General features: G+C 37.5%; 5 protein-coding genes and 1 non-coding gene across 32 annotated transcripts; 3 read left to right on the forward strand and 3 right to left on the reverse strand.

Annotated features, from left to right (window-relative positions):
• The first annotated feature begins 7170 nt into the window (after window positions 1-7170).
• On the forward strand, window positions 7171-15494 carry LOC112758575 (protein LATE ELONGATED HYPOCOTYL). Of its 26 annotated transcripts, none has more exons than XM_025807280.3 (8): window positions 7171-7740; window positions 8157-8182; window positions 8413-8607; window positions 8727-8838; window positions 9082-9143; window positions 13000-13224; window positions 13315-14721; window positions 14807-15494. In XM_025807280.3, the coding sequence occupies exons 3-8, from the start codon at window positions 8569-8571 to the stop codon at window positions 15203-15205; spliced, it is 2244 nt and encodes a 747-aa protein (XP_025663065.1). In that variant the 5' UTR covers window positions 7171-7740; window positions 8157-8182; window positions 8413-8568; the 3' UTR covers window positions 15206-15494. The 26 variants fall into 26 exon arrangements, with proteins under 26 accessions (XP_025663065.1, XP_029149405.1, XP_072076171.1 ...); XM_025807284.3 differs by having other exon boundaries at window positions 7357-7740; window positions 9082-9151; XM_072220068.1 differs by having other exon boundaries at window positions 7377-7740; window positions 7910-8182.
• A 404-nt stretch (window positions 15495-15898) lies between these two features.
• Window positions 15899-20351, reverse strand: LOC112758577 (serine/threonine-protein kinase ATG1a). Its single transcript, XM_025807285.2, has 13 exons — window positions 19661-20351; window positions 19448-19565; window positions 19289-19347; window positions 19088-19152; window positions 18487-18580; window positions 18303-18383; window positions 18087-18198; window positions 17867-17921; window positions 17529-17788; window positions 17078-17442; window positions 16637-16925; window positions 16458-16528; window positions 15899-16351 (listed from the first exon to the last, which is right to left on the reverse strand). The coding sequence occupies exons 1-13, from the start codon at window positions 19904-19906 to the stop codon at window positions 16121-16123; spliced, it is 2046 nt and encodes a 681-aa protein (XP_025663070.1). The 5' UTR covers window positions 19907-20351; the 3' UTR covers window positions 15899-16120.
• Window positions 20352-29251: 8900 nt separating this feature from the next.
• LOC112756880 (uncharacterized) lies at window positions 29252-29614 on the forward strand. Its single transcript, XM_025805492.1, has one exon. It carries the CDS (start codon window positions 29252-29254, stop codon window positions 29612-29614), a length of 363 nt encoding a protein of 120 aa, XP_025661277.1.
• A 5369-nt stretch (window positions 29615-34983) lies between these two features.
• Window positions 34984-36784, forward strand: LOC112754090 (soluble inorganic pyrophosphatase 1). The gene is made up of 8 exons (XM_025801681.3): window positions 34984-35175; window positions 35298-35418; window positions 35520-35548; window positions 35646-35711; window positions 35793-35900; window positions 36037-36102; window positions 36199-36401; window positions 36491-36784. Exons 2-8 carry the CDS (start codon window positions 35298-35300, stop codon window positions 36531-36533), a joined length of 636 nt encoding a protein of 211 aa, XP_025657466.1. The 5' UTR covers window positions 34984-35175; the 3' UTR covers window positions 36534-36784.
• Window positions 36785-37231: 447 nt separating this feature from the next.
• Window positions 37232-48318, reverse strand: LOC112758581 (endoribonuclease Dicer homolog 1). Of its 2 annotated transcripts, XM_025807289.3 has the most exons (21): window positions 47827-48318; window positions 46431-47706; window positions 46206-46319; window positions 45251-45461; window positions 44708-45102; window positions 44397-44628; window positions 43708-43880; window positions 43495-43617; window positions 43236-43396; window positions 42448-42681; window positions 42202-42352; window positions 41937-42119; window positions 41386-41547; window positions 41210-41305; window positions 40479-41110; window positions 40026-40126; window positions 39734-39933; window positions 38738-39652; window positions 38471-38635; window positions 37999-38363; window positions 37232-37897 (listed from the first exon to the last, which is right to left on the reverse strand). In XM_025807289.3, the coding sequence occupies exons 2-21, from the start codon at window positions 47586-47588 to the stop codon at window positions 37720-37722; spliced, it is 5949 nt and encodes a 1982-aa protein (XP_025663074.1). In that variant the 5' UTR covers window positions 47589-47706; window positions 47827-48318; the 3' UTR covers window positions 37232-37719. The 2 variants fall into 2 exon arrangements, with proteins under 2 accessions (XP_025663074.1, XP_029149446.1); XM_029293613.2 differs by having other exon boundaries at window positions 46431-48305.
• Window positions 48319-59065: 10747 nt separating this feature from the next.
• On the reverse strand, window positions 59066-59173 carry LOC112761270 (small nucleolar RNA R71). The gene has a single exon (XR_003181672.1). It is a non-coding gene; the product is annotated as a small nucleolar RNA R71 (small nucleolar RNA).
• Window positions 59174-71661: the final 12488 nt, after the last annotated feature.

Consider the following 71661-nt stretch of genomic DNA (forward strand, 5'->3'; position numbering starts at 1 on the left):
ATAATTATTTTCTATTGCATCTATATTTAAACTTGTTGTACATCAAATGGATGTGAAAACTGCATTTTTAAATGGAGATCTTGATGAAAAATTTTACATGGATCAATCCGAAGGTTGCATGGTAAAAGGTAAAAAAAATAAGATATGTAAACTTGTCAAATATCTTTATAGTTTAAAGCAAATTCCAAAATAATGGCATAAAAAAATTGATGAAGTTATGTTTTCTAATTAGTATGTGACTAATGGTGTTGGTGTTATTGCATGCATATATGTTGATGATTTATTAATTTTCGGAACATGCTTAAAGAAAGTAAATGAAATTAAGAAGTTTCTATCTTTTCAATTTGATATAAAGGATATGGGTGTTGCAAATGTTATTCTTAGAATAAAGATAATAAGAAAAAATGATAGTTTCATCATATTATCTCAATCTCATTATATTGAAAATATGCTTAAAAAATTTGGATATTATGATTGCAAACCTGTATCTACACCATATAATTCAAGTTTACATATATTTAAGTATAAAGGTGATAGTGTGTCTCAAACTGAATATGCTCGTATAATTGGTAGCTTGATGTATTTGATGAATTGCACTAGATCTGATATTGCATATGTTGTAAATAGATTGAGTAAATATACTCATAATCCTAATAAAGATCATTGGATTGATTTAACTAGAATTATGAGATATTTAAAAAGAATTATGAATTTTGGTTTATTGTATTCTGGTTATTCCTCTGTTTTAAACAGATATAATGATGCAAATTGACTTTCTAATTTTGATGAGATAAAATCTACAAGTGATTTGTGTTTATGTTATTAGAATGTGCAATTTCTTGAAAATTCACCAAGCAGACATGTATTGCTAGATCAATTATGGAATCATAATTTATAGCATTAGAAAAAATAGTGACTGAAGCCGAATGGCTAAGAGATTTATTATTGGATATCCCACTATGCAATAAAAGAGAAACATCTGTGATTATACATTGCAATAATTAGGCTACTATTGCTAGAGTAAAGAATAAGATCTACAATAGTAAAAGCCAACATATAAAACTGCTATTGTTGCATTGTAAGATAACTTATTGAAAATTGTATAATATCCATGAATTTTGTAAGGTAAAAAAAAAAATTTGGCTGATTTTCTGACAAGCCACTAGCTAGGACGCTAGTAAGTAAAACATTGAGGGAGATGAGACTTGTGCCTATTGAATAAAATTGTATGATTGATATCCAACCACTCTGATTAGATCTGTTATGAAGATGGTTCAATGTGGTCAATGAAATTATATAAGTTTTAAAGGTATTGTCACTTCTTTATTTTCTGCATACATATGAGATGTTTGGCGATGAGTTCCTTCCTAAAGTGAATGATAGTACTAATGCAGTTATGGTGCTTTATTGTTTCCGCTATTCATATGAGATGCTTGGTAATGATGTTCATAATCCTAAAATATGGGAGTGGAGATGTTACTGCAGCATACTCTTGACGGATAAGCACAAAACTGAGAGTAGAGATGAGGTCGTCTCCTATGAGTTTGGGCACTTAACTCTAGAGTTCTCATGTTAACAGGATCTGACGCATGGCCATTAAAGCGCAAACCGCCAGGGACAGCATTACCTAAGAGAATGTTTTGTGGACTTGTGGATGTGCTCCAACCATAATCTCAGAAGTATAAGATTTAAAGAGTTTACTCTACTACGCTTCTACAGGGTTGTCACCCACTTGACCTAAGGTGAAGTTTAAATCCTTTTGGATACTCCGCTAATGCAAAATATTCTCAACCTCTCTTAATTCTTCTAGGTTTTTTTAAGTTTGAAACATATGGGGGATTGTTGTGTTTTTAAGATTGTGTTTCAAATTAAACTTAGTACCACATGAGACACTCTAATAAAAATAAGAGCTTTGAATAGATTTATGACTGTTGTTAATCTTCTTGAAAATATGGCTGTTGCTAATTAGGAAGAAAAGCATTAAATTGAATTATTACTAATTAAGAAGAAAATCATTGAATTATTTTATGACCGTTGCATGAATTGAATTATATAAAAGGAGAAGTATCAGATAGATATATATATATATATATATATATATATATATATATATATATATATATATATATATATATATATATATATCCTCAAACACTTTCATTTTTTTATTCTGCAACTTTTGCTCTTTCTCCCTCTCTCAATAACATTAAGCTTTCTCAAAATATTAGCAAGAATTACTTGCAACATATTTTTTAATTAAGAAGAAGAATAAAGTTGTGCTGCTCTAAATGTTCCAAGAATATTGGTATGGACTGTATTTTTTATGATCCATGTCTAATCTTGGAGAATTTTCATTGAAGCCATTCCACCTACGGGTAGGACGGTAATAAATCCTTAAGAACAGTACCTAGCATGATTTGTGATAAACTCGTTCTAATATTCTTTTAATTTATTTATGTACAAAAATTTTATTTATATTTAAAATAGCTAAAATATTATTTTAAAAGTCTAATTTTTAACACCCTTGTCCTAAGGAGTTGAAAAATTTTTAAAAGAAATGCTTGTGAACATATTCTTTCTCTATCTAAAAATATTTTGTGAATAAATTACTTTAGATTTTACAAAATTCACCTTCATTCCAGAAGCTTTACCAAAACAGTTTAAGCTCTGAAGTGTTTGTTAGACTTGTGTCTTGGTTACTTTACAGAAGAGAACCAAGTCATTAGCAAATATTAGGTGTGCTATCGACAGGTCTTTCTAAAAATAACTACTGATTCCTATAGCCTCTGCTCCACCTGTTGAGTAATATAACACTCTAGTCTTTTCATACACATCACAAAGAGGTAAAATGATAAAGGGTTTCCTTGACGAAATTCTTTTTTGGCTGGAAGTTGTTCAACTTATTACCATTTCACATAATAGACAAAGAAAATGACCTAATGCAGGACATAATGAATCTAGTTACGACGGTAGAGAATTCAAACATAAATAGAGTTTGTTCTAAAATTTTTCAATTAACTCTATTATATGCTTTTTCTAGGTCAATTTTAAAAGTTAATTTTTCTTTTTTTTTTTTACACTTAGTCTTCTTCATGAAGTATGGAGCTTTTTGTACTAAAATGATATTATTTGAAATACCTTTTTAAAATAAAACTACACATACATTTTTTTATTTTATAATAATTTAATATTAATAACATAACTTTTGACAATGTATAAATATGACATTTCTTTAACATAATTTTTATGATGGTCTAAAATATATCTTTTATTATTATTTTGGTATAAAAGATGCAAATTTTATTGAAAATAAAAATTTATTTATTTTATTTATGTTCTAAAAGAATATATTAATTAATAAAAAAGACCATTTGTATGAAAACTATTAGAAAAGAATTTTCTAAAAAATAATTAAATAGAAAACCAATGTATCTTTAATTTTATATCGACATAATGTTTTTTCATTTTTTCTTTATTTTTTCCATCTTTCAAATTTATTGTTAAAATCAAACTTCTACACCTATGTTGATAATATATATTAGAATTTGAAAGAGATCAATGACCTCGTCTAGAAAGAAAACTAATGAATAAAATAACGTTAAATTGTCTTTGGCCATCGTCACGAAGTTACATATTAAATTTAGTTAGATTCAATTAGCGATCATGTATTATATTTCATTTAAGAGGTATCACTCTGAAAATAATGATTCAATAGTTTTATTTTTTAGTAATAAGAGTTGTCTAATTCGATAGAAAGTAAGAATAATTATATAAAGAGAACGATTTTTTAAATGCTTTTTATTATATAAGTTATGCCTATTATTTTTAGAATTTAATTTTAATATACTATTAGTATAAAATAATTTTACACGTGTATTCAATTATGTAACGTCATATCAACAAAAATAACTATCTTTTTTATTGACTATATAAAACGTTCTAAACTATTAATACATTAAAATTAAATTCTTATTTTTATAAAATAATTTGTTATATCTAAGTTTCTTCAAATATTTTTCTATTATTTCAAGAATATTTTAATTAACTTATATGTAACAAAAATAGATAAAATTAATAAGTATAAAAAATCATGAAAATTTTGAATTTAAAAAAAATAAAAAAAATTAGTTAATGGGCTAATTTGATTCACTTATGTAACATTATAGTAACACGTGGACAAATTATATTACAACATTTAATCTGTGTTATGATACATTTATGTTAATATGTCTTAAGTTATTAATTAATACTTCATCACCTTTTTACACATAGTCAAACCATATTTTGACACATGATATTAGTTGTCCACATCATCATACCATTAATGAAAAGCATTAGAAAGTCTAACATGAGTCACCAAGTGAAAATTTAGTGTCTAAATTAAGGCAACTGAAAATACAAGGACTAATTAAAAAGTTGAATAAAAATTAAAGAGCTACTTTTAAGTTTTTTTTTTCTTTTATACCGAAAATATGGAAACTCGAACTCGTGATCTTTTAAGTGAATATGGAAAGATTATGTCATTTAAACTATAGCTCAAAACTACTTTTAAGTTTATTAATATAAGGTAAAAGTAAAGTATTATTTTGATCTCTTAATATTTGAACTAAATTTTAATTCGATTCCTAATATTTTAAACATTTTATTTTAGTCTAAAAAACTTTTAAATATATTTAATGTTACCCTATCATTAAATTTAACATGAATAATTTACTCTTTAGTTTCACTTTCCCTTTGTCTATTCTGAGTTTTTTTACTATGAATTTAGTTATAATAAATTGTAATTCTAACTTGAAAATTCTTAATGATTTTACTGGTTTTAGTTATATCATTTGTGACTTGAGTATTTATTAGTTGAAAAGTTATACTGAGAAGTTTTTTAGTGATAACATCTTTCATGATGAACTCCACCATGCTATTTCAAATGTAGCTTTCGTAAAGTTCTTTCTAAAACAGATTGTTTAAATACTTTTCTAAAGATTTATAAAAAAAATCTGATGCTCCTATCCTGAACCGAGACTTGGTAAATTGGAATTGAAAGGTGAAAGTCAACTTGATTCAAAGAATAATCAACTATGTATCTTATGGCCGTAATCATAAGTTTAGGAAAGTAAAAGGAAAAATAACTATTTGTACCTATGAACTTTATGAACGCTGATAGCCATCAAAGAAGGAAACTAATGTTGTATCCATTAAAGATGGATTCCGTATAATAAAAGTACTCAAACTCTAAATTTTGTTGATTTTTTAATAAAATTCTCAAATTAACCCCAACCTTTACCTTCAACCTCAACTCCATCACCAACCCTTCTTTCCTAAATCTTAAATTTTTACATCCTTCCATTAACACCACTTTAACTATCTTCTCTATTTTTTGCTACTCCATTACTGCCACTGCCACCATCTTTGGACGTCGACAATGATAAAGACGATGACAAGGCCTCCAGAAAATCTGTCTGTTCCCACGTAATGCTACCACTTCTGACAGTACCCACCCTAAGCCTCTGCACATAGATTACCTTTACCTCAACACGATGACGAGTCCAGAGTTCAAAGCTATTGGATTCAAGTTCCAGCAGGACCTTCGCACAGAGATGCTCCAACGCCTCTCCAGTAAGACCCCTCTTCTAGTGCCGCCACAAGATGGAGAAGCTCTGGAAACGATACTGAACCAAGATCCAGCGCATAAGGTCCCTTTCTGTGGTTCGATTCAACTCCTCTTGAGTTTACTTCAAACTCATGGACTCCATGGTGACAGGTTCCTCCCCTGTTAAGTCAGAGAATGCTGAACCAGAACGTTGGATCTAACTTCGGGACGAGGATTTTGGAGAAGAAGGAGAGAGAGGGAGATGGATCCAGTTGGAGAGGTTGTGTCTGCGATCAAGCTGCTTGGAGATGGGTTCGTGAGGATGGAGTAGATGAAGATGTAGATACCGTCATGGTGGCGGTGGTGGAGTAGCAGAGAAGAGAGAAGGTGATTAAAGTGGTGTTTATAGAGGAATGCGAAAGTTTGAAATTTAGGGAGGAAGAGATAGTGGTGAAGTTGAGGTTAAAGATAAGGGGTGGGAATAATTTGAAAATTTTATTAAAAAGTCAACAAAAATTTAAAGTTTGGGTACTTTTATCGTACGGAATCCATATTTGATAAGTACAACGTTAGTTTCCTTTTTTGACAGGTATTTTTGTTAGTGTTCATAAAGTTTATGGATACAAATGATTCTTCCGAAGAAAAAATATGTAAAATGGCTTTAGTCATAAAATGAGCTTCAACACATTATTAGCCTAGACTTAGGCCCCGCCAATTAGTTTGGTTTTATTTTTTATTTTTTCTGTTTGTCTTTTTTTTTTCCTTTTATTTTTAAACAAAAAAAATCAAGAGTTTAATTTTGATGTATAAACATTATAAAATATTTTATATGACTCATATTCGTGTTTTTTGATAATTATTTATACAATCAATATAAAAAAATAGTTATTTTTATTGATGTGACAGTAAATATACGTATAAATTTTTTTTATAATGATAATGCATCAAAAACTAAATTAAAAAATTAATCGTAGAAACTAGGTATAAGTGGTGGATTACGGATAAAATTACATATAAAGTTAAAATTGGTGACAATATTATTTATACATAATGAGGCGTTAATAAAAAAAATCTTTTGAGACAAATAATTATATCAAATATAAATACTTTAACTTTAACTTAAAATATAAAAATAATACTATTTCACCCTAACTCATTGATTATATCTTAACTTATCCTACTTAATACAAAAGCGTTTACATATTTTTCGTTTTTTTTTTTTTAATGGCAATGCAGTAGGAACTAATATTAAATTAAATAAATAATTATACTAAGAAAATTGTAAAAATAAAACACCACTCGAACCATATGGATGTTACAGGATCTCATTAGGAATGCGCACGTGTCCCATGGACCCATCCAACGTCCTACACTAACTATAAATGGAAAGACACGTACCGGTCTCCGAAAAGCGGGAGCCACGTTGGCGGAAAATGGCACCATGAAACAACAATATCCATAGGGAGATGACCGGATGCAAGCGGTCACTGGCGCCACGCAATATGGGGACCCACGTCTGACAACTGGCGACGCTTTTACGGACTGATAAGCAGGGCGTAGAGTTTGTGGATGAGATTTGATTTGAGGGTGAGAAAAAGGACCCAACAAAATATAATAAAATAAAGGTAAGAAAATTGAAAAAGAGAAGCAATAAAAAATAAGAAAAAGCGCAACGGTGGGTGTTAGAAGCATCAACCACTAAATAAGTGCCACTTGGCAGGATGGATGGGAGTTTCCCTCTTGCGTCCTTAGCAGCCTCAAATTAAAACGACTCCTTCCTTTTTAAAAAATAAAAATGAAAAAATGAAAAATGGTAGAGAAATTATAGTGGCTGAGATTGCTTCTCCTTCGGGAAGAGTTTGGTGTCGATGCTTCTGGCTTGTTGTAGTTGTACTTGCAGAGTTTGCTCTCCCAAACACTCTTCTTCTAATCTTCTTCTTCCTACAGTTCTCTGTTGATTCTGCTTCTTCATTTTCTTCTTCCGATCCACAAGATTCAGATTCGCCATTGCTCGAGATGACTTCTCTGCCTCCGGGGACCGTTAGATGAATTCCCTCAATTCTCATGCATGATCGCTCTTCCAAGCCTCCTCCTCCTCCTCTTCTTCTTCTTCTTCTCCTCCTTCTTCTTCGTCACCATGACTTTGTTCCAAGGTACTTTACTGTTTGCTTTCTGTTTTCTCTTCTTCTTTCTTTATAATTTCTTTTTCCCCTCTTTTTGGTTTGGTTTCCGAGAAAATATAATCTCCAGAAACTGATAATCGATTTATTCTTCGCCTTTTCGTTTTCCTCTCTTTGGTTATGTTCACAAAATAAATTGCAGGATTCGAATACATCAGGTACGCTGAGCTGAACTTTTCTGCTAGGATAGTCTCTCGTTAAATATTCGCTACTACAAACAGCTGAACTTTCCTTTGCGATTAGTTTTTCTCGGTAACCAAACAAGAGAATGGAAATTGTTAATTAGTTTTTGTAGTGACAGAGATAGTATTAATTAAGTGATGTAAGAAGTCAGAAGCTAGAAGTGGTCTGAGATATTTACTAATTATAGTTGTTTCCACGTTTGGAAGGTTTCAGCGCTGTGGAGTTCGTTTTGGTGAGGATTCTGATTAAGGAATTTTCTTTTATTCTTTGGGAGAAGCGTCTCTCTCTCTCTCTCTCTGTCGCGGTGGATTCTTAAAATTTGATAAATCTTTTTCTTATAGTTCTTTCTATCTATTATCTTGTTTGTGTTATGACTTTATGAGTTGGAATGCTTATGAATAACTGTTGATTCCAAACAGAGACGGATCTCTACCTATTCTTCTCGCTTTGTTTATTTTGCAGTAGCAACCTCTTCTTTCTATCAGATACTGCTTACTTTCACCATAACGGCTTTAGGATTAGCTGTGCTCCATGTCACAAAGGACGAAAGGAGATATTCCTTTTATCCATTCCTTGTCAGGGAAGATCTGAAGCAGCGTCAGCTGCACACGTCCTGTAATGGATGCATACTCCTCTGGAGAAGAAGTGGTTGTTAAGGTCAGTTTATTGCAGTACATGGAAATCTTTAACTTGTCATGATGCAGCTCTGATTTTCTCTTGAAAGGAAATTAAACGATTTTAGTTTCATTAACTAATGAGATAACTGGCAATTGCAGACAAGAAAACCATATACAATTACGAAGCAAAGAGAACGATGGACAGAGGAGGAGCATAATCGGTTCCTAGAAGCCCTAAAGCTATATGGGCGAGCATGGCAGCGGATAGAAGGTAATATTTTACTCCCAACCGACGCCTAATTTTTTAATTTTTGTTTTTTGGCATTTCACCTGATGAATATGTTCAGTTTAGATTGCCAATTAATCTCGAAATATATCCGGACTCAAAATTTTGAAATTGATGTCAGCTGCTGACTTTCTTTTTAGGAAAAATAAATAGATCTTAACTGGAAACTCTTTTTTCTCCCGTCTTCTACCCGTTTTTCTTTTATCGTGTTTTGATTCTGTTGTGCAGAGCATATAGGAACAAAGACTGCTGTGCAAATCAGGAGCCATGCACAGAAATTCTTTTCAAAGGTCAATGGGTACCTTCTCATCTCGGATCATATGTTAGAAATATTGATCCTTTTACATGAATATATGCTTTTTCTTGACTTGCTATTGATTTATTTAGTAGTTTGGTACATCATTTAGTACACTTTAATCAATACAATTCCTGTCCATTGCCATAAAATAATTCTGTATCTAAACTGTTGCTTTCGAACTTGAAAGATCTTACATGAAAATTAAGTAAATCTGACAAATTGACCAACTTTGTCAGGGAAATTCAAAGCAAAAGTGATTCTTTGATGTTAATGTTTTGTTCAGAAAGTTGTTAGCTCTTTTTTTTTTTTACCAAAGATAGGAGACTCGAACCCGCAACCTCTTAATTGAGTATGGGGAGACAATGCCATTTGAGCTATAACTCATTGGCGAAAGTTGTTAGCTCTTTCTAAAGGCACTTGTGAGGATGGTATTGAATTATGGTTGATGAGTCATGGTACATCAAAATGAGATTGAGAAATTTACATTAGATAATAAAGGAGGTTAAAATCGTACATAAAACGTGATGGAAACTAAGTAATGGATATAACTATGTGTATCAGTAATGTTTCTAGATATGTCAAAAGATTATTTATGTTTAACATGGAAGCTTCTTTTTGGTGTATGTTCAAGTTGACTTAGAATGAAATAAATATAATACTCTGATTACAAAAACTTTTCATCTTATTGATTTGTTAAATTGTGATACTTTCAATGAAAACAAAATGTCATGAAGTTGATGCCCACTCCATAAACAATTAAACATAGTGTATGTAAGGATAGTATGACCCAATTTACATCACTGCACATTATGCATAGTGTTGGAGGCCCATTTTGGTATTCTAATCAGTGGCTTTTGGAGAACACATTACGCTACTGACTAAACAAGTAGAGAAAGTTTAACTACCTTCTACATTAAGGTTAAGCATTTCAAGGGTAAACCATCTTTGCAAAAGAAATCCAAATTTCCCTATGCTGCCGTAATATACAATAAATCCAAGTGCAAGAATCTTCAATATGCTATTGCGTATAAGTATAGAAGTTTCATGGATGTAGTTCAAATTAATAATGAGTAACGACTTAATGACTACTAGAGGTTCATTCAGAAAATTTAATGGATTTTAAGGCTGTAGGGTTCTTAAGTGAGATTTACAATGCTAATTTATAACTAAGAAAGTTGACCCTGCAAACCAACAAGTTTGGTTGGAATTCCAGCACTTTCAAAGCTAGTATGTAAGTCAGCCGGATCATGTGTGTATATGGACCAAGTGTAAGGATAATGTATTGGGTATTTAGGCTTTGTACTTTGTGTAGAGAAGTAAAGGAGGACAATAATTTAATGCCTAGAATGACAGGGTCTAGAGGATTGTTATCTAGCTGCAAAATCAGTGCCTATTAGAGTATAATGCAAGATAAGACAACACAGAGAGAAATGGAATCGTTTCTCATAACTCTTATTGAATACTCAATAACTCCAATGTTATTCTTCATTGAATATATCAGACGCACTTGTATATAGTATGTATATGCACAAAAGTAAAAGGATTTGGACACTGATAGTCTGATAGAGTAACTCCCTTATTCATTTGTTATGGCCTTTACTAAATTGCTTACAATTGCTGAAATTACAGTGCTCCTTAGGTGAAGGAAAAAGCTCAGGACATAACTTCAGTCTTAGGTATTTGTATGGGTTACATTTTCTGATGCACCTATGATTTCTGTGTTAAGCACAAGTCAATAACTGTTCTGAATTGAGTTACCATGCCAAACCCTTTTACTGGGTTCTATTTGGAGAATAGAAGGGGGCCTTCACTCTATTCGACAATAACCTACCGATAGCCACTTTGATACCAGCTATCAGTATTCAGTATTCACCTTAATCCAGCCTATAGATAACCCTTTCTGTGGCATCGATAACCAAGGGTCTGATACCATTGTTAAATACCTAAGGAAAGTGAAAAACCACACCTAAAAGCAATAGGATTTGGACTCTGGCAGTCTGATAGAGTAACACCCTTATTCTTTTTTTATGGCATTTACTAAATTACTTACAGTTGCTGAAATTACACTGTACGCATTAGGCGAAGGAAAAAGCTTAGGACATAACTTCAGTCTCAGGTATTTGGGTTACAATTGCTGAAATTACACTATACGTATTCGGTATTCACCTTAATCCAGCCTATATGTAATTTCCATGGTGCTGACAACCAAGGTTCTAATACCATTGTTATGTACCTAAAGAAGGTGGGAAACCACACCCAAAAAGCTAGCCATTAAGGAGAGAGAACCACTTTCCTTAAATATAACGTCAAGTATCCCAATTACCCGATGTGAGACTTTGGGCACTGTAATGGACATATAATATGTGAATTAATATTGGTTTTAAAGTTGAAAAAAGGAGTTGGGTTTGGGTGGGTTTTGGGTTTTGGATCCTTCCGGGTTTGCCCGGTTTTACCATGTCCAAAAAAAAAAAAAGTTGAAAAAAGCAGTGAAAGATGAGAGAGGGGGGGGGGGTGGTTGGCCAAGTAGTCAGTTTGATTGTTTGGTCAAGGTCGCCCCCCCCCCCCTCCCTTTTTTTTTCTATTTTTGTTCATTGCGATAGTATTTGTGCCTCATGTACAGCATAGAGCTACTTGTCAAAGCAAAAAGAGCAACAAATTAGTCACAAGGAACTAAGCCAGGTCAGGTCAGACGACGCCATAAAAAGTACCCGAAAATGGTTAAACCCACCCAGCTGAATTTGTGCTGCTTAATGTCAGAACCCAGCACAAACATTTAATAAGTACCACTGAAACCTCAAAGTTAACATTTTAGAGCTGACCTTACATGGAATTTATCAATTTAAACAGAAAACTAGCCTAATAGAAAATTTTATAAGTGGACTAAACCGGAAAAATGATATCGAAAGCTGTATTTTTTTAAAAAAAAACTTAGTTGTAGGATTGAAGATTAAACAAAATCATGCTCTGACATTAAATTATTCAACTTGCGAGTTATTGTCCTCATAGGAGATAGCTGGTCGATCTCTCATGGAGAATAACCGCTGGTTACTTTTGGACTTTCCTCAATAAAAGAAATATTTTTAAACTGATTACGGAGGAGCTGTAAAAGATCCCAGTATTGCACGACAAAACTTTTTCAAACATATACTATTCACATACCTCCACTTCAAGTCATTCACATAATACCTTGGTCCCTTTGACTTCTGTATAATGAGCTTGGTAGAAATGTTAGCTGTTTTTTCTACTGATGAGGAAAGGCTTTTTCTTTGATTTCCCAGTGCACCATACATGAAAGTTTTTAGTTGGAAAACTATATTCTGAGAAAAAGGGAACATTTATCAAATGTTTGTGGTTGTTTTCTTCATGTCAGATTCTTGTCAATAATTGCCTTTAGTCATGATTGTAATTGATAATATACGATATATGATTTGGTACTATGCAATCTCTTGTGGACTGTTAGTTGACATCTCCTGTTCCATGGAACTAGAACTCAGTTTCCAGCTCACTAATTCCACATTAATAATCCTTGATTACGCCTAAATTTATTTTTCCCCCCAACATGATTGGAGAAACTTTCTAGATACCGTCTTTTCTTGGCATTCTTCGAATAAAAAGGTCTTGTACATAGTTTTCTTCTCTTCATCTCAATAAAATTCCTTTTTTTTTTTTTGAAGAAAACAGTGTACAAAGTTGATTCTGCTACATGTGAGATCACTGTAATGTTCGTGTTAGATCTACCCAAAATTTACTGATTAGTATTTTGGAAATCATCAATCCCACCAGAATGCTTAGATGGTTTCTGTGAAACTTCAGCTGCTGATAATATTGTTACAATTTTTTACTTCCAGTTGGAGAAAGAGGCCCTTGTAAAGGGTGTTCCGTTAGGACAGGCTATTGATATAGACATCCCACCACCAAGGCCCAAAAGAAAACCAAGCAATCCTTATCCCCGTAAGACCAATGTTGGCACCCCAACCTCACATAGTGGAGCAAAATATGGAAAGCTTCTCATTTCAGTTGCATCTTCACATTGTAAACAAACTCTGGACTTGGAGAAAGAACCTCTACCAGAGGTTAATTTTTATTTTCTATATTTTGGTTCAGAAAATTTTATTGTGTATCCCTGTTAGTGAAATAATTGTGCTTGTTCCCTCTTCTGTCAGAAGCATAATGAAGATGAAAGGCCAACTTATGCAAACGAGAATAAGAGTGAAGGCTGCTCAAAAGTGTTTACTGTTCTTGAGGAGGCACCCAGTTCGTCCCCATCTTCAGCAGACAAGAATTTAATACCAATGTCAGTGCCAATGCAAAATTCATGTGCCTTGAGGGAGTATATACCTTTAGTGAAAGATGTAATAGCTGAAGATGAAGGAAATAAATCTTTTGTTACTGTTGAACTTGAAAATCAGAAGTTGGGGATAGATGATGGTAAGTGCACGCAAACCAATGGCATTTGTAAAGCCTCTAAGATGGACATTTATTGTGCTTCTAAAGCCAAAATGGTTCATACTGAGAAAGCAGATGGAATTCAAGGCAGTCAGAATTACCCAAGGCATGTCACTGTGCACGTCATTGATGGGAATCATGGAACTGCTACACAAAATCCATCCCATGATACATTGTTTCGAGACTCCGTAATTCCGCAAGGAGGGGTTAATGGGCAACCCAATCTTTTTACCAATCCAGCTGCATCAAACACAAGTGGAAGTCAAAATGACACAGCACGATCCTCTATTCATCAAACATTTCCCCCATGTCCTCCTTTCATGCAGCATAATCAGGAAGATTACCAATCATTTCTTCACATGTCATCCACATTTTCAAGTCTTATTGTTTCCACATTGATGCAAAACCCTGCCGCCCATGCTGCAGCAAGTTTTGCTGCAATGATTTGGCCCTGTGCAAGTGCAGAAACACCAGCAAATTCTCATTCGTGCTCTCAAGGAAGCTTTCCATCTAGCCATATTGGCTCTCCTCCAAGTGTGGCAGCTATAGCAGCTGCGACTGTAGCTGCTGCAACTGCGTGGTGGGCTGCCCATGGGCTGCTTCCTTTGTGTGCCCCACTTCATACTGCTTTTGCCTGTCCACCTTCATCAGCAACTGCAGCTCCCTTGATCAATACTGGCGAGGCATCACCCAAGACAGAGCAAGGAAACGTTGCTCCAGAAAATCCTCTGCAAGATCAGACAGCTGATCCAGAATATTCAGAAGCTCTTCATGCTCAAGATTCATCTTCTAAGTCACCAGCTGTTTCTTCATCCGAATATGAAGAGATTGGAGATGCCCAATTAAACGCTTCAACCAAGGCTACTACTGATCATGGGAAGAACCAAGAAGTTTCTGAACACCTTGACCCTGACAAAGTGAATGGCAGCAAACAAGTTGACCGCTCCTCATGTGGTTCCAACTCAGCCTCTAGCAGTGAAGAAACAGATGCACTAGAGAAGGAAGAAAAAGAAAAGGAAGAGTCCAAAACACATGATGCAAACCATGTAGATACTGAGCCAATTAATCGTCGTTGTAGAAGCATTAGCTACCTTACGGATTCTTGGAAGGAGGTCTCCGAAGAGGTGCTGGATAATATCTTATGACATAAATTTATTGTAATCTATGCATATATTGTTTTTCTCCTCATGCCATGTTTGTTATTATCAGGGACGGCTGGCCTTCCAGGCTCTATTCTCCAGAGAAGTGTTACCCCAAAGTTTTTCACCTCCGCATGATTTGATAAACAAGGATCATCAGATGGGCAATATCAAACATGACAAGCAGCAGGTTGAGTGCAAAGATGAAGAGGATCTTGACAGTAAGAAATGCAGTTCTCAGTGTGAAGGGGTGCAAAAAAACCTGCAATTTGAAGAAAATAAGAAAGACGAGGAGGGACTGCTGGCCATAGGTCTTCAACAAGGTAAGCTCAAGACTCGTCGAACAGGGTTTAAACCTTACAAAAGATGTTCAGTAGATGCCAAGGAAACAAGGATTGGAATGGCCTGTAACCATAGTGAAGAGAAGGGTCCCAAGAGAATACGCCTGGAAGGGGAGGCTTCAACATGACTATTGACATATGCAGCATTGAGCATGCAGGTGCAGTCACAGTCACACTAGGCACACCTCTTTTGCATATCATTAATGTCCCCTTCTTTGGTGTTGTATTGTTTTTATTCTACTTCAGCCCACGAAACTCATCGTGTAGGTGCGTGTACCATATTAAATTACCAGATACACTCTTTTACTTTCTTAAACTGATGTTACTGCTGTTAAAAACCCCGCTACATAGATAAGAAACATTAAGTACTGTTTGAGCATTGAACATTCAAGTAATTTATGATCCTTCATTCAGTCATTATCCCCGTTTTCTTTTCAAGTGTCGACATCTATGAATCATTTGTCTTCTATTTCAAACTATGCGCGCATTGACTAAAAAAGGTAGCATGACTGTATATGATTATTATAAATAATTTAATATGATGTATTACATGACACTAATGAAAGTATCGCTGTTTTCACTAAAAATTACTTACATGTACTAAGAAAGGTACTACAAATTTCTCCCGGTTGTGTGTACATTGCATATATTCCATGCATAAATGAACTAAGAACAGCTATTGTTTGAGGAAGGCGCTTTCTATATACAGATTTCAAAATCGTAGTAACTGCAATATAATTCCACCTTCTCAAAAGCAATTTGAATACATTGCACATGTAGTTGGTTCAGAACTGCATGTTAGACTATTTACAATTTCCACGTTGAAAGAATTAAGAACATTTATATACACGGAATTAAGCAAATATCAAGGTCCCTCTACAACGCCATAGTAGGTCATATATTTCTCTATACACTTAACGTATCTGTCAAAAGTTTAGTAGGCCACAATAATAAGAAGTTAGCCTTGACGCCACCAACAATTGCTTCACTTTATCCACAAATAACAAGTGGCCATGTAAGGACTACTGTACATAGCTGGTTATTTACTCAGACAAAAGAATATGGGTTGCTTTGGGAGAAGACTCTGATGAAGATTTTTGATGGGATTGCAAATTGTGAATATATTGTAGGATTCGCTTCTCGTTAGCAGCAGTAAGCAAAAATGGTGGGTTTAATGGAAGGTTCGTTGCTTCCCCCACAATAAAGGAAAGCAGAAGCATAGCTTTTGAATAAGATGCAGCTGCCCTACCTCTGTTCTCCATATATTCATCTACCTGGGAAAATGGCAAACACCTAAGTACTAGCATTTTCATTCATATACCCTTGAGGAAGACTAGGGCTCAGAAAAAATTGATTAGTGCACATTGGAGATGTACTTACAGCACCACTTTTACCAACTAGGAGTGCTTCTTGGAATATGATCTCCATTGCATCTGGCATCTCAGCTTCTCCTGTAAATATATTTTCTAGTACTATGAGTATATAGGAAGATAATTCCTTAGATAATATGGAACTAATGGAAGGATTAGAATAATTCCTGAAATAAAAAGCAGTCCTACCATCCATATTTTGAATATGACGTGACAGTGTCTGAGCACTATCAACTGCAGCAATAAACCCCTCTTTTGCCCACATGTAGACTGACAAAGGATCACAGAAATTTATTTTCTTTTCCACGTTTTGTGATGAACCCACATCTCCATAGGAAGTTCTGGCTTCATTGGCCAAAGTACTTGCAGGCAACACACCCTTATTCATCCAAGATTCACAAACGTCTAGAGCTTTCTTCCATATAGCCAAAACTACTAACTCAACTGCAAACGATTCCAGATACAATTTTGCATTGTACTGCAAGATATGGACATCCAAAATTATTATATATTTTGAAAAGACAACAGAAAGAGCGGCAGAGTACATTATAACTATTTTCATTTTCAGGCATATTTCAAAACCAATAAAAACCATATCACAGTGTGATGTAGTGAACAAGACTAACTCACCTTTTCACATGAAAGCTCCGCAAGGATCTGCACATACAGATGCAATAACTCTAGCCTGTTTGAAGAGCTCAGCGAGGAAGTTCCATGCATTTTACTTAAGACATCAAATGCACGGGATGCCACTAATGCCACAGGTTCACCACTTTTTGGATCTTCTAATTGACCAGCATGGCAATGGGATGGATCGTTTGTTTGCATTGGAACACCAGTTTCCATGTTAGTCCTCTTTGAAGAGCAAATAGAAACCTTGCAAGTGGAATTATCTTGCACAGATGCCTCAAAGTACTCAGAGAAAGCTTCCAATGATGCAAAATGATGATTGACTAGGACATAATCTTTTTCAATGGACTCCATTAAACGAGAAACTGAAAGGAAATTGAGGTTTGGAAGGATAAATAATGGGCAGGAAGCAATGCAAAAAGAAGAATGCAATTTTCAGAATGTATTAGACCTTGAGGTTCTTTTGACAAATGAGAACAACCAAAAACAGGCGTCTCAACAGCCTGAATGCCAATTGTTTTCTTCCCAGTATTTCTTTGCAGTGCCAAAGTATCATTGAGAACTGAATTGACTACAACTGGATCATCTACTAATGACTCAACATGATGCCCAGAATGCAACTGAGACATGTCTGAAGTGGAGGTAACTAAGTGTTGAACCACGGATCTCTCTGATGGATGCAATAAAGACTGCTCAACATGCATGATTAACCTGTAAGTTATGAAATTTAAGATATTAATATTAGTTATGACTTGGAAGGAAATGAGAAAGGAGGGAAGAAAATATCACCTGGGTTCCTGAAGGAAATTGTGATTGAAGAACTCCTTGAAAGTTAATCGCTCAACTGCATATTAAAATAAAAACTTTATGGAAGTTCTCCACATAAAATCTAACTGTCATGCAAAACATATGTATAATTATATTTAACCTCAGATTCATCATCCTTGTGCATCTGCAACATGATGCAGAAGATTTGACATACACACACAGATGTACATGCCATTGATACCTGGATTTCGACGTAAAAGGCCTTTGCAAAGATCCAAGCAATCAGAATGTAGCTCTTTTAAAGCCTCTTGGGGAAACTGCGGCTCGCTAGATGTCAAAATGTTTTGAAAAAGCTGCAATGCAAAAAATAAAAAATTGTCAGAGGAGAAAATAGGATCACAAGGAACTTTTATTTTTTGTTTTAATGAATTGAAGCAGAAGTAGCCTCTTCGAAAACCTGCAGTTGACTATTTCCATCAAATGGTGGCTTCCCAGTTACTAGTTGGAACAATATTGCCCCTACACTCCATAAATCAGCCTGCAATTACAATACAATTTTACTTTTTCATTCTTCATAAAAAAGAAAAAGGAGTAACAAATATTTGCATGTACAATCCAATATTGGTTCTAACTTTCATCACCTTGGCATCATATTTTTTATTTTGAATTATCTCTGGAGCCATGTATAATGGTGAACCACACAGAGTGTCAGCCAAACCCTGGGGTGTGAGAGACCTAGTATAACAGCACATTAGGAAAAGGAGTAAAGAAAGTTTTAGTATTCTTGATTCCATCCAGTTGGAGTTAAAAACCATTGGAGAACCAAATATAGGAAAACAGTTTGAATGCTTGCCAGAGAGAGAGAGAGAGAGAGAGAGAGAGAGAGAGAGAGAGAGAGAGAGAGAGAAGAGGAAAGCGGGGTGGGGGGGGGGGGTGTTCCACAAGTAGAGAAGGTGCAGCATCAAGGATCAAACAATGTCATGGTATCATATCATAAATAATATTCATATTTAAACCATTAATATTTAAATGTCAAACAGTGTTGTTTATGGATAGTTTCCCCACTGGAGATGGCTGAGTGTCATGTAAATCTGCCATCAATCATTTATGAAGAAGCAAGACACAGCATCCTTTTTCAGAAAAACATTATTAGGTCATTCTAGCATAACAATAAGCCAGTGATAAGCATAAAATAATAATGGCATAAAGTTGTATTGTTTAACTCCAATGAAGCCATAGTACCTTGCAAAACCAAAATCTCCTATTTTCATGAGTGGTGTAGCTCCAGAAGTTGCCAATAGTAAGTTCTGCATGTATGTTTAGGGAAAAACAAGTATCATCAAGGCATGAACCATTTACAATGTGAAAGCCATAGTATCTTAAAAGAAAACTTATCAGCTTTTTGGTAGGAATCTAACAAAATATACTTGGTCACTTAGATACCTGTGGTTTCAAATCTCTGTGAATGAGGTTCTTCTCTTGAAGAACCTGCAACCCCGCAGCTACAAGGGAAAAGCACATGGCAACACAACATGAGTGATGGACACAAACATGAAAAAGCTTGAAATTATGATAATAAAGGAAAAAGCCATAAGAGGTTACCCAATTGGATCATGAAGTGCCTGGCAGTGGCTTCAGAAACTTTGCCATGGCGATGAATGTAAGCTGCAAGGTCGCCACCACTACAATACTCCAACACAAGGTAAATCCTGTCCTTGGTCTATAATCAGAGTAAAAAAACAGAAAAGGCAGCAACTTTGAGTATGAAAGAGTGAGTTGAATAAGCAGAATTGGGGTGCAGGGTGCCTCAGTTACCTGAATAGCTTCGAAGAGTCGAATGATGTTGGGATGATCGATTGTGCTGAGAATAGTAATCTCTTTAAACAGATTCTCACTCACTTTGGGGCTCAGCTGCTTCTTATCGATCTCCTTAACAGCCACCACCGTGCCGGATTTGCGGTGCCTTGAACGCCACACTACCGCGAAGGAACCCGACCCGATTTTAGGTCCAAGTATGTAATCTCCGATCACCCGGGTCCCTCCTCCTCCTCCGAAATCCATAACCCAATCGGAATTCCTATGAAAGAGAGCAAAGGAGAATCAGAAAACCTACGGAGCCATATGACGTGGTGTGTATGGCGTGCTGCCTGTGTGTAACTAACTAACTAACTCAGTGAAAGAGCGGAACGGAATTGAATTCAATAGGATTGGATTGTTGGGATGGATTGATGATATTTGGAAGGGAATCTAAGGAAAGATTGTGTTTTTCATTTTTTTTTTTTTTTTTGTGCGGAAACGAAGCCGAGAACAGCACAACAGGGCAACTGGCAAGTCACTCAAACTCACGGAAGTTGCTGAGTGGACCAACTACAACTTATCTGCGGAGATGACTTGGAAGAAACCTGCAAATTATAAAATAGGAACACCGAACACACACACTAACACTCTATTCATTATGCCTAATTAAAAAAACACTACTAATTTAATTTTAATGCGAATCTCACTTTATAACTCTATTCGTTTATTTTAATTTAGAATATCCACGTCAATAATAAATATAAAATCGCCAACTTTTTTTTTTTTTATCAATTTTGCATTAAACAATTTTATTTTTATTGTACTTTAAATCTCTAACTATCTATCTTATAAGATTAAATAATTTTTTAAAATATAAATATGACAAATTCATTATTCAGGCATGCTACACATACAAGTCTTTTTGGCATACAAATTTATACAAATTGACCCAAACTTAACAAAAACAATTCTCCATTATGACAAATGGTTAATCTCCCTCAATCAAAATCGCAACACTCAAAATTCAAACAAGAATCAAAATCACTCAAAAATCTCTGAAAATCGTCGCGAAAAGTAAAGAAAATTTCGAAGCTGAATTCGAAAAGAATTATAAGAAAATGAAATAAGAATATGAAAAAGAAGAAGTAACAAAATATGAGGAGGAAGAGGAAGAATTTTAAATTATGCAGAACTTATCAGTATAAAAATACCGAAAATTCTTAAACAATACACATAAATATCTTATTTTTACACCGAAATTGGCTGTCAATACAGAAAAATGTTTCCTTTAATGTTGCATTTTTTTTTTAGTAAACTACTATTTCAATCTACGAATGTTGAAAATGCTAACAGATCTACCCATAAAAAAAAAGAAATTACCATTTGTACCCATAAAACATGGGTTCCAAACAACAAAATTATTCAAACACTAAAAAATTACATAAAAATTCCAAATTACCCTTATCATCATCCATATCATCTTTTCCCTCCCCACTAACTACTCCATCATCCTCATATGCTCATCACCTTACCACCACTCCCACCACTAACCCCATCCTCTATCTCTCACCAATAATCAATTAATTTTCAAACAATCCTAGCAGTAATCTTTTCAGCCGCGAGCCACCTCTCCTCCTTCGTGACAAATGTCGCGGCCTCTGTTTTCGTTCCTGCAGCTTCCAGCGTCAGCGACCACCGCTGTCGTCCTCCTTCCACCGTGGCCACCCCTCCTTCTCTCCTTCCCTGTCTCGCTCTCGCCGATCAGAGGACCTTCGCACCAGCCCCTACTTTGCCGCCACCAGCAACCCTAGAGCCGCAGTTCCTCGCCTCTCCTCTCTTCACCGCTGACCACCCTCACCTATCGTAGCTACCTTCTCCTCATCACTGAACCAGTGCCGCCGATGGGCCACCACGCCAGCCGCCACCACCATGGCCCTCTTTGCGAACCAAAACCGCGACGAGCTCTCTCTCTTTCTGTTTCTTTCGCCATCTGTTTTAAACCAATGAACCCTAATTCACTTCTCTGTCTCCTCTTCTTCCCCTTCTTCTTTCCTCTTCAAGAACCAGAGATCTCTGAACCACCATCACAATCCTGCCATCATCACCTTCTGCACTTCTAGCCGCCAGAACCACCGCAAATCACCGTCGTCTCCACCATCTGCGACGAACCCGAGCCACCCTCACTGTCCCAGTCATTCTTTCTCTCGGTCCAGACCACCGCCAGGGAGCCACTCACCAGTGTCACACCTCCTCCACTGAACCCTAACTCAGCCCCTGTTCTCACTCTCTCTTCTACTCCAACGAGTTGTCGGCAACGTCACCATCATCATTAGCTTCTCAGTCGCTGAACCTTCAGAGCAACTACCGTAGCTAGCGTCTCTCTCGCCGAAACAGAGCTGAAACAGAACAAGCTCACCCCTGCCTCTCAGAGTTTGGATCAAGTGAGGATTACTCAATTCGTTCTATTCCCCACATGGCCTGTTTGAGTTTGGCAATTAATTTGTTGCAGGGACATTAGGTGGTAGCACTCTGTTTTGAGTTCAATGAAAAGTTAAAAACGATAATGATGATGGTAATTTGGGATTTTATGTGATTTTTTAGTGTTTGGATAATTTTTGGAACCCATGTTTTATGGGTACAAATGGTAATTTCTTTTTTTTTATAGGTAAATCTCGTTTTCAACTTTCGTGGGTAGAAATAGTAGTTTACTCTTTTTTTTTTCTTCTTTTTTTTTCCTTATTTCTTTCTTTCTTTTAGTTAAATGAATGTAAATTCATTCTCTTCCAAGTAATTTTGCAGCATTATATGTTTTTTCTTCTTCTTTGTTTGATTTTTTTTTGTTTTTATTCTTGTTAAAAGAGTAAAACAACAAGAAACTTGAGAAGGTAAAACAAGAAGAAAAAGATGATTAAGGAAAAAAAAAGAAGAAGATGGTGATGATGATGAAAAAAAAGAAGAAGAAGCAGTAGAAGATTAGGAGGAGGAAGAGGAAGAGTTTTGAATTATGTAAAACTTATCAGTACACATACACCGAAAATTCATAAACAATACATATAAATATCTTAGTTTTACACCGAAATTGGCTACAAATTATACACAAAAATGTTTCCTTTAATACTGCATTTTTTTTCTTCTTCTTTTTCTTATTTCTTTCTTTTTTTAGTTGAATGAATGTAGATTCATCCTCGTCTAAATAATTTTGTAGCATTATGTGTTTCTTCTTCTTTTTTGTTTGATTTTTTTTTTATTTTTATTTGTGTTAAGAGAGTAAAACAAGAAGAACCTTGACAAGGTAAAACAAGAGAAAAAGTTGAATAAGAAAAAAAAAGAAAATGATAATGATGATGATGATGATGATGATAAAAAAGAAGAAGAAGAGCAGCAGAAGATGAGGCGGAGGGAGAAGAAGAGTTTTGAATTATACAGAACTTATCAGTATATATATACTGAAAATTCTTAAACAATACACATAAATATCTTAGTTTTACACTGAAATTCGCTGCAAATACACAAAAATATTTTCTTTAATGCAGAACTCCTACATTACATTCAATTCAAACCATTAACGATAAATAACAATTTTCACAAACAAAAATATTATTCATCTACAGAATCATAAACTACTAACAAAGTAATGAAAACATTAATTAGAATCGAACCACACCTCAGCTAGTTGATTGAATTCAAAACAATAATCCACTTCGCTCTGGTTCAATCGACAATCTGAACTTGAATCATTAATTATCTTCAACAATGAGATAATTGTTCAAAACTAATTTCAGAGCTTGATTTCAAAAACGTAGACAATGAAGGAAATCGCAAAAAATGAAGAAAGAGAACGCAGAGAACAAACGAAGAGAAACACAGAAAACACAGAGATGGAAGAGAACGTAGATCGAAAATGCTGAGAAAATTCGAAAACAGAAATGAAATCTTTTCAAAAAAGGCAATTATATATTTGTGTGTTGATTGAAAAGTTGGTTAGATAGTGGCACGTGATGTGAATTAGGTTAAAGAGACTTGTATGGATTTGTATCGAAAAATTACTTGTAGGTGGAGAATATTTCTTCATTATTGGGAGGAAAAAAAAACAATTTCTCCTCTTCTAAAAGGTGGGAATTTTTTTAAATAAATAAAATAAATATTTTATTTTATAAAATAAATAATTTGTAATATTTTTACTAAAATGCATTAGAACTCTTATCTCGTTTACAGTGTAAATGAAATAATACTACACCTATCTTGTTTACACTGTAAACAAGATAAGGCCACATAACATTGACGGGTATATTTTGTTTACAGTATAAATGAGATACATGTATTCAGTTTACACTGTAAACAAGATATGTGAATAATTATGACGTTTACAGTGTAAACGATATACGTTACGACAAATTTTTAGCACCTATAAAAGGATGTGTTACCCTTTGTATTCTCCACAAATATTTCACTACTTCTTTTCTATCTTTTTCTTCCGAAAATAAGCTAAAATATCTAGTAGTAGTAGATATTTGGTTGTAAGTATTATCCCAATTGCCATTTGAGTGTGAGAATCCCATTCTGTTGCGTACCCGGTGAGTAAGTTCTTTGTCCGAACTGAAGAGATTGATATTGAGTAGCATCGGTGGTAGTAGTTGAAAAGAGATCATAAGGGTGGGGTATATATAGGTTGCTAACACCGATGAGAAACGAAATTTTTCGATTTCGTCTGTTTTTCCTCCATGGTGACAAGCATGTGCACCTGATGTTTGACATCCATATAGGAGAATCATGGCAGAACAAGTGATTGAGCTTTTTACAGAGGTTGGTGATATCAGTGGTGATGGATCTAGGCAGTCAGATTTCGTCCAGGATGAGCCACCTCTCGCACCACCACTGCTACACGTTACTCGTCCAGTGAAAGACATGGACGTTGGCAGGGAGGACTCAAACGAGGAGTATATTGCGGATAGCAACGAGAGCGGTTCTTCTGAAGATGATGACGAGGAGGATTTTGTACTGGAGACCCCGGTCAAGCCATCACGTCAGTATCTTCTGCCTGCCCCGAACCCAATTCCGACCTTGTCATCTATACCCAGTCACCTATCATACAATAGATTTGGATGCAATGCAAGAGAAAATCCATTTTCCAACACCGCTGAAAATGATTATAACTTAGACGGTGGTGTGGAGTTTTGGGTTGGCCACAGATTCAAAAGTCGAGATGCAGTATTGCAAGGTGTGAATAATTACAGCATTCACAGAAATACTGAGTACCAAGTTGCAGAGTCGGATCGATTAAAGTACTATGTGTATTGCCAACAATCTGAAGCAGGCTGTCCTTGGCGTCTCCGTGTTGCTCTCCGACAGAATCTCGGATATTGGTAAGTTCAAATTTAACTGTGTTCTATATTCTTAGTTATCATTGTTATGCTTGTTGTACATCTCAACCACGGTTGTTCTATTTCTTTAGGGAGGTGCGTAGAGTTGAAGGAGTGCACACGTATTTAGCACCCACCATGTCTCAACACCACTGATAGTTGGACATCAGTCTCATCTGCTGTGTCATCCTCCCGTTGATACAATCCTCGCCATCCATCAGCATCTCTATCCTAAAAGGTGCAGTTAGGCAAAGCTATCACTTCAAACCCTCATACAGAAAAGTCTGAATGGCAAAGCAAAAGAAAATTGCACAGATATACAGTGATTGGGAGGAGTCATACAATAAGGTGTCGAGGTTGTTGCAAGCACTGCAAAGTCAGTGTTGTACCGTACTATAAGAGACACCTTATGGTGTGTGATTGTAGCATGTTTGATAAGGTATTTTCGGCCTTTCCTTCCTATGTGAATGCTTTCAAGCATTGCAAGCCATTTGTATTCGTCGATGACATGCATCTATATGGCAAATATGGTGGTGTTTTACTTATTGCGGTGGCACAAAGTGGTAACATAAAAAAATACTCTCAATTAACATTCACATCAGAAATTAACTTACATAAAAATATTTACTTAATTAATTAATAACTTTATTAGTATACATGTACTTAATAAATTACTTAATTTAAATAAAAAATCGTAATAAATAATTAATAACCAAGATACTACCCAACTAGTTAATTAATACCTAAATTAATAAATAAGTAAAAACAAATTTGACAAATGAGTATAAATATTTATTTAATAAATTAACTTAAATAAAAATATTTACTTAACTAATTAATAGCCTTATTAGTAACATGTACTTAACAAATAACTTAATTTAAATAAAAAAGTCATACTAAATAATTAATAACTAAAATACCACACATCTAGTGAATTAATAACTAAAATAATAAATAAGTAGAAACAACTTCGATAAATCAGTAGAAACACTTACTTAATAAATTAATAAACATTAAGTTAGTTAATAACTAAACTAATAAATATCACGTTAATAAATAAATTTAAAATAACGATATTTAATAACTTAATCACCTAATGTCTACTTAACAACTTACTCTAAATAAAAACAAAATGAATAACATTTACTTACGAATTTAATTTAACCAATACAAAAAAGCAAAGCCTATCAGCCCTTCCTAACAATTCATTCATCCAACTAATACGTCTCGTACACTAGTTCTATAAAAATACCTTAATTATAGCTTCACTCACACATGTTCAAACATAAACACAAAGACAACAACACTAACCTTAAAGTCGACTAATCCTGCGATGTGCCATGTTACATTCAGGTGGTTGATATCCGGTCATGTGCATATGCGCACGCACCATGCTCGCCTAATAAGTTGATAATATGGTCAGAAGAGGGTAGAAGTTTGAGAAAATTTGAAGAAATGGGTGAAAAACAACTCTAAATGGTCCTGTAAACAAATTGTATATATAAGCTGCGTTTAGTTTTATCTCGTTTACACTGTAAACGAGATAAGACCCTTACACAACACGTGTATATATAAACGTGATATGACCACGCCGTTTCGTACTTTATCTCGTTTACAGTGTAAATGAGATATATACAATTTTATTTTGTTTACATTGTAAAAAAGAGAAGAAATAAAGTACAATTTCGTAAAATTGCTACAAATTACATATTTTAGTAAATAAAATATTTATTTTATTTATTTAAAAAAATCCTAAAAGATGGACATTATATATTCATAGGAAGTATTAGATATTTAGATAGTAAAGACTATAGTATTATATAAAGCTAATAAGATAAATAATAAATAAAAGTATTTACTACTTTCTATAATTTTAAATAATTAATTCAATTTTTAAAGTATAAAACGAATTAAACTTATTATTTAGTTTTAAATTTAGATTAGATTAAATCAATTTTAAAAATTAAATCTAAAATCTAATTAAGTTTATACTGTTTGAATGGAATAAAATCACCTTCAAATAATTAATTTAACATTTCATTCATTATAAATTCTATTCAATGCTTTATTTATTGGCCTTTTTATTAAATATGCTACTCTTTACGAAATTTATTATCAAAATATGATTTTTTTTTGTAATTAATTAATCAAAGAAGTTATATAAATAAATTATTTAAAAATCAAATTTATATAAATACAATTTTTGAAAACAGGTTACATTCTTATTCTAAACCAATTCCCCTGCCATGATTTACAAATTACATATAATTTGTTATAGGGTATCACGGATTACAGCCAAAACGCACTAAATCATAATCTGATGCACCTTATCGTGAATTATGAATGAAAATTTTAAGGCATACACCGCTCTACCCTATAGCGGATTACATGTAATTTGTAAACCGAGGTAGGGTATAGCGGTTTATATAGAATTAGTTTAGGACACAAATGTAACATATTTTTAAAATTGTATTTGCGTAAATTTGATCTCCAAATGATTTATTTATATAAATTGTCCTAGTTACTCAGATGACAAATGTTATTTCTTTTGTCACAATGACAATTGATTCGTTATTTCATTTTAGTTAGACTTTTTTACTTAAATAAAATAAACACCTTCTAAAATTACTTGATTTTTCTAAAGTAATTTTTGAAACGTGAATCCCCTATTCCTAATAATATATAAATCATCCCAGGGCCTTATGGTTTATATAATATGTTAACCACCACACCCATAAATTGTCCCAGGGTGGCTAGCTTTACAATTTGTGTGTAAATATCCCAAGGTGGGAGGATGTACATGTTTCGAGGCAAAACACAAGGGGCTGGCACGATTTATTTGTAAAAGCTAACCCTCGGGAGTTTGGCACGATTTACCCTCAACTTAGCAAATTATCAAGACCCAACCATGATTTACCTTCAATTTGATAAAGCTTAAGACCCCAAGACCATTTACGAAGACCATGAGTCTATAAATACACGAGGATGGTGTATGCGGCTCAAATGTGAAGTTTATTGAGTTTGAGAGAGATGGATGAGAGTGTGTTTTTGCTAGTTTATCATCGAGGGAAAATTGATAAAAATACAAGTGAGGGTGTTACGTTCTTTAATAAAAAGCATATCAGTGTGTTTGTAAATCCATCAACGAATTTGATGGATTTACAGAATAGTATATTACAGAAGTTAGGAAAGTGCGGCAAAAAACATGTAAAGCAAATATTTTTTTGGATTCCTATCTCATTGAGGCAAGGTTATGTTAAGTTTCGAAAGTATGATGTGCTTGACAATGACGACATGCGAGTTATATTTCACAGTCAAGCAATATTTTCATATTTGGGCGCTATGAAGTTGTTTTCGAGAATGGTTGATGTAGATGGTAGCTTTGGTGGATCTGCTCCAAATCCATCAACTAACATGGTAGAAAGGAGTTCTAGCGCCATTCCAGCAGGTCAACAGGTTACTGCCTATGTCCATCATTTGTAGTAGATTTACCTATTCAGGCAGATAATGCAGATGACTTGGGGATGTGCATACCTTAGGAGAGCTTGCAGCTGCAATGAGAGCAGCACCTGTATTGGATGGTGCACCGGCATTCATGGAGGTCAGAGTTAGAGTTCCACTTGCAAAGGCTATAGGCGATGATGGTTCGGATTCGAAACCACCCATTATTAGTGATAACAGCAATGGCGAGGAAGACACAACACGTGCCGGTAGAGCACAAGCCCAATCAAGCTCTCAGACACAACAGTACCATTCACGCTTCTCTAATTTGGATCTTGAGGCAATGAATCAATCTACATTTCCAAACCACCAGCTCTCTATTATTCACGGAGATGGGCTTAGTATGCTTGGCACAGACGAGTTTCAAATTGGTCAGCGGTTCGAAAGCAAAGAAGAAGTTGTACTGACAGTGAAGAGTTATAATATTCGTTGTAATGTTGAGTATAAAGTGTTTTAGTCTAATTAATTGAAGTATCATAGAAAGTGTGTGCAGTTTGGAAATGGATGTAATTGGCTGATATGCGTGACTATGTGGCAGAAGAAAGGCTACTAGGAAGTTAAAAAGTACAATGGGCCGCACACATATCTTGCAACAGAGATATCCACTGATCACAGACAGCTTGATTATCATGTCATCTATGCGTCAATTCTATTGTTGGTCATGGCGGATGCATCAATCTCCATTAAAGTATTGTAGAATGCAGTCTCATCAAAATTTGGCTTCAAGCCCAGTTACAAGAAGGTGTGGATGGCTAAGCAAAAGGCGATTGCACAGATATATGGAGATTGGGAGGAGTCTTACAACCTGATTCCAAGGTGGATCATCGAGGTTCAGATATATATGTCTCGCACTATAGCAATGTTGCGCACTTCACATGTTAGGGCAGGTAACACAACCGATGGAACGAGGGTTTTTTTTCATCGATTATTTTTGACGTTTCCTCCATGTGATGAGGCCTTCAAATATTACAAGTCACTAATATCTACTGATGGTATTCATTTATATGGCAAGTATGGAGGTACTTTACTGATGGCAATTGCACAAGATGAAAACTCAAACATTCTCCTTGTTGCATTTGGGTTAGTCGAGGGCGTGAACACGGATTCGTGAAAGTTTTTCCTGAGTCATCTTTGTCAGCATATGACTCTTGAGCCTGGCATTCTAGTGATCTCTGACCACCACAACGCAATCAAGGCTGCCTTGGTTGCCGAAGATGGTGGGTGGCTTCCATCTATGGCATATCGTGCATTCTGTGCAAGATAAATTGCTGCTAGTTTCACACTAAACTTCAAGTCTATGGATGCCCAAAAGATCCTCGTGAATGTAGCATATGCGAAGACTGAACAGGAGCATCAATATTACATGGATATCCTGAGGCAGGAAGACCCAGCAATGGTTGATTGGTACAACAGGATTTGGTTAGAGTTCTGGACTCAATATTGGGATGGCGGTCACCGATACGGGCATATGACAACAAACATCTCTGAGTGTATTAACGCCGTTCTAAAGGTAACACGTAACCTACTAGTGGGTTCACTTGTTAAGCAACATATGGGTATTTGGCCGAGCTCTATGTCACAAAAGGAAAGGAAGCAGAGTCGCAGCTCGGGTCTAGGCAAGAATTTTGTTAGACACTTATGAAGGCATTTGAGAAGAATCTACATGCCTCAAGAAACATACGGGTTGATCTATATGACATAGGAAACTTTAAGTTTGTTGTTGAAGAGCTTGCTCCAATAGAGGGGAAGAATTGGTTTGAGTAACTGTCGGGTTTCGCATGCGACTGTGGAATTTTCAAGCCCTCCATTATCCATGTCGTCATGTGCTTGCAACATGTTCATATTACAAGCTAGCTAGATTGGAGGACTTATGTTGATGACGTGTATCGCCTCAACACCATGTTCAATGTTTATAAAATGGGTTTCTCTCCACCGATGCATGATGACTTGCTACCCATATATAAGGGTCCTCAGGTGATCCCCGATCCCGGCATGATGCGAGCTGCTATTAGTCATCCTCAGGCCACAGGGATCAGAAATAGTATAGATGAGATTGATCATGATTGCCCAAAGAGATGTGGAATATGTAGGCTTCCGGGTCATACTAGAAGACAACGTCCCCAGCGCCTAGGTGCTTCTGGTTCTCAAGCAGAGAGCAACGTATATTCGTTAGTGATCTAGCTGTTGGCTAATTTTATTTGTTGTTTATCTTTTGTCGTTAGGTTTTTATGTTCGCTTTAAGTTTACCATAATTCTAAATTTAGTGATGCATGACTTGTGTTTCTTAGTAGCCGTGTTTTGGACGAAGTGTTGTATCTTATCTATGGTCAGTAAATTTAACTAATTCAAAGTTATATTCTAATTCTTTTCCTTATTAAATTAGATTATACAATAACATATCAAAAGAAACTACCATCATATGTAAAGACTCCAAAATATGTGTTACAAACACAATGTACCATAATAGCTAGAAGATACATTAACATAGCGATAGATAAACTACAAAATTACCCTGACATATATAAACTTAATAACTAACGCATATGTGACCCAGTGCCACACTTGGCTGGCTTAATGACACGCTTCTTCCTCTAGGTGATCGGTACGAACGAATCTAGTGGCTAGACCACAGGTGCTGAAACCTGTTCCGGCTGATCGGTAGGTGAGAGCTGTGTATGTCCACCAAAGGCAGATGCAGGAGTACCACCCAACACAAATGGACCTTCCTAGTAACCAGTCAGCACTTCATTCAGGTCCATGTTAACATCCATTGCACCTCCCTCAAATTGTGGCCTATAATCACTACCAGGGCTGACAAATTGGGTAATCTCGGCAAAAAAAATCACTGCCCACACCAAAGACTTGCTCTAATTGCCTCAGGCTACTGAAGTCCGAAAATAGGGTTGATGCCTCAACATGGGAACCTCCATCCCCACCCTTAGCACCTCCACCAAATGCAAAACCCTCAACCCCTCCACCCCCACCCTCGGCACCACCACCAAATGCATAACCCCCAGCCCCTCCTCCTCTAGAACCTCCAGAACCACCAGCTTCTCCCCACCCAGTGCCACCCCCACCCCCTCCCCAACCAAAGCCACTTGCACCTCCTCTCCAACCGGAGCTACCACCACCCCAACCGGACCCACCTCCACCGTGTCCCCAACCTCCTCGATGACTTTGACTTCCAGCACCCCCACCCCCATTACCTTCATCATCATCATCATCAATGTCCTGCTCCTCATCCAACCCCAACACATCATTAAATCCTGCTGCCATAGGCTGGCTGTATTCTGCTGCCGACGTGCTCACGAGTTGCCCTAAGCCTGTTGTTTGGCACGTTTGGTCTCTGTTGTCTTGCTGGTGCAGCAATATGATCCCGAACAGGAGCATCTGCAGGAACCGATCCCTGGCAAGGATTTACAAGTAACCGATCATGTGAAAGGAACCTACGGGCTACCATAAACCACCAATTAAGATACTCTGCTGAAGGCCGAGGGTCTGGCACCAACTGAAATCCAAGCACACTCTGATGTCTATGGTCCCAATACGAATGCCATGTGGTGAATACTTTGGCAAACCATCGGGTCGGTCCACAACCATCCTTCGACAACAGGAAGTCAATGTTGATTACTGGTTCATGGATGTCTTGAACTCCCCTGAGCTGAGATAAAAACCTGTTAACCTGATGCCACTCAATTGACGCAAAGTATATCAACGCAGTAATCGACTTCCATAATAGTGTGTGATCAGACCTGAGGATATCAGGATGGACTACTTGGATAACCTCAAGAGCGTTGTACAGCATCCAAATGAACTGCAACATGAAAATTAGTCAAAATTAACAAAATTATAAATAGATACATGCAAGTATTATGTGAAAAACCTAAACAATTATCAAGTATAATCGAAAGTGATTAATGGAAGCTTATACTTGCATCATCTACACTCAACCTGTCTAGCTTGTGTTGACTAGTGATGACCTAAGGACCATTCTCGTCTGACGATGGTAGGTACCTACCTCACCTAGAAGATTTATAATGATAAGCATTAAACTTAGAAATAAGGTTTATGACTACTACACTGTAAACATCATCCATAAAAAGTACTCACCTCGATGCAAGCAGCTATAGTATGGTGTCAAATCCTCTGGTCCTGAACGTGGGAAAATGCTAAAAAAATCCAAGATTCCAGCAATGTCAGTGGTCCAGCTAGGTTTTTAACATTCCGGTTAGCTACTCTGCAAAGACACCTGTACAACCAAGACAAAGTAGCCGAACTCTAGCTATACTTGTCAAGCCTGTCGAGGTCCGCAACATACGAAAGCCACTGTAAATGAACCCTAGCACCAAACTTGCTCCCGAAAAGCATCGTGGACAATAACATCATAACATAACTACGCACGTAAATCTGTACCATTACCTCCGATGCATTAGTGAGAAAGACTTTGAACTTGTTCTGGAACCATGAAAAAGAAACTGTAAACTCATCGATAAAATCATCTGGTGGAAATTCACCGAACAATTCTCCAAACCACACCCAAGCAGGCTTCTCCCCCTCCATCAACTACTCGAAGTCGCTAAGACATCCACTAACTGCATGTCCATCAATAAGGAGACCAAATTGGTATGCCACATCCTGTAGAGTTATCGTGCACTCTCCAAACGGCATATGAAACGTATGGGGTCTCAAGACGCCATTGCTCCACAAATGCACTGATCAGTGGCTCATCAAGTTTAAACCAATAATCATTCAGTCTTGTAACATATAGTAAACTGGCACGATTTAAATAGGACATTACACGATCATGCATTATCATCTTCTATTGCCTACGGACACTCCTAATATATCAAGTTGGCTGATAAAACAGAAATATTAAAGCCACAATTTACAAGGTCATTATACACAAAAAAAATATAATTCAAAGTAAAAAAAAAAAGAATATGGAATAAGCTAGTGACGTAAAACAGGCCAGGTTATAAGTATCCATTATAATATCACAAATCTAACGTCACAAGCATAGATACATTATAAACAAAATTTTTGACTTTAAGTCTCTAGATTCACCTAGGTCTAACATCCTTTACAATCATCCAAAAACCTGAAAATTCACTAAACAATAAAACCCTAAATTTCATAATCACAAATATTCTAACAGTCAATCACATCTATCGACCTTTAAACCAGCCACGATCTCATTAGATATTCATATTGAAATTAGATTAAATTCATCAGGATATAAATGTCATCAACAGATCAATGGCATCAACTAAATACGGATTCTGATAACTAACCTCTTCATCGATAAATCCGGCAACATGCGCAATACCATTCAAGCAGTACATATATTCCTGATTGGCGGCCATCCTTGCCTCAGGGTTGATTCTTCCCACTCTGCCGCTCTATGCCACACTCCGCCGCACAGTGATTGCTCAATGCCAACCGCCGCCGCAACCTCGCCAATGTATGCTGCATGCTGCCACTCACTGCCCCTTCTCCCACCACTGCGGGCTCTCTTCCACCCCAATCTTGTCTTTGAAAGCTTCAATACAGTAAAAATGGAGGTTCTTCGTGTGCAACGTTAATCGCTGCAACGTCTTCAGCTTCTAAGTTGAGGGTAAATTGTGGCTGGGTGTTGAAGGTGTGCGTTTTGAACATAAATTGTGGTTGGGTGATGAGGGTTAGCTATTGCACATAAATCGTGTCAACCCCTATGCTTTTGCCTCAAAACACGTAAATCCTCTTACCTTGGGACGATTTATACACAACTGGTAAAGCTGGTCACCCTGGAACGAGAAGCTATTCATGCGTAAATCGTCCTAGGATGTGGTAGTTAATCTATTATATAAACCACAAGGCCTATAGACGATTTATATATTATTAGGAATAGGGGATTCATGTTTCAAAAATTGCTTTAGGAGAATCAAGTAATTTTAGAAGGTATTTATTTTATGTAAGTAAAGAAGCTTTTTAGTTATGATTGTTTAGAGTAATAAAATTCTTGGAGGCCAGTATTTTTTATTAATTTTGGTCAATATTTAACTAGTACAAATATCAAATTATCTTTAACAAATTAAATTTTACATATTTTTGTTTATAAATTTTGATAAATATAGGTATAAATTGTGTTGATTTTAATGTGAAAATTTGGATAAATATAAGTACAAATTATATATTTTATATATGTAATATTTACATATATGTGCAATTTTTTTATATTTAAATACTTATCCAAAATAACAATATTTGCTGGTGATGCATATAATATTATCTAGCAATTAGTTTTAATAAAAAAAATAATATTTTAGTAATAAGTTTCAAAAAGAATGGTACATGGATATAAAAAAAATTTATTTTACTAATACAAATGTAACAAATGAGGGTTATTATAGTAAAAAAAAAAAAAAAAGGAAAAGGCATGGACGTAAATAAGCAAGTTTGAAAATTCTACAAAACAAGTGTTGTGGTGAGCTTACATGTCTCGTCATGAAAGAGGCGAGGTATGCTCTCATGGCATTGACCACTTCTTCCTCCTTCTCTTCACCTCCCTATATAAATACATCGTCCTTCATATTTGCTTGGATCTGATCTCTCTTCTTCTTCTTCTTCTTATTCTTCTTCTTCAACTCTTTAATCTCTTCAATTCCTTCATAATATCATCGTCAACCTAATAAGGTACCTACGTGTTTTGTTTCCATTATTATTTGTTTTCTGCATTACATCAAATACCATGCATGCATTGTCATCCACATATACATATACATGGTTTTTTATTTTTGTTTGGTCATTGTTGAAAGATGAGTAAAAAGGATGAAGAATCCAAAGATAACCGCCAGGCACCAAAGTTGAATGAAAGGATCCTTTCATCACTGTCAAGGAGATCAGTAGCTGCACATCCTTGGCATGATCTTGATATTGGTAACTGCAAATTAAACTTTTTTTTTTCTTGATATGTTGCCATTCAATTTACGTACACTGCAAGGTTAAAATCATTTTCTTCTTCATTTTTCTATATGCAGGACCTGATGCTCCCAAAATTTTCAACTGTGTAAGTTTTTACCTTCTTGTGTCTGCAATAGCTTTGTCTTCTCCCAATGCAGCGAGTTTCTTTTTCGATTGATGGTTGTTTTTTTCTTTTTGTGCAGGTTGTGGAAATCACCAAGGGAAGCAAGGTGAAGTATGAACTGGATAAAAAGACCGGAATGATTAAGGTGTGAACTCTGAAAGAGAATTTCTTTTCTTTGATATTCTTGTTATTTAATTAATTAATTGTGTAAATGAATAATGGTCAGGTTGATCGGATTTTGTATTCATCGGTTGTGTATCCTCATAACTATGGTTTCATTCCTCGCACACTCTGTGATGACAATGATCCCCTTGATGTCTTGGTCCTCATGCAGGTAAACGAATGTTACTTCGTTCTTTTTAGGACCAAGTTTTTTATTACATGAGTTAATAATCACAACACTAAAATTGACCTCAAATCAAGAGTGACTTAATGAATTGAGTGATTTGTGAATGAATGAATGCATATAGGAGCCAGTTCTTCCTGGTTGTTTCCTGAGAGCCAGGGCCATTGGACTGATGCCTATGATCGACCAGGTACCTACCTACCTACCTATTTATGTATGTTATTTTCAGGTGGAATAGAATAAAGAATGGCATTTATTGATGAGAAAATTGAAAATGAATGTGTAGGGAGAGAAGGATGACAAGATAATTGCAGTATGCGCAGATGATCCAGAGTATAAGCACTACACTGACTTCAAAGAACTTCCGCCTCATCGTCTCACTGAGATCAAACGCTTCTTTGAAGATTACAAGAAGAATGAGAACAAGGAGGTTGCTGTCAATGAGTTCTTGCCTGCAGCCACTGCTTTTGAAGCCGTCCAGTCCTCAATGTTTGTATTTCTCTTTCTTCATCTATCATAATCATAATCAGATCTTGTTAGCTATGTGTATATCTGAATTGCATTTGCATGAAATGCAGGGACCTTTATGGAGAGTATATTATGCAATCCCTGGGGCGATAGGCAAGAATGCTGTTTTCCAATGGAATTCCATCCATCCATCAGAAATAAGCCGCACTTTTCTACTATGTTTTGATTTTTTCGTATCTCTACACCTTTTATACTTTTTTGTATTTAGTGGATACTATACCACTTGTTTCGGTATATTAAGACATCCTTAATGTGTAATGCTTCTGGTAGAATCCTTACATTGGAAATGTATAACTATATTTTACACTTTCCAAATGAATAACTTCATATGATTTTTCTCTCTATTTTGGCTCCAACTTAGAAATAGAATTATATTATGTGTATATTAAAAATTAACCACCGATCAACCATCTATATAAAATATTTGTTAAAATATAAAATACACATGAAAAATATATAAATTGACATATAAATATATATAAATATATTGTGGCTAAATTTTAATAAATACACTTGGCAAAAGGAATTGCAGCACTTCCAATTTTTCAGTTTAGGTAAATATTTTCTTATGAGTTGAAAATGCTCAACAATAAGTATTTTATTCAATTCATTGAAACAAATATAAATTTATCACCCATTCTAAGTTCCTCCAATGTCCTCCATCCAAACATACAACTGAGTGGAGGCGGAAGTAATTTAAGCAAAACCATAAGAGCTGGTATGTGCACAATATGCATCATTCAGAATAAGCTATAACTGTTACAATCATAAAGTGAACACACATAAAGCTCTTCTATAAAATTTTCACCTGTGTTTTACTCCCATCCAAACGCATAGTAAGTGTCATCCAAAATTTGCATGAAGTGTTTCAGGAGTGAGCATGTATAAGTTTGTACAAATATCACTAACAATTTGTTATTGGATTAAGATGTGGGCAATTTAGTTGATAGAAGTATAAATAATACTATCATTTTCAGTGACAGTGTCAACAGGTTACCTATAATATGAGCTCTAAAAAACAATCAAAGACTACAAAGTTGGCTGTTTCCCATCCTCTGCTGGAAAGACTGGCCTTGGTAAGTGCTCATAAACATTAATCATAACTTAGAAGAGTTGAGGACTTGAGGGTCATACATACTATCATCTCTTGTGTACTTTTATCAGCGGAATCAGAGATTTTGCTGCTGTTTATTTATTCAAGTATTCACTGAAACATGGTATATAAGAATTGTTGAATGTTTAGAAAAAATAGAATGAGAATAACCACTCACTCCATCTTTCATGAGTATAATTTATTTAGTAGTTCTAAGAGAAGAACAGCAGCAGAGTCTTTGGCCTTCTTGACACTGGGCATTGGCTCTCCAACACATTCATCTGTCCATCCTCTATCAGTAGTATTGACGCGCACCGCAAATGTGAAACGCTTCGCATGTGCTGGACCGCCCTCATTCACACATCTGCATGTTTTAAGTGAAAAAAGTTATCCTATTATCAAAGTTCCAGAGTTGGCTCTTGTTGGGATCCATACAACACAAAAAAACATAAGTAACTAACATACCGATAGAATGGCATAGGCCAATTTCTTCGCAAACAAATATCGTTTAATGTTTGTCTGGTAAATGTTTGGTTTCCATTCTTTTTCCCATTTTCATCATTCTTCTGATTCTTTGCCACCTCCTTTTCTTTCAAAGCAGCTAGGGCATTTCTGGCAGCTAATTTCTGAGCCATTTTCTTTTGTGGATTTTGAGCGGCCCCAACTTGCACGCCATCAATGAATACTTCAACAGTGGCCAGATTGCCAACACGACTTGCTCTGTATTCTAAGCCTTCGGCCTGCTGCTGGCATCGCTCTTGCAGCTCACGCACAGGATGCATTGGCAGAGTCTCTGGTGTAACCATGGGATGCAATAGAGGCTGAAAAACCTGGGAAGATCAGAAAACTCCATCAATTTTTATTTTTATACTTCCATTTTGGCAAAACATGGGGAAAAAATTGCCAAGCCATGTAGGTTTGAAAGGTGGATGCCAACCTTCCAAACGATAGTAGTATCCCTTCCACTATCAAGAAAAATGGAGCCAGCAATAGATTCAACAATGTCACCAAGGACCTTGGGAGCTTTGCAGTCTCCCAGGCCAAAGGAGTTAAATCCCGGCTTTGACAATTCATCCTGAACTTCCTTGACAAATTCTTTGATCTGCACACAACAAAATTACGTCGTCAGCAGAGATTGGGAGAATAGGCACAGGTTATAAGATCTGTCTACAAGCAATAATCTGAAAGGCCTCAGAAAGAAGACCTGCTTTTCTAAGGCACTAGACCCATGTCGGAGATGCACATGAAGATTGTGTTTAACTGCAACACGAGCAAAATTTTCATTATTTACAGCAGCAGCCCGAAGGTCAGTCAATCGTCCCGGTGGCAAATTTGTGTAAGTGAAAAACAAATGCCTGGTAATAAGATGGTCCAAAACTGCATCACCAACAAATTCCAACCGCTGATAACAGGATACTCCTGATGATGGTCTGGACGCATGAGTAATGGCTTCTACCAGAAGCCCCCTGTCTTTAAACTTCATATTCAAAGCACCTTCTAAAGCATCAAAATCAACACTCCTAAGTATGCTCTCTGGAACATTGAAAGGCTTTCTTGCACAGTCCATCTCATCAGGATCAAACTCTATCTGAATGCCAATCCAGTTCATAAGGTGGTTAGCGGCACTCTTACCTCCTTGGACATAATATACACCAATGAGTGCTTCCACAACATCAGCAAGTGTCTTGCTGGACAGTACCCTGTAAGAACTTGAATCACTCTCAAGCTCACCATCTTCCAGCTCATCTTCATATTCATCAGTGTGACAATCCATTCTCTCAGTGTTAGAAATGGATGTATCCTGGTCAAATAAAGTTGACTCTCCATCCTTGGTATCCTCATCGAAGACAGGCAGTACCCCAGGAGCCGCCCATCTTGATGGGGCAAAGCGATCTGCTTGAATATATGATTGAAGGCCTTTACTTAATGCATACTGATATAAAACCATGTTGCTGACCATTTGTTGCCTCATCCTAGTAAGTTGGCCCTCATGTTTCTGCGGGTATTTTAGGAAAAGAAATCGACTAACGACCCATTTCAGGTAAGCATCTCCAAGAAGCTCTGCCCTTTCATAGCAGAATGTCTCCTGACAAGATGCAGCAGTCAAGGCCTCCAAGATCTGTTCATGTAGAAGTAGAACACATGGGGTTAACAACAAAATCTAGCACTAAAAGCTAACTATCTTGAGCTGAGAAGATACCTTCAAAGCCTGCACAGGATAATTTATCATATTCCTAAGCTGAACTGCAAGTAGCATACTTTCAACCCTCCTCATGATTGAAGGCAATCTCTGGGCACCCCGAACAAGTGATCCAGGAAGAGGGTGTACTAGGCATAGTTCAGGAGGAAGGAACACGTAATATGTTTTGTCATGAGATTCTTCAGATTCTCCTTCATGTGCTACAATAATGACATGTGACATTTCCAATCGATGAAAAATCTATAAATTTGAAGAACAAAATAATTTGAGGATAGAAATCATCAAAACGCACCTTCACTGTGTTCGAATCGAGGGGAAAGAAGATTCTTACAGTATGACACACCACGCCCTCTTATAAGCGGTTGTTGCTTGTAAATCAAATCAACCCCATACCTACAATAAATCAACAAAATAACAAGTAGCCACATGCACCCTCTGTTGTACAGGAGGAGACAAAGTTTCTCTGATCTGGAAGGATCAACAAACTATTGGCACCTTCCGTGGGATATTGTTGGTAAGTCCCTCACATTTTAAAGGTGGCAATAGAAGTTTCCTTCACAGATCAAGATTAGCTCCTTGCTCTTCCCAGACAACATTCGTGGTGCACATTGGCAATCAAGTTATCAAAAGAAAAGGTTAAAAGATGGTGAAGTGGGAGGCTTGTTTTGACGGAAAAAGTATCTTCAAATCAAAATGGTAAACATCTTAGAAAATATTATAAACTAAAAGAGAATGCTCATCATACTTTTGCTTGTAATAATCAGCATATGAACTGTACTCGAGAGGACCAAGATAACCTTCTTTCCTAGGGAAAGAGTTCTCTGCAGACATATCATAACGTATTGAATCAACATAAAACCTCTTCCCAGAGTGTGCAGCAGTTACAATTTTCCCAACCAGATCCTCTGCGTTAGTACAAGTATCCGCCATCATCAATTTTCCTTTGGTCGTCAAACTGATATGTTTTTGTGTTTGCATGGCATCTCTGTTAGGAACCAATCCTGAAGCTTTTACCACATCAAACTGGGCTACAGCTCCTCTGATTCCATAGGTTGGATGTGCTTTTTGCCCAAACACCATGCCATGACGCAATTTTCCAAATCCATACTCCCTTCTGTCTCCACCTAAAGTTCTCTCATTAGTACCAAGGTAAACATCTGGCCGAGCCTTCTGGAGGGGATTTTTCCATGCATCCGATCCAATTATTGTCTCGACCAGAAACCAATCAATTTGTTTCACAGGATCTACAGACTTATCGCTAATCATTGGGACAAATAAATATGCTTTTGCGGGATCCCAAGGAGTGGTAGAAGGTTCAACATCCACATCCAAGACAATGCTCATTAACCTTACATGAAAGCTTTTCAAGGTCGCCAACTGCATGTCAAATATACGTATCATTCCAGCATCAGGAACTTTTTTTTTTTTCAGTTACAAACATCTGAAATAAATATAGATAATAGTTAATTAGTAAACCTGACTCTCACTGATATCTATTGACCCTCTAAAGACAAGAGATGCCTTTGTAGTCACAGTTCGAGCGATAAATAGATCCATTGACATCGATAACACCTACAAAGAGAAATAATCAGGGGGAGCAAATGAATAGTCAACTATAAACTAGAAGCAGTAGCACAAACAGAAATTACTACCTCTGCATCCAGCTCATTGCCAAAAAGTACTGCAAAATCTGAAACTTGAGTTAAGAACGGATCCTTTGAAATTCCTACATTTTCGCACTCCACGGAATACATATAAAGATGAAACAATTTGGAATTGTTGTAAGCATCTTTTCCAGATAAGATCCATTCTCCCTGAAATCGAAGATAACACTAAGCAATAATGGATATTTTAGGGCAGGTGAATAAACCCAAGATAAGAACAAAACCTACTTTTAACTAGAGGCATAAGAGAAAGCTTATGTACTTTATAGTACATTTATACTTGATCTTTTGGTCTATTTTTATTCCCATAGAAGTATAGGTGTTGTTTTTTAGATGTAAAAATGTTAAAGATTGCACAAGTCTAATTTTTGTCCTCTCTACTCCATCAATAATCTATCTCCAGAATCTTCAAGATCAGAGCATTGATACCTATGCTTTCTTAGCAGACCAAAAATGGCAGTATTTTCATGCCAGCTATATACCAAAAGTCCAAAACCCACTCAGAAACTTAGACCATATGGCTTAGAGAATGAACCAACCTTCAGTGTGTCAGCCACACCTTCAGGATAGAACTCCCTGTGTCTAGCAGTCCCTGGAAGTGGATCCCCTTCATCATTTTGCTCAGCCTTTTCTCTTTCTCCCCCACTTCCTTTGTCCGGCAATAGCATGTCAGTGAATGCTCCCATCTCATGCAATTTCTTGCAAGCAGCCAGACAAACAGCCTACAAAACAACAATTAATTAAGCAATGCTTCTTGTCTGAAGATGCTCATAGTTAATCAAATCTATAATAATGATTGCATGCCTGTTGTGCCAGACGCATTGAACTGCAGATAGGACCCTCAAGATTTTCAAATGGTGCATTACAAGGTAGTTGAAGCTTGCAAGAATATTCAGTGGGACATCCTGGTTTTTCATGCTTCTCCATGATAAACTCAGGGCGAAGAATTGAATACCTGGATAACAGATGGAAAGAACCCAAGTTATAATTGAAAGGACAAGAATAAAGAAACTGCAAATGAAGCTATACTCTCGAGCAAAAATGTAGCACCTGTCGCTTGGTAGTTGGGAACAGTAGAAGTGGATAAGACCTACAGCAGAATTTAAGCTCACAACTGCCCCGGTTGACTTGACCTGGTAAACTGTTCCCGGTCGGGTATCTACTGAAATCAATCTTGAAGTGTCTTTCAGATGACTAAGGTCTGTTCTCTCTATTGCTTCTTTGCGTAAGGTCTCCTCGCTGTTTCTTGCATTCCTAAGGAATGCTTCATGTGACAAATTTCCCCTGTATACAACGCAAATCACAAAAACAGAATGACACACATATGGTAGTAAGATATTTTGGTTACTTAGCATCCATTATAATGCAAAACCATGCTATGAAAAGTAAAGCAGTCAAACAATGCTGATTAAGATACATTGAAGGAGGGATTTTGATGCTTTCACCCAAAAAAAAAAAAAACACTTCAATTCCATTAAAGCAAGTAATTGACTTAAATAGATGCGAATCAGCGAACAGATCATTCAAGGAAGAAAATAAACCCAGATGGGCACTGGCAGATCTTCAAAAGGGTAGGGTTGGCAGGTTCCCCTGAAATTCTTTTTATTCAATGATCATCCATGAAACCGTTACATCTCAAACAATTACCTCAACCATGATCCCCAGACCAAAAAACAAAAGAAAAGAAAAGACAATATGACTCCAGTTCTGCCAGTGCAAGAGGCCAAACATAGTAGTTCTCTCAGAGGATCAAAATCCTCTCAGGATTGCAACAACCTAGAAATGCATTTTGATCAACAAAGGAATATATCAATACTTAACAAGGACATAATCAGTACCTCTCAACCATCAGGATGTAATCAGACCCAGGCTTTCTAGCACGACCCCTAGATTGAATGTATGCCAGAACAGTCTTTGCAAGGTCAAAGCGAATAACGACATTGCATTGCCGGATATCAAGCCCTTCTTCAGCAACACTAGTAGCAACTAACAATGTAACCTACAAATGAATCCTAAGGTTAGATTGGGAGAACCAAAGTATTATTTCCCTCCCAGGTAACTGATAATGGAGAAGTGTGACTAAGAAATAGATCTCACCCTCCCATCACGGAACTTGGCAATTGTATCCTGCATTTGGTAGGTCCGCATTTCCTGACTATTGTTGTGACCAATCAAGCTTGCACATTTCACAAAACTAAGAGATGGGAGCTCTGCAAAGACCTACAAGATTGGTGAACAGTGGGCTTATAGATCTTGAACACACAGCAGAATCAACCAAAAGGAACTATGCAAATAATGCATATGTATAACCTTGGGTAGAACTAATGCAGACACAACACGCTCAACAAAGATGATTGCACGGAAGTCTTCTGTGTTCTGATACTTCAGTAGTATTTTGATGAGTGCCTGCACCTTGGGGGTCACCTTTCCATCAGCCACAGCTGCTCCTATTATGACATCCACATGCTCCCCACCAGAGACAACTACAAAAGAATGTTAGAATAAATAAAACGGAAAACTACTTTCAATCTCAATTCTCAACCATTGGTACTTCAATAGCGTTAGAAAGGGAGACAAAAATTAGACATTTGGAGGAAAGACCATGATGTTGACAAAGAACACGGTATGGAATGGCAAAAATCACAATCTCAGTGCATATGTTAGGCTTAGACAATATGAAACTCTTATGCACAAAGCAATACATAGCTGTAACACCTTTTTGTCTCATTAAAACCAATCTGTACCATCAAACCCAGAATATATGTGCCCAAGTGAATTGCGAAACAGTGATTTCCCTTTCGCAAAAAAATATATTTTTCCCAAAACCTGACTCCTTCAAATTCCTACATGCTCTGAAGAGTTACCGGAACAAACTTAAAATTTACATTTTATTCAGATAATATACAGATTCGGATAACCACAACATAACGCTAATAATCAGATATATTAGTCAGGGCCAGGTTTGCTAATAATAAAAAAGTGAGATCATCCAGGCTCACCATGACTGTCTGGAAGTTCTCCTTCCTCAATCTCTTCAGGTTCAGTCCCATTGCAAGTTGTTTCATGCTTTGAGTCATCAACTTCAGCATGTTTGTCAGAAACTGCACCCTCTGACAACTGACATTTCAGAAGAGAGACAACTTTGCTAAGATAAGATTCCTGAAACTTGACATCTAGTTGGTAGTTAGCCCTTTCATCATTCTGCAAAGCTGCTAGAAAAGATTGTGCAACCTGTACATAGAAGAGAGAAAGGGATTATAAAGTTAGCCAAGATACTCATCATCCTCATTCTCCATGAAATAGTACATACCTTAAATGCACACCACTGCCCCAGTTCACCAAGTGCATAATTGATAGCTCTCAACTTCTGAATTAGGTTTGCAGCTCCATCACTTTCTGTTCTCTCAGAAACACCATATACTTGTCGCAGCTCCTCCTTTGCGCCAGCATCTCTAGCTCCCATAAACTGCCATTTGCTTCTCCTTGAACTCGATTTTGCAGCTTCTTCAACTTCAACCTCCATCTGCTTTATTTGCTCATGTAGATAACATAAACTGCCGGCTTTGTCATACTCCACCACAACTTCAGAGGGCATGGGCACATGTCTCTCCAGCTCCTTGCGATCTTTAATGGTACAAACTATTGAATCCAGCTTGCTCTCAAGATTTCGAATTTTTATTGCACAATCTACTTGGCTGGAGACTCCTGAATATACGATAAACATGAAGAGATTTAAAATTAAAACAAGGAAAATATGACACTTAACAATCCTTGGGTAAACCTAAACCATGGCTTAAAAAAGTTATGAACAGAGTACAGGATCCAATATTAAGTTGAGAATTTGAATAAATACCCTTCAAGTTTACAGGAGAAGCAGTCATTCCAAATACAGATGGCCTGTTCTCTTTAGGAGTTGTGTGGTAGAACTCAGACATCACCAGCGAATATGGATGTTTCTTAACAGCATGATGGCACTCATCAAGAATTAGGAGATTGATTGCTTCCATTTTAATGATGCTATGCCTCAAGATGTTCAGAAGAATTTGAGCTGTCATGACTAAGACCTAAAACAAGAACAGACAGTTGAAAATTCTCAGCTATCACAATCTGGCCAAGAAAAAATTAAGAACCTTATGGAAAACAGCTACAATGACTTCAAAAGGTACACTCTGATTACAAATTCCAAGTTTTTACCTATGGAATGAGAGTTCTGGGTATACCAAAACCCCACGAATTCGGAAATCATATTGTTGAGGAACAACAGCCATCAACAATATCATGCTGACATGATTTGACAAAAAAATGCACAATACACTATACTACTAATGGAACTACGCTTAGATTTAAATCCAAACATCAACCATCGCTTCTAACTTCTACTTTATACATAAAAATAAGGTAAACCTCAAACCATTTATACAATTTTCCTTTATACAGACTATACTAAGTTACAAAAAATTCTATAAAAGTAGGAACTAACAATGCCCCATTCACTATGAAGACTGCTTGACTATAACTATAATATCTATGCAAGTTTTTCTTTACATTTCAACAACAAGGCATACATAGCCAGAAACGAAAAACTGATATTCAACAATAATTGAAACAACCAACAACTTTATACTTAATCAGTAGCCAATATCTATAAGGGACTAGATAAGTATCAACAGCTATGAAGAGAACAAATCATGATCAGACATCAAAAGTCAAATGTTTAGGAAAACACACATCTTAAATAAAACTCAGAATAAATCAAGAAACAGAAAGCACAGCCCAACTCATCTTGAAAAGAGGTTTTAAAGGCATACATGTTTAGTGTCGAATTCACGCTGCCACCTTCGAGCATCCCAGAAATCCTGACCCATTTCTCCACAGTAATGACCCACTTGATAGCCAGTCCGCTCACGAATTACTTCAGCTTGCTGTTTTCAGACAAAGAATTAGAATTACATCAACTTTACATTGCGTTGGATAAATCATTAATGTCTCTTAGCAGAAGCATTTATAAATATATAATTGTAAAATTGTATTACCTGGTAAACAAGTGGGACTTTTGGAACTAAAAATACTGCAAGCATTTTCTTATTTTGCTTTTGCAAACTCTCGTGTATACTTTTGATGAGAAGAACTGCAATGAGGGTCTTCCCTGCTCCAGTTTCAAGAAAAGCTATAGTATTCTTCGTCTTTGCCTGCTCAAGAACATCCAATTGATACTGTCTAGCTTTCTCCTCAGGAACCCTCTCCTTAGCCTCCTCAGATGTCTTGTCAAGCTTTCCATTGCTTTCCTGTTTTGTGTCATTAGCCATTTTCTCTTCTCGATCCCTATCGGCTTCCCAAGTGCCCATGCGAAAAACCATGTCATTAGAACCCAATTTATCCCTCTCCCAGTAACCCCTCTGCTCTCTATCCCTCCAATCCCTATCTCTAACATCTCTCCAGCCACAATTGCCATAATGTTCTTTTTTCCTGCTACTATCTTTGTCCCTCCTAACATCAATCTCATCTCTACTATCTCGAGGCCTCTTCCTATTAAAACATCTCTCTTTCTCCTTGAATTGATAATTAACTCTACCAGAATAATGTCTGTCATTCTTATAGTTGCCAAGCCTCGCCCTTTTGCAGTATCTCTCTTCACCATCAACATCATATTCCCTCAACTGATCGCGCCCTCTGCTCAGGCCTCCGTTTTCCACAAAACAACCAACCAAAACTCTCCCTTCATCATTACCATTCAACAACTTATTGCAGCCGTTAGTTTCAGCCCGTGGATGCTGAAAAGCATCTGCCGTGCGACCATGCTTCTCTGCAACCAATTCATTCTTCGCGGAACCATTGGAGGCAGGAAGTGGAGTCAGAGAGTGCTGCAGCTTGGAGTGTGCTGCTGCAGAAGGAGGGGCATCATGAGGCAACCATGGTTGTTGTGGTGGTGGTGGTGCTGCTGCTGCAGCTGGTTCAGCAGGAGCATTGGAATTGGATTCGGCATCAAGCGGGAGGCCACCACCATTCTTTATGCTATCAAGGATTCGATCAATCCCACCAAAGAAATCCTGGTTGGAAGCGTTGTCAGGCTGCTCAGACACAATTGAAGACACATCAAAATCAATGAAATCGCATGATATGTCCTCACAGGCGTCCAGCCAGTAAGAAGGGTCACCCTCCCCTGACCCCGGAACCCTATTCCCACCCTCCATATCCCCTAAATAACTAAAACTTCAATTTGATAAGGAAATAAAAATTAAAAATCGGATTCAACAGGTAGAATGATAACGAAAAGGTCGAAACTTGGAGGAAGAGAAGTGAAGCGTGGTGCTGCAGAAGCAAAAGAGGGTTAAGCTCAGAACTCTGGAGTAGATATTAAATAGAGCGCACGAAGCACGCAGAAGAAATAGGAACAAATAGAAAGAGAAAGAGCAAAGTGAGTGAGTGCACCAAAAACCACAAATCCTGTAGTGTGATTCTGTAAGATTCCGCTGTCTGTCAAAGAAAATTATTCTGGTGCTCCTTTTTTCTTTTCAATTCCGATTCAACCCTCTTCAGTCTTCTCCAACTCCCACGCGTGCGAGCGAGGGAGTGACTTCAACTCTCAACTCTTTTACCTAGAACACAAACACACACATAACACAACTCAAGCTTGTTAACAGTTACTGCAGTTGTTTCTGTTTTGCTACCGGATTCTGAATTTTGCTTCTTCTTCTTCCACTGTTGCCGCTTTTTTTTTTAATCTGTTTTTGGGCATAAAAGAAAAACCACAGCGACAGAGATAGAAGAAACAGAGCAAAATCTCAGACTCGGCGGAAAACACTCCCAACACACACAGGACAGCCACAACAAACATTAACCCAATAGAATTCCATCGCATTTATTAAGGAAAAAAATATAGAATTAAATAGGAGAATGTTTTCTTCTTTTCTTTTTCTTTTTTTTTTAATGTTAGATATTTTTTTCACGACTTATGGACCTGATTATGAGTCGGGTTTTACCCACCCGAATCAATATCCCCCAAACTGCAAATGCCTTCAAAATATAAATAAATAATATTAATATTATATCATCTATCTATATCTGTATCGATATAACATAATAACAACTTATGATATTCTCTACCCTTTTTATCTCATTTTTAAGATATCGAATATATTTGCAAAAAGATATTATTTGATGGGACAAAATTATTGGCAGCAGAAGATAATAGACTTGACTCTGTTGAATTGACTTAAAAACTGTCCATCAATGGCATCTCGGTCAAATGATTATTATTTACTAGTTACTAACTTTTAACAATTGGCATATATATCAATATTCTCCGAATAATTTAATATTGATTTAAGAGAATGTAAAACAAAAAATCTGAGAAGGGTAATATACTATGAAGCCAACGAGTTATAGCTCAATTGGCATAGTCTCCACATACTCAATTAAGAGGTGTCCGCGTGTCGGACACATTTTGGATACGACATTCACTGCGTGTCTACTGTGTCCAACCGTGTCTTAATAAAAAATAAAAATTTTTTTTTCTGAATACTCTTGAATACACCTAAATACAATCATGTATCTGCGTGTCTAGTCTTATTTTTAACATATATTTTTAAAATAAAATACTTTATATTTTATATATATGCGTGTCTCCGTGTCATGTAAAATTTTAAAATTCTCGTATTAGCATGTCCCGTGTCGTGTCGTGTCCCACGTATTCGTGTCAGTGTCCGTGCATCATAGGTAATATATATCAGTCAATTAATTTAAAGGTCAACAAATATCGATAATGCAATATTTTCTTCTTCTTTAATTAATGTGTCATATTTTTCGGTAGACCAGAAATGTGAGATTTTTTTATTTAAATTAAATAAATATAAAATTTATGAAAATACATACATATGTGTAATTATATAAATATACAATAAATTTGGATTTTCTAAATGAATATTGGATATTGAAAGGATTTCAAAAATTGAATACATCTCGGATCTTACCATTTCAGATACTAAAACTTCAATGTCAAAAAAGATAAATAGAATTTCAATGAGATATATGCAAAAATAGAATATGGGCTCAATATCTGAGATATGCACAATGTACAAACTAATGACTTAGTACTTGAGATGTGCTTTTTTTAATTTAATTCAAATAATTTTAAATTTTAAAATTATAAAAATATTTTATTTAAAATTTAGATAATTATAATTTAAATTAATAATTTAATTTAACTCAATAAAAATATACTTGTATTGTTGAACTAATTATTTATAAGTATTGCAAAATTAATTTTAAAAAAATGACATTAATAATTTAAGTCATGAGTGTATAAAAATAAATTTGTCTACACTCTACACGCACATTGAAAAACTTTAAAGGTAACTTTTTTAAACTTTTGACTTATGAAAATTAGTAGTTGTTCTTATCTTGACCCAACGCTATGGCCCAGGTCCAAATGAAATGCCCAATCCAAAAATTGAGCCTCACTTGACACCGACCTTCTCTCAAGAAGTCGGTTCCAACCACGACTTGCCCTAAGGAAGTCGAAAGTGAAGATTAGCTGGCAGATAACACTTATTCAAATAAGTAACTGCCCCCAAAAATCTCTCACCCACTTCCAGGAGCCATATCTCAACTTTCCTAAGATAAAGAGACAGTTATCCTCCTTAAAAAGTGAAACTACTTCAACGGTGGTTATTGGTTCACCACTATAAATACACTGACACCCCTCAGATATCACTAAGTTCCAATACTCTCTAAACTTGCTTAGACCATTGCTGACTTAGGCATCGGAGTGTCTTTGCAGGTACCACCCCCCATTCACTCTCACATACAAGTCGGAAGGAAGCTCCCAAACACAAATCCGCTCGAAGGCTTCTTCCCTCAAACGATTGGGCCAACCCAACGAGTCCAGCCCATCAATCTCCGGTTACCCATCGTAACATTGGTGCCGTTGCCAGGGACCCGAGAGATCAACCCAGAATGGCGGACAATTCACCCGAAGATGGCCACACGGCATCCGATTCTGAGCAAGAGAATCTGGATGTTGGGAACAATGACGCAGACATGGCCACTCACCAAGGCGCGATCAACCAGAACAGGGAAGCCACCTCTAGGTTAAAGGACCCAAAGGCAAATTCTTCCAAAGGGCGCGAATCCCGAAAAGAAGGACAGCCCCATGCAACCGATTTCATGGGACTGTTCCACGGCCACCAAGGACGTTTGGAGCAGCTGGAGCAGGAGTTAGAACGACAACGAGAGGCGGAGAGAAACTTGAGGAACCAAATAGAACGACGAAAAGAGCTAGAAGAAAAGCTCTTAAGGCTGGAGTCCACTCTCAAAAGTCGAAGCTCCCGTAATGACCGAGAATATTCTCCCTTGGGAGGAGAAGACCCATTCAGTGAAGACATAATGAGGGAAAAAGTTTCGAGGAACTTCAAAAGCCCTGATATGGACCTCTATGACGGAACCACGGATCTGAAACATCATCTAAGCAACTTCAAAAGTCGGATGTATCTCGCTGACGCTTCTGATGCTACTCGTTGCAAAGCTTTCCCGACTACCTTGTCGAAAGCGGTGATGAAGTAGCCTTCTTCCTAGGTCGGTCACTAGCTTTGATGACCTCTCGCGAAAGTTCCTGATGTGGTTCTCCATCCAAAAAGACAAAGTAAAGCACGCACCAAGCCTCCTGGGAGGAAAACAGGAGGTCGGAGAGCCTCTACGGGACTACATGGAAAGGTTCAATAAAGCGTGCCTGGAGATTTAAGACCTGCCCACAGAGGCAGTAATTATGGAGCTAGTAAATGGACTTCGAGAAGGTCCCTTCTCCCAATCCATATCAAAAAGGCACCCGACCTCCTTGAGCGATGTACAAAAAAGAGCTGTGAAGTACATCAACATGGAGGAAAATGCCAGATTGCGAGAGCCGAGTTGGCGACCTGGGCACTCTCACTCATCAAAAGAGAAAGAAAAAGAGCCCAAGAAAAAAGAGGAAGTCGGTCCTGAAAGGCCCAGGAGATATCACTCTTATACTCCTCTAAGAGTTTTCCTAGTTGACGTCTACAGAGAAATCTGCCATACCGAAAGGCTACCTCCCCCTAGACCCATCAAAAACAAAAACGGGGGGAGTCGCGGCGACTACTGTGAGTACCATAAGATATACGGTCACTCAACAAATGATTGTTATGACCTTAAAAATGTGATAGAAAAGTTGGCCAGAGAAGGTCGGCTTGATAGATATCTCTTGGAAAGGTCGGACCATCGTGAAAAAAAGAAGCGAGACGACGAGGACCGGAGAGATCTACCCCCACAAACCCCAGAAAGACATATACATATGATCTTAGGGAGATTCGGGGGAGGCGACCTCACAAAGTCGGCTCGCAAGAGGCATTTGAAGGAAGTCTACCAGGTCGGGGGCCAGGCTCCCGACCTCCCCACTATCTCATTTACCAAATAAGATGGACAAGGAATCATACTTGGATATGACGATCCGGTAGTGATAACCATGATCCTTCCCAATGCCCATCTCCACAAAACTCTGGTGGATCAGGAAAGCTCAGCTGACATCCTCTTCAAACCAGCGTTCGACAAGCTGGGGTTGGATGAAAAGGAATTGAGAGCCTACCCTGACACACTGTATGGACTGGGAAATACACCAATAAAATCACTGGGATACATACCCCTTCATACCACTTTTGGAAAAGGGGAAAAATCCAAAACTCTGAGCATCGACTTCATAATCATCGATGTAGGGTCAGCCTATAACGCCTTAATAGGCAGAACTACCTTGAATCGGCTCGAAGCAGTGGTATCCACCCCTCATCTCTGCATGAAATTTCCAACACCAGAGGGAATAGCAACCATCAGAGGAGACTAGAAGTTAGCAAGGAAATGCTACAATGAAAGCCTGAACCTAAGAAAGAATGGAAAGGAGGTGCACGCCATTGAACTCGGAGGAGTCAGAGCTAAGGAAGAGTTGCGACCACAACCCGGGGGAAAAACTGAGGAGGTACAGGTTGGAAAAGAGGAAGGAAAAAAAACCAATATAGGAGCCGACTTGAAAGAAGAGTTGAAGGAGAAGCTTATAAAACTCTTACAAGAAAATTCCGACCTCTTCGCCCGGAAAGCCTCCGACACGCCAGGGATAGATCCCGAACTCATGTCACACAAACTATCAGTTCATCCCGTATCGCGACCTATTCAACAAAGAAGGCGGAAGCTCGGACCTGAACGGACTCAAGTGGTGGAAGAACAAGTGCAAGCCCTCCTAGAAGTCGGGTTCATCAAAGAGGTCAAATATCCGTCATGGCTGGCAAATGTAGTGCTGGTCAAAAAACAAAACAGCAAGTGGAGGATATGCGTCGATTACACTGACCTGAACAAGGTGTGTCCCAAAGACCCATATCCACTTCCAAGCATTGATACTCTAGTAGACTCCAGCTCAGGGTACCAATACTTGTCGTTTATGGATGCATACTCGGGATACAATCAAATCCCAATGTACAAGCCGGATGAAGAAAAAACATCATTCATCACGCCTAGGGCAAACTATTGTTATGTGGTCATACCCTTTGGGCTAAAAAACGCTGGAGCCATATATCAAAGAATGATGAACAAGGTGTTTGCGCCTCACCTTGACAGACTGATGGAAATCTATGTAGACGACATGCTAGTAAAAACCAAGGATGAGACCAACCTCTTGGCAGACCTGGAGCAAGTCTTCAACACCATAAGGTTGCATGGGATGAGGTTGAATCCCACAAAATGCACCTTCGTAGTGGAGGCCGGAAAATTTCTAGGATTCATGCTTACACAAAGAGGAACTGAAGCTAATCCCGAGAAGTGTAAAGCAGTCCTAGAAATGAAAAGCCTGACTTGTCTAAAAGAGGTCCAGCAGCTAAATGACCGACTTGCCGCCCTCTCCAGGTTCTTGGCAAGATCAGCATTAAGATCCCTACCACTCTTCTCTCTACTAAGAAAAGGATGCCAATTCGAATGGACTCCTGAGTGCGAAGAAGCATTCTAGGAATTCAAAAAGTGTTTAAGCCGACCTCCCATTCTAACCCGACCTGAAATCGGGGAAGAACTCATCCTGTATCTGTCTGTAGCGGACAAAGCCATAGCATCAGCCCTGATACGGGAAGACAAGGTCGGACAGCATCCTGTATACTTCACCAGCAAAGTTCTACAAGACCCTGAATTAAGGTATCAAAAGCTTGAAAAGTTTGCATATGCCTTAATAGTAGCCTCTCGAAGGTTACAACCTTATTTTCAAGCTCACATAATAAGAGTCCGAACGAACTAACCCATGAAACAAATCCTCCAGAAGACGGATATTGCAGGTAGGATGGTTCAATGGGCAATAGAGCTATCCGAGTTCGACTTAAAGTATGAAACTCGGACAGCAATAAAAGCCCAGTGCCTCACCGACTTCGTAGCAGAATATGCAGGAGACCAAGAGAAAGAATTCACTACGTGGGAGTTATACATAGATGGATCCTCAAACAAAATAGGAAGCAGTACAAGCATAATTCTGGTCGACAAAGGGGGAACGCAAATAGAAGTCTCCCTCAAGTTTGAATTCCCAGCTTCTAACAACCAGGCAGAATACGAAGCTTTGATTGCAGGGTTAAAACTGGCAGAAGAAGTCGGTGCAACAAAAGTAGTGGTATTCAGCGACTCTCAGATGGTGACCTCCCAAATAAATGGAGAGTATCAGGCTAAAGACCCCAACATGAAGAGATACTTGGATAAGACCTTGGAGTATCTTAGGTGCTTTGCAGAAACTGAGGTCAATCATATAACTCGGGATCTTAACAGCAGAGCAGACGCCCTCTCCAAGCTAGCAAGTACCAAACCAGGGGGGAATAATAGGAGTCTGATTCAAGAAACTCTCTAAGAACCCTCTGTGGCAAAAACAGAGGCCAAGCAAGACGTCCTTGAAGTCTCCAGATTAGATCTCGGGTGGATGAACCCCTTAATCGAATATCTAAAATTCGACATCCTACCAAAAGAGGAAAAAGAAGCTAAGAAAATCCGGAAGGAAGCACAAAACTACACTTTGGTGAAAAATATCCTCTACAAAAGGGGGATATCAACACCATTATTAAAGTGCGTTCCGACCTCAAGGATGACAGAATTCTTAGAAGAGGTCCACAATGGTATCTACGGAAACTATCTCGGAGCGAGGTCACTGGCCAGGAAAGTCATCCGAGCTGGGTTCTACTGGCCAACTTTACAGAAAGATGCCACTGAGTTTGTAAAGAAGTGTCAGTCATGCCATATGCATGCAAAACCTCCACGTTGCTCCCCCCGAGGAGCTCATAAGTATAACTTTTCCATGGCTTTTTGCTAAATGGGGATTGGACCTGTTTGGACCCTTTCCCCAAGCACATGGACAAGTAAAATACTTGATATTGGGAGTAGACTACTTTACGAAGTGGATAGAAGTAGAACCATTGGCCACCATCACTGCTCAGAGAAGTCGGAAGTTTCTCTACAAAAACATTATCACAAGGTATGGGGTACCTCACTCCATCACAACTGATAATGGCACCCAGTTCACCGACTCAACCATCAGAAACCTAGTAGCCAGCTGATGAGCAGATAATTTATACGCTTTTTGGTATTATTTTTAGTATGTTTTTAGTAGAATCTAGTTACTTTTAGGGATGTTTTTATTAGTTTTTATGTTAAATTCACATTTCTGGACTTTACTATGAGTTTTTGTGTTTTCTGTAATTTCAGGTATTTTCTGGCTGAAATTGAGGGACTTGAGCAAAAATCAGATTCAGAGGTAGAAGAAGGACTGCTGATGCTGTTGGATTCTAACCTCCCTGCACTCAAAGTGGATTTTCTGGAGCTATAGAACTCAAAATGGCGCGCTTCCAATTGCGTTGGAAAGTAGACATCCAGGGATTTCCAGCAATGTATAATAGTCCATACTTTTCCCAAGTTTAGACGATGCAAACTGGCGTTCAACGCCAGCTCTCTGCCCAATTCTAGCGTCCAACGCCAGAAACAAGTTGCAAAGTGGAGTTCAACGCCCAAACTGGCACAAAAGCTGGCGTTCAACTCCAAGAATGACCTCTCTACGTGTAGACTTCAAGCTCAGCCTAAGCACACACCAAGTGGGCCCCGGAAGTGGATTTATGTATCAATTACTTACTTCTGTAAATCCTAGTGACTAGTTTATTATAAATAGAACTTTTTATCATTGTATTCGTAGTCTTGGTTACTCCGGTTCCCCTTTGGGGCCGAGACCAATGAACTCCATTATCACTTATGTATTTTCAACGGTAGAGTTTCTGCACTCCATAGATTAAGGTGTGGAGCTCTGCTGTTCCTCAAAGATTAATGCAAAGTACTACTGTTTTCTATTCAATTCATCTTATTTCGCTTCTAAGATATTCATTCGCACTTCAACCTGAATGTGATGAACATGACAATCATCATCATTCCCTATGAACGCGTGCCTGACAACCACTTCCGTTCTACATTAGATTGAATGAGTATCTCTTAGATCTCTTAATCAGAATCTTCGTGGTATAAGCTAGATTGATGGCGGGATTCATGAGAGTCCGGAAAGTCTAAACCTTGTCCGTGGTATTCCGAGTAGGACTCTGGGATTGAATGATGTGACAAACTCCAAACTCGCGAGTGCTGGGCGTAGTGACAGACGCAAAAGGATAGTAAATTCTATTCCAGTATGATCGAGAACCTCCAAGATGATTAGCCATGCAGTGACAGCGCATCGGACCATTTTCACATAGAGGAATAGGATGCAACCAACGACAAAGGTGATGCCTCCAGACGATTAGCCGTGCTGTGACAGAGCATTTGGACCATTTTTCCGAGAGGATTGAAAGTAGCCATTGGCACCGGTGACATCCTTACATAAAGCCAGCCATAGAAAGGAGTAAGACGGATTGGATGAAGACAGCAGGAAAGCAGAGGTTCAGAGGAATGAATGCATCTCCATACGCTTATCTGAAATTCTCACCAATGATTTACATAAGTATTTCTATCCTTATTTTAGTATTAATTTCGAAAACTCCATAACTATTTTATATCCGCCTGACTGAGATTTACAAGGTGACCATAGCTTGCTTCATACCAACAATCTCCGTGGGATCGACCCTTACTCACGTAAGGTTTATTACTTGGACGACCCAGTGCACTTGCTGGTTAGTTATGCGAAGTTGTGAAGATATGTTTAGACCATGGTTCTGTGCATCCGTTTTTGGTGCCATCGCCAGGGAATCAATTTCGAACAATAATTCACAACCTGAGTAACAATTTCGCATACAACGTTTTTGGCGCCGTTGCCGGGGATTGTTCGAGTTTGGACAACTGACGGTTCATCTTGTTGCTCAGATTGGGTAACTTTCTTTTCGTTTTCTTTTCAAAAAGTTTTCAAAAAAAATATTTCAAAAAAAATTTCTCCTTTGTTTTCAAAGAAAAAAAAATGTGTTTTCAAAAAAATATTTTTCTTCAGAATTTTTAAGAATGAATTCTAGTGTTTCATGAAACATGTTGAATCCTATCTGGCTGTAAATCCATACCCAAACTGCTTTGGGACTGGTCTTCAACTAATCACCTCAATGGATGTAATTTACATGCTAGAGCTTGGCTGGCTATTAAGCCATGCCTAACCCTCAGATTGGAGCTTTAGACTAAGAATGCTAGATTCCTGGAATTCATATTAAAAATTTTGGAATCCTTATTTTTGTTTTTCAAATAATTTTCGAAAAAATACAAAAAAATTAGAAAATCATAAAAATCAAAAATATTTTTTTGTGTTTCTTGTTTGAGTCTTGAGTCATGTTATAAGTTTGGTGTCAATTGCATGTTCATCTTGCATTTTTCGAAAAAAATTCATGCATTCATAGTGTTCTTCATGATCTTCAAGTTGTTCTTGGTAAGTCTTCTTGTTTGATCTTTGCATTTGCATGTTTTGTGTCTTTTCTTGTTTTTCATATGCATTCCTGAATTCTTTATGTCTAAGCATTAAAGAATTCTAAGTTTGGTGTCTTGCATGTTTTCTTTGCATTAAAAATTTTTCAAAAATGTGTTCTTGATGTTCATCATGATCTTCATAGTGTTCTTGGTGTTCATCTTGACATTCATAGCATTCTTGCATGCATTCATTGTTTTGATCCATAACTTTCATGCATTGCATCATTTTTCTTGTTTTTCTCTCTCATCATAAAAATTCAAAAAAAAAATCTTTCCCTTTTTCTCTCTTAAAATTTCGAAAATTAGATTTGACTTTTTCAAAAATTTTTAAAATCTAGTTGTTTTTATGAGTCAAATCAAATTTTCAATTTAAAAAAAATCTTATCTTTTTCAAAATCTTTTCAAAAATCAAATCTTTTTTCAATTTTTTTAGTTATTTTCGAAAATTTCAAAAATATTTTTCAAAAATATTTTTCTTAATTTTACATCATATTTTCGAAAATAACATCATCAATTAATGTTTTGATTCAAAAATTTCAAGTTTGTTACTTACTTGTTAAGAAAGATTCAAACTTTAAGTTCTAGAATCATATCTTGTGATTTCTTGTGAATCAAGTCATTAATTGAGATTTTAAAAATCAAATCTTTTTCAAAAACTAATTTCTATCATATCTTTTCAAAAATATCTTCTTATCTTACCTTTTTCAAAAAAGTGATTGCAAAATATCTTTTCTAACTTCCTAACTTCTTATCTTTTCAAAATTTGTTTCAACTAACTAACTAACTTTTTGTTTGTTTCTTACCTTTTTCAAAACTACCTAACTAACTCTCTTTCTCTAATTTTCGAAAAAATCTTCCCTCTTTTTCAAAATTTCTTTTTAATTAGACTAATTATTTTATTTTTTATTTGAATTTTCGAAAAACTACTAACCTTTTTCAAAAACTATTTTCAAAAATCACTAACTCTTTTTCAAAAATTATTTTCGAAAATTCTCTCCTCCTTTCATCCCCTTCTATTTATTTATTCATCTACTAACACTTCTCTTCATCTCACATCTCTGCTCCTATCATCACCTTTGTGTTTGGATTCTTCATTCTTCTTCACCCCTATTCCTTTTCTTCTTCTACTAACAATAAGGAACCTCTTTACTGTGACATAGAGGATTTCTCTTCTTTTCTTTTTCTCTTCTCTTCTCTTTCTTATGAGCAGGGACAAAGAAAAAGGCATTCTTGTTGAAGCTGATCCAGAACCTGAAAGGACTCTGAAGAGAAAACTAAGAGAAGCTAAATTACAACAATCCAGAGACAACCCTATTGAAAATTTCGAACAAGTAAAGGAGATGGCAGCCGAACCCAACAACAATAATACAAGGAGAATGCTTGGTAACTTTACTGCACCTAATTCCAATTTACATGGAAGAAGCATCTCCATTCCTACCATTGGAGCAAACAATTTTGACTGAAACCTCAGCTAGTTTCTCTGATGCAGCAGAACTGCAAGTTTCATGGACTTCCATCTGAAGATCCTTTTCAGTTCTTAACTGAATTCTTGCAGATCTGTGATACTGTTAAGACTAATGGAGTAGATCCTGAAGTCTACAGGCTCATGCTTTTCCCTTTTACTGTAAGAGACAGAGCTAGAATATGGTTGGACTCTCAACCCAAAGACAGCCTGAACTCTTGGGATAAGCTGGTCACGGCTTTCTTAGCCAAGTTCTTTCCTCCTCAAAAGTTGAGCAAGCTTAGAGCTGATGTTCAAACCTTCAGACAGAAAGAAGGTGAATCCCTCTATGAAGCTTGGGAAAGATACAAGCAGCTGACCAAAAAGTGTCCTTCTGACATGCTTTCAGAATGGACCATCCTGGATATATTCTATGATGGTTTATCTGAGCTATCAAAGATGTCATTGGATACTTCTACAGGTGGATCCATTCACCTAAAGAAAATGCCTGCAGAAGCTCAAGAACTCATTGACATGGTTGCTAAAAACCAGTTTATGTACACTTCTAAGAGGAATCCTGTGAGTAATGGGACGCCTATGAAGAATGGAGTTCTTGAAATTGATACTCTGAATGCCATATTGGCTCAGAATAAAATATTGACTCAGCAAGTCAATATGATTTCTCAGAGTCTGAATGGAATGCAAGCTGCATCCAACAGTACTCAAGAGGCATCTTTTGAGGAAGAAGCTTATGATCCTGAGAACCCTGCAATAGCAGAGTTAAAATACATGGGTGAACCATATGGAAACACCTACAATCCATTATGGAGAAATCACCCAAATCTCTCATGGAAGGATCAAAAGCCTCAACAAGGCTTTAATAATGGTGGAAGAAACAGGTTTAGCAATAGCAAGCCTTTTTCATCATCCACTCAGTAACAGACAGAGAATTCTGAGCAGAATCCATCTAGCTTAGCAAATTTAGTCTCTGATCTATCTAAGGCCACTGTAAGTTTCATGAATGAAACAAGGTCTTCCATTAGAAATTTGGAAGCACAAGTGGGCCAGCTAAGTAAAAGGATCACTGAAATCCCTCCTAGTACTCTCCCAAGCAATACAGAAGAGAATCCAAAAGGAGAGTGCAAGGCCATTGAATTAATTACCATGGCCGAACCCACAAGAGAGGAGAAGGACGTGAATCCCAAGGAAGAAGACCTCCTGGGACGTCCAGTGATCAATAAGGAGCTTCCCTCTGAGGAACCAAAGGACTCTGAGGCTCATCTAGAGACCATAGAGATTCCATTGAACCTCCTTATGCCATTCATGAGCTCTGATGAGTATTCTTCTTCTGAAGAAAATGAGGATGTTACTGAAGAGCAAGCTGCCAAGTTCCTTGGTGCAATCATGAAGCTAAATGCCAAATTATTTGGTATTGAGACTTGGAAAGATAAACCTCCCTTGTTCACCAATAAACTAAGTGATCTGGATCAACTGACATTGCCTCAGAAGAAACAGGATCCTGGAAAGTTCATAATACCTTGTACCATAAGCACCATGATCTTTAAGGCTCTGTGTGACCTTGGTTCAGGGATAAACCTCATGCCCCTCTCTGTAATAGAGAAACTGGGAATCTATGGGGTGCAAGCTGCTAAAATCTCATTAGAGATGGCAGACAATTCAAGAAAACAGGCTTATGGACAAGTAGAGGACGTGTTAGTAAAGGTTGAAGGCCTTTACATCCCTGCTGATTTCATAGTCCTGGATACTGGAAAGGAAGAGGATGAATCCATCATCCTAGGAAGACCTTTTCTAGCCATAGCAAGAGCTGTGATTGATGTGGACAGAGGAGAATTGATCCTTCAATTAAATAAGGACAACCTTGTGTTTACAACTCAAGGATCTCTCTCTGCATCCATGGAGAGGAAGCAGAAAAAGCTTCTCTCAAAGCAGAGTCAACCAAAGCCCCCACAGTCAAACTCTAAGTTTGGTGTCAAACCCCCATATCCAAACTCTAAGTTTGGTGTTGGGAGGTCTCAACAAAGCTCTTCACATCTGTGAGGCTCCATGAGAGCCCACTGTCAAGCTATTGACATTAAAGAAGCGCTTGTTGGGAGGCAACCCAATGTTTATTTATCTAATTTTATTTTTGTTTTTCATGTTTTCTTAGGTTCATGATCATGTGGAGTCACAAAATAAACGAAAAATTTAGAAACAGAATCAAAAACAGCGGAAGAAAAATCACACCCTGGAGGAAGCACCTGTCTGGCGTTCAACGCCAGAACAGAGCATGGTTCTGGCGCTGAACGCCCAAAATGGGCAGTATCTGGGCGCTGAACGCCCAAAATGGGCAGCATTTGGGCGCTGAACGCCAGAATTGCACCCTGGAGAGGAGCTGGCGCTGAACGCCCAGAACAAGTATGGTTCTGGCGTTCAACGCCAGAAATGGGCAACAAATGGGCGTTGAACGCCCAAAATGGGCACCAACCTGGCGCTGAACGCCCAGAGTTGTGTGCAAGGGCATTTTACATGCCTAATTTGGTGCAAGGTTGTAAATCCTTGAACACCTCAGGATCTGTGGACCCCACAGGATCCCCACCTACCTCCACTCACTCTCTTCTCTCTTCTCAATCATCCTCTATTCCCAATAAACACTCTTTCCCAAAACCCTTCACCTATCACCTCCATCTCTCTTCCCTATTAACCCTTCACCACTCACATCCACCCACTCTTCCCCATAAACCTACCCAATAAACTCCACCTACCTTCAAAATTCAAATCAATTTCCCACCCATATGGCCGAACCTTAACCCCCCCTCCCTTTCCTATATAAAGGCTTCCATTCTTCCTCATTTTCACACAACACAACCCTCTCTTCTTTTCTTAGCCGAAACACACCTCCCCCCTCTTCTCCATCTTTTCTTCTTCTTCTTCATCTAATTCTTTATTTTCTTGCTCGAGGGCGAGCAATATTCTAAGTTTGGTGTGGTAAAAGCATAAGCTTTTTGTTTTTCCATTACCATTGATGGCACCTAAGACCAGAGAATCCTCTAGAAAAGGGAAAGGGAAGACAAAAACTTCTACCTCCGAGTCATGGGAGATGGAAAGATTCATCTCCAAAGCTCATCAAGACCACTTCTATGATGTTGTGACCAAGAAGAAGGTGATCCCCGAGGTCCCTTTCAAACTCAAAAGAAATGAGTATCCGGAGATCCGACATGAAATTAAAAGAAGAGGTTGGGAAGTTCTAACAAATCCCATCCAACAAGTCGGCATCCTAATGGTTCAAGAGTTCTATGCCAATGCATGGATCACCAAGAACCATGATCAAAGTAAGAACCCGGATCCAAAGAACTATGTTACAATGGTTCGGGGGAAATACTTGGATTTTAGTCCGGAAAATGTGAGGTTGGCGTTTAACTTGCCTATGATGCAAGGAGATGAACGCCCCTACACTAGAAGGGTCAACTTTAATCAAAGGTTGGACCAAGTCCTCATGGACATATGTGTGGAAGGAGCTCAATGGAAGATTGACTCCAAAGGCAAGCCGGTTCAACTAAGAAGATTGGACCTCAAGCCTGTTGCTAGAGGATGGTTGGAGTTCATCCAACACTCCATCATCCCCACTAGCAATCGATCTGAAGTTACTGTGGATCGGGCCATCATGATCCATAGCATCATGATTAGAGAAGAAGTAGGGGTTCATGAAGTCATCTCCCTTGAACTCTACAAAATAGCCGAAAAGCCCTCTCCTGGGACAAGGCTAGCTTTTCCTCATCTTATCTGTCATCTATGTTACTCAGCTGGAGCTTCCATAGAAGGAGACATTCACATTGAGGAAGAGAAGCCCATCACTAAAAAAAAGATGGAGCAAGCAAGAGAGCCCATTCATGGAGCTCAAGAGGCGCAGGAAGCTCATCACCATGAGATCCCGGAGATGCCTCATATGCATTTTCCTCCACAAAACTATTGGGAGCAAATCAACACCTCCCTAGGAGAATTAAGTTCCAACATGGGACAACTAAGGGTGGAACATCAAGAGCACTCCATCATCCTTCATGAAATAAGAGAAGATCAAAAAGCAATGAGGGAGGAGCAACAAAGACAAGGAAGAGACATAGAAGAGCTCAAGGACATCATTGGTTCCTCAAGAAGGAAACGCCACCATCACTAAGGTGGACTCATTCCTTGTTCTTACTTTCTCTGTTTTTCATTTTCTCTATGTTAAGTGCTTATCTATGTTTGTGTCTTCATTACATGATCATTAGTAGTTAGTAACTTTGTCTTAAAGTTATGAATGTCCTATGAATCCATCACCTCTCTTAAATGAAAAATGTTTTAATTCAAAAGAACAAGAAGTACATGAGTTTTGAATTTATCCTTGAACTTAGTTTAATTATATTGATGTGGTGACAATGCTTTTTGTTTTCTGAATGTATGCTTGAACAGTGCATATGTCTTTTGAAGTTGTTGTTTAAGAATGTTAAATATGTTGGCTCTTGAAAGAATGATGACTAGGAGACATGTTATTTGATAATCTGAAAAATCATAAAAATGATTCTTGAAGCAAGAAAAAGCAGCAAAGAACAAAGCTTGCAGAAAAAAAAAATAAAATAGGCGAAAAAAAATAGAAAGGAAAAAAAAAGCAAGCAGAAAAAGCCAAAAGCTCTTAAAACCAAGAGGCAAGAGCAAAAAGCCAATAACCCTTAAAACCAAAAGGCAAGGGCAAATAAAAAGGATCCCAAGGCTTTGAGCATCAGTGGATAGGAGGGCCTAAAGGAATAAAATCCTGGTCTAAGCGGCTAAACCGAGCTGTCCCTAACCATGTGCTTGTGGCGTGTAGGTGTCAAGTGAAAACTTGAGATTGAGCAGTTAAAGTCAAGGTCCAAAGCAAAAAAAGAGTGTGCTTAAGAACCCTGGACACCTCTAATTGGGGACTCTAGCAAAGCTGAGTCACAATCTGAAAAGGTTCACCCAATTATGTGTCTGTGGCATTTATGTATCCGGTGGTAATACTGGAAAACAAAGTGCTTAGGGCCACGGCCAAGACTCATAAAATAGCTGTGTTCAAGAATTATCATACTGAACTAGGAGAATCAATAACACTATCTGAACTCTGAGTTCCTATAGATGCCAATCATTCTGAACTTCAATGGATAAAGTGAGATGCCAAAACTATTCAAGAGGCAAAAAGCTATAAGTCCCGCTCATTTAATTGGAGCTATGTTTCATTGATAGTTTGGAATTTATAGTATATTCTCTTCTTTTTATCCTATTTGATTTTCAGTTGCTTGGGGACAAGCAATAATTTAAGTTTGGTGTTGTGATGAGCGGATAATTTATACGCTTTTTGGCATTGTTTTTAGTATATTTTTAGTAGAATCTAGTTACTTTTAGGGATGTTTTTATTAGTTTTTATGTTAAATTCACATTTTTGGACTTTACTATGAGTTTTTGTATTTTTCTGTGATTTCAGGTATTTTCTGGCTGAAATTGAGGGACTTGAGCAAAAATCAGATTCAGAGGTAGAAGAAGGACTGCTGATGCTGTTGGATTCTGACCTCTCTGCACTCAAAGTGGGTTTTATGGAGCTACAGAACTCAAAATGGCACGCTTCCAATTGCGTTAGAAAGTAGACATCCAGGGCTTTCCAGAAATGTATAATAGTCCATACTTTGCTCAAGTTTAGATGACGCAAACTGGCGTTCAACGCCAGCTTTCTGCCCAATTCTGGCGTCCAGCGCCAGAAACAAGTTGCAAAGTGGAGTTCAATGCCCAAACTGGCACAAAAGCTGGCGTTCAACTCCAAGAATGACCTCTCCACGTGTAAAATTCAAGCTCAGCCCAAGCACACACCAAGTGGGCCCCGGAAGTGGATTTATGCATCAATTACTTACTTTTGTAAACCCTAGTGACTAGTTTATTATAAATAGAACTTTTTATCATTGTATTCATAGTCTTGGTTACTCCGGTTACCCTCTGGGGTCGAGACCAATGAACTCCATTATCACTTATGTATTTTCAACGGTAGAGTTTCTGCACTCCATAGATTAAGGTGTGGAGCTCTGCTGTTCCTCAAAGATTAATGCAAAGTACTACTGTTTTCTATTCAATTCATCTTATTTCGCTTCTAAGATATTCATTCGCACTTCAACCTGAATGTGATGAACGTAACAATCATCATCATTCCCTATGAACGCGTGCCTGACAACCACTTCCGTTCTACATTAGATTGAATGAGTATCTCTTAGATCTCTTAATCAGAATCTTCGTGGTATAAGCTAGATTGATGGCAGCATTCATGAGAGTCCGGAAAGTCTAAACCTTGTCCGTGGTATTTCGAGTAGGACTCTGGGATTGAATGACTGTGACGAACTCCAAACTCGCGAGTGCTGGGCGTAGTGACAGACGCAAAAGGATAGTAAATTCTATTCCAGTATGATCGAGAACCTCCAAGATGATTAGCCATGCAGTGACAGCGCATCGGACCATTTTCACATAGAGGAATAGGATGCAACCAACGACAAGGGTGATGCCTCCAGACGATTAGCCGTGCTGTGACAGAGTATTTGGACCATTTTCCTGAGAGGATTGAAAGTAGCCATTGGCACCGGTGACATCCTTACATAAAGCCAGCCATAGAAAGGAGTAAGACGGATTGGATGAAGACAGCAGGAAAGCAGATGTTCAGAGGAATGAATGCATCTCCATACGCTTATCTGAAATTCTCACCAATGATTTACATAAGTATTTCTATCTTTATTTTAGTATTAATTTCGAAAACTCCATAACTATTTTATATCCGCCTGACTGAGATTTACAAGGTGACCATAGCTTGCTTCATACCAACAATCTTCGTGGGATCGACCCTTACTCATGTAAGGTTTATTACTTGGACGACCCAGTGCACTTGCTGGTTAGTTATGCGAAGTTGTGAAGATATGTTTAGACCATGGTTCTGTGCATCCGTTTTTGGTGCCATCGCCAGGGAATCAATTTCGAACAATAATTCACAACCTGAGTAACAATTTCGCATACCACCAGCATGAAGATCAAGCATCAGTTCACCTCGGTAGAACATCCACAGGCAAATGGGCAAGTCGAGGCAGCTAACAAAGTCATACTGGCAGGGTTAAAGAAAAGGCTACAAGATGCAAAAGGAGCCTGGGCTGAAGAATTCCCACAAGTACTTTGGACTTATCGGACTACACCTCAGTCTGCCATAGGAGAAACACCCTTCTGACTTGCTAACGACGTAGAAGCCATGATACCAGTGGAAATCAATGAGCAAAGTCCAAGGGTGAGCTTCTACGATGAGGTTGGAAACATATAGGGGCACAAAGAAGAACTGGAGTTACTCCCTGAGGTCCGAGAACAAGCCCAGATAAGAGAAGCAGCATTAAAGCAAAGGATGACTACAAGATACAATAAAAAAGTCATTCGAAGAAGTTTCACCCCAAACGACTTAGTTTTGATTAGAAATGACATCGGTGTCAATAAGTCTGGGGAGGGAAAGCTCGCTGCCAATTGGAAAGGACCATACAAAATTAGTGAGGTCTTAGGAAAAGGCTATTATAAGGTGACCGACTTAAACGGCACCGAGCTACCTAGATCGTGGCATGCTTGTAATATGAAAAGGTACTATAGTCAAAAGTGAACCCCGCTCACTGATGTACTCTTTTTCCAACTTCATGTTTTTTTTCCAAAGAAAAGGGTTTTCTTGAAGGATGGTTTTTAACGAGGCATCAAAGTGGGTACTAAGGGGAAACAAATTGTCAAAGTCCTTAGTAGCAAAAAGTACATTCGCAAATAAATAAAGATATTTTTCCTACATCTCTTTATAAGTTCCTTTATACATTATTCTTTCTACGAAACGCGCCGACTTAAACTCGATAAAATGTGAAAATCCCATGAACCGACCTAGATGGTCGTCAGGATAAAACGACGAGGTACAAGTCGGTGTAAAGAGGTCATAAAAGCAGATCATGATAAACTTGGAAATTACCTAACCTACAAGTCGGGAAAACCGAGAAGAAAAATGCATCGCAGAAATAACCTAAGCCACGAAAACTCAGTAAATCAAAAATTGAGTACAAAGGAATATAAAAAGAGAAAAAGAAAATCCAACAAAAATTAAAGGCACAGGCTGTCCCATGTCTCTGAGAAAACCTAAAACCGCTAAGGCAAAAGATAGCCAGCCAGGATAAAGGATTTTCCAAAGCAAAAAGATCAAAAAGGGGTTTTGGAAAAACATAAATCATGCACACTAAAAAGATATCCTAAACTCTTACCCAAAAAAGGGTATTTTTAAATATTTTGTTTACGACCATGAAAGGTCAAGAAATGTCAATTAACCGCCGCCACAACAAAGAAACAAAATATAAAATTATTTAAAAAACAGGGAGCGCACAGGCCAGCCCCATATAGCCAGAATCAATTAAGAAGGAAGACTACCACCACCAGGAGAAGGGCCATCACCATCAGGACCAGGAAGAGAGGTCAGAACAGCACCAGGAGGTGGTGGAACAGGCTGATCAGGGTTTTGAGAAAGAACTCCCGAGGAACTCGGCGCATCCCCCCAAGGAGGAGACTCCACTATCCTTTTTCCCCTCGTCTTCAACTCGGAATCGGTCGCAGGTCGGGGAAGGGAGACAATGGCACCGTCCACTACGATCTTGTCAGGATCCAATGGAGAGAGGTCCAAGTCAGGAGCAATGACTCCGACTTGTTCCTTAAAAATTCTCCATGCCTCCTCTGCACCCTCAGCGATCGAATCCTCCAAGTCCTGGAAAGAGTCCCGACACCCAGAAAGCTCCTTCTTCAGATCCAGATTCTCCCCAAAGAGCCTAATGTAATTTTGCTCTGCCTTCTCCTTAAGGCCATCTGCCATGGCACACTGGCCCAGCAACTTCTTCTCCCTCTCTCGAATCCGATCCTTTTCCTCCTGTAACTTGGTAACCTCCTCCTTTAACCTCTTTTCCTCCTCCTGGTATAAAGAAATTCTCCCCTCAAGCTCCTCAACCCGTCGGGCAAAACCCAAAGAGCTAAGGAGAGTATGTTCAAAAATATCCAGGAGTTTTGTACACACCCAGCCGCCCGGACGCTCCCCTAAACTATAATATTCAGATGGTTCTGAACCATAGCATCATCCATATTAATAGATGAATGGGGAAAAATATGGTTCCGGACAAATTGGGGGCCATCGAATGTAACCCCGGAAGAAGAACCAGAAGTCTTTCGCTTCTTCTTCTCGGGTTCAGGGGAAGATCGGGGCGGAGGTGAAGGAGAAGGAAGAGAGAAGTAGAGGAAGAGGATACCATGATAGGACGGGAGGAAGTCCCCAAATTATGAGGAGGAGGAGGAGGAAGGTTGCCAGTGGCCCTTGCAGCGTCCACCCGCGCCCGATATCTTTTCTTAGCATCCTGAACTTTTTGATAAGAGGAGGCAGAAGCTTTCTTCACCATTTCTGAAAAAGAAGAAGGCAAAAAATCAATTTACAAGGAAATCGGAAATCCAGAGTTAGAAATAATTAAAACAAGTCGGAGAAAATAAAAAAATAATCATATCTACCTATTTGGGTTCGAACAAAATTTGGAGACCCTTGAAGAAATTTTTTTGTATCCAAGTAAGGGGCCTTCACCCACTTCCAGGAGCCATATCTCAACTTCCCTAAGATAAAGGGACGGTTATCCTCCTTAAAAGGTGGAACTACTTCAACGGTGGTTATTGGTTCACCACTATAAATACACTGACACCCCTCAAGTATCACTAAGTTCCAATACTCTCTAAACTTGCTTAGACCATTGCTGGCTTAGGCATCAGAGTGTCTTTGCAGGTACCACCCCCCATTCACTCTCACATACAAGTCGGAAGGAAGCTCCCAAACACAAATCCGCTCGAAGGCTTCTTCCCTCAAACGATTGGGCCAACCCAACGAGTCCAGCCCATCAATCTTCGGTTACCCATCGTAATAGTAGTATTAATGTTTGGTGCAATTTTCAAAACCAAATTACATATTTCTAAGAAGCTATTTAGGAGCTTATAGAGAAGTTAAAAAAATGACTTCTCTCGTAATACTACTACTTTTTATCACATTTCTATAAAATAAGCACTTTTAAAACTAAAAATCCAAACACAAAATAACTTATTTATAAGCTACTTTTAATATAGTCATTTATTGTTTAAGTTATTTTTTTAAAAGTAGCTTAATTAAGCTGTTTTCCTAAACTGGACTTTAAGCATCCTTACTAACCTTAATTTCCATTCATAGCTTAATCCCAACGTTGTTATGATTTTTTAATCTAACAACGCCATCTTCTATGTTGGTATGGTAAAATAATATCTATATAATATAAACTTAATCTAATAATATCGCATAATAATATCTAGGAGACAATAATTTTATTAAATATAGTATTTTTTAAAATAATCATAAATAATTTAATTATAAATAATCAAATATACAAGTATAAATAATTAAATATAATAATTTTTCAGAACTCATAAATATTTAGTATAATAATATGAGTATATTTAATTAATAATTTAATTTATTTCAATAAAAACAAATAAACATATTCATTATTTATAAAAAAGACCTTACTTTTTTTATAAAAAATTTAATTTTTAATTTATTTATTATTTATTATTAAAATACAAATTTAAAATTTTTATTTATAAATATATAAATACCATTGGAATCTAAAAAATAACATACTCATTAGAAAAACTTGAATTCATTGAAAACAGTTATAAAGTGGAATAAGAAGCATCCATGGCGATTTCACATAATCCAAAACCAGCACATATGCGTCTTTTCATCCTTATGTACTCTCCCTCACCTCATTTAGTGTCCCGTGAGTTCTTAACAAACCAATAATTAGTACCAGTTTCATTTGTATCATAATCAACTACCATAACACCATATGATTAAGTTCATATACCCATGTGTTCTATCAAAATATAACGACTCAACTTTTCGCCTGTCATGACCAAGGCTAGCAGTCAGGCGCTACTATTTAGCTAACCTTAGATACTTTAGACCATAGATTAAGTGTATACATATGAGCCTGTAGCGCTAGTCGAGAATCGTGTATATAGTCATGCATATTGGAATAATTGTAAATTAAGCACTTAATACAAGAAACGAAAAAGCATAGCATATCATACTCATATCATACATGAAACACACGGAGGCTTAATTCATCACAAAACCCAAGTTCATACTTAATTACTTACTATATTATGTACATACTATATCTTTAATGCTTACAAGCCCCGGCTCACAAGAGCCACCCTAGACTAGAACCCGATCTACATTATTAAATAAATAAAAAGAGCCAGCCCTCTAAAAAGATTATTCAAAAGCGAGGGCAAGGACCACTATTATTAAGACTACTACTACTACTGCTGCTGCTGCTGCTACTGTTGCTGATACTGGATCTCCAAAAACTGCTGTCACAATATGCTGAAGCGAGGGAATCACTTTGACGCGCCGATGATGTTGCTATTGCTCGCATCCTCTATGGAGTCCTCTTCTGCGGTCTCAAAAGAGCTAGAGTACAGATCCACCATCATCTGGTCAATCCACGCCTCTGAGCTAAACTCGGTTGAAGGTGCAGAACGAGAGCTTTCAGGAACCCTTGGCCCGTCAAATCCTGGCTCAGCTACAGGGGATAGTGGTGGAACGTCGGGCATAGGTACATCAAGAACTACTTGATCCTCTTCGGGGTCGGGTATGTCAATGATCGGAGACTCCGGTATTAGCTCTGCCATATTCAGAGGGTAAGGCGGAAAAGGATACTGGCCTCTGCCGGGGTGAAGCTCGGATAGCTGTGTATCATAAGGCATGTTAGGGTCAAACTCCTGGCTGAGCAGAGGGTGAGAGAAAGGATGGTCAGGAAGATAGTAGGTGCGTGTACGCGGACTACCCTAAAACACCGCACTCCCCGTTGCGGGGTCCATGTATCTGCCGTACGCTGGGTACTCAAAGAAGATCACGTCGGTCCCCATCTGCGGACATGGGAAAAAGGGAGTGAGAACCTAAGGTTCCTAGCAGGATACTTTACGAAGAACCTAAGGGGGTCCGCAGCCTAAGTCTAATCGTTTATAAGGTCACAACAATAATCAATCATACAAACAGATGCAATCACAAGTATATAACCGTATAACAGTCACATATACAAGTAAGCAGACACAAGCAAGGAAATGTAGCAACCAAGTATAATGCATGTCTGGTCCTGCGCAGGTCATGACTCATGCGTCGGTTGGCTACCCGCAGCCCGACGTTACTTGGTGCTCCCAGTGAGTAGCAATCCATATGGCGGGCGTCCCCATATTCATATAGTCTTTGACCAGGTGGGATGGAAGTCCGCTCTGCCAGGTACTTCTTAGCACCTTGGGGTTTATAGTTTCTTCTTCCGCAACACATCTCAACAGAATTTATTTCTAAGGGACTTCTCCTCCCTTCTTTTGTAAAAACTTGTGTCCGGCTCTTTCTTAAAATTTCTCAGCCTTGTCACATTTTACCATTTTCTCTTTTTTTTTTTACTTCTTTTTTACTGTTTTCATTAGGTTTTTAATGACGCTTTCACCCCCTAATGCTATTATTTTACTATTTTATCTTCATATTTTTTCTAATATACCCTTTCTCATTGATTAAGTTAATTATTCATTTTTAATTTGACTTTATGCCTGAAATTACTAATATGCCCCTAAGTACCCTAGTTTTACCGTTTAACCTTATTTAGCATCCAAATTTCACCGGATTAGTCCTAATAGTTGCCTATGCTTAAAATTGTTCCTAATATTTTTATTAAATACCAATTTTTACATAAGAAACCTAAAATCAAATTTATCCTTTATTAATTTAATTACTTATTCTAGTTACTGCTTTT

The sequence above is a fragment of the Arachis hypogaea genome, chromosome 16 (genome assembly GCF_003086295.3).
Source record: "Arachis hypogaea cultivar Tifrunner chromosome 16, arahy.Tifrunner.gnm2.J5K5, whole genome shotgun sequence".
Taxonomy (NCBI): domain Eukaryota; kingdom Viridiplantae; phylum Streptophyta; class Magnoliopsida; order Fabales; family Fabaceae; genus Arachis; species Arachis hypogaea.

Coding starts and splice junctions, on each gene's coding strand:
- LOC112758575 (XM_025807280.3), top strand. CDS start 8,569: ATGGATGCATACTCCTCTGGAGAAGAAGTGGTTGTTAAG. Junction 8,839..9,081: donor AGCATGGCAGCGGATAGAAG/GTAATATTTTAC, acceptor TCTGTTGTGCAG/AGCATATAGGAACAAAGACT. Junction 13,225..13,314: donor AGAAAGAACCTCTACCAGAG/GTTAATTTTTAT, acceptor CTCTTCTGTCAG/AAGCATAATGAAGATGAAAG.
- LOC112758577 (XM_025807285.2), bottom strand. CDS start 19,906: ATGGATTTCGGAGGAGGAGGAGGGACCCGGGTGATCGGAGATTACATA. Junction 17,922..18,086: donor CCTTTTACGTCGAAATCCAG/GTATCAATGGCA, acceptor TTTAATATGCAG/TTGAGCGATTAACTTTCAAG. Junction 16,926..17,077: donor CGGAGCTTTCATGTGAAAAG/GTGAGTTAGTCT, acceptor CATATCTTGCAG/TACAATGCAAAATTGTATCT.
- LOC112756880 (XM_025805492.1), top strand. CDS start 29,252: ATGGCTAAGCAAAAGGCGATTGCACAGATATATGGAGATTGGGAGGAG.
- LOC112754090 (XM_025801681.3), top strand. CDS start 35,298: ATGAGTAAAAAGGATGAAGAATCCAAAGATAACCGCCAGGCACCAAAG. Junction 35,419..35,519: donor TTGGCATGATCTTGATATTG/GTAACTGCAAAT, acceptor TTCTATATGCAG/GACCTGATGCTCCCAAAATT. Junction 35,901..36,036: donor ATGTCTTGGTCCTCATGCAG/GTAAACGAATGT, acceptor GAATGCATATAG/GAGCCAGTTCTTCCTGGTTG.
- LOC112758581 (XM_025807289.3), bottom strand. CDS start 47,588: ATGGAGGGTGGGAATAGGGTTCCGGGGTCAGGGGAGGGTGACCCTTCT. Junction 42,682..43,235: donor TACATCCTGATGGTTGAGAG/GTACTGATTATG, acceptor CGTTGTATACAG/GGGAAATTTGTCACATGAAG. Junction 41,306..41,385: donor GCAATGAGCTGGATGCAGAG/GTAGTAATTTCT, acceptor TTCTCTTTGTAG/GTGTTATCGATGTCAATGGA.